Source organism: Elaeis guineensis, chromosome 2, assembly GCF_000442705.2.
Source record: "Elaeis guineensis isolate ETL-2024a chromosome 2, EG11, whole genome shotgun sequence".
Taxonomy (NCBI): Eukaryota; Viridiplantae; Streptophyta; class Magnoliopsida; order Arecales; family Arecaceae; genus Elaeis; species Elaeis guineensis.
The window spans coordinates 108,388,514-108,460,602 of NC_025994.2; the positions used below are offsets into that span (position 1 = coordinate 108,388,514).

The following is a 72,089-nucleotide window of genomic DNA, read 5'->3' on the forward strand; positions in this document are numbered from 1 at the left end:
TTCACGGAAGCCTAGATATGCAGACTCTCTACTTCACATGCATGCCAGACGCCGCAGGAAAGCAGGATGAACTCCGATCTTCACAATCCAATCAAATAAGGGAGGAGATGTGCTCGTGTGATACCTCACACCAGCATGTGGGATGCCCAAAGAGGGTCCATGCCCAAGGGAGAAGGGGCGGCACCAAAAGGGAGAGGCTAAGGAGAAGAAGAAGGGCTTCTCTCTTCTCAAGCCTCTCTCTCTTTCTCTCTTCTATCAATCTGATTTATTTGCTATATATCCATAGGTAGAGACCCTCTTTATTTATAAATGATTTTCATGACCCAATAAATATAGGAGTCCTAACTCAAATCTGATTTGAATCAGTCCAATACTCATGAAAGAAGGATTCCTACATGAAATAGAATTGCTATCACTTATGACAACCAATTTGCACCACTCCCTCACCAACATGGGATGCCCCAAACCAGCACCATCTTAGGTGTTGGTCGGCCTACATGAGAGGAGAATCTCAGTGCAAGTAGGAATTCTCATATCTCATCCAAAACAGATCCGATTCAAATCCAATTCGAAACTAGTTCGAAAGAATTTCGAAAGACTGTCAATCCTAAACTCTTTAGGACTCTTGCACCAAGTCTAATTTGGATTTTGAACCCATTTAAGTCCAACTAATTTAGATCTAATCTAAAATTAATCAGTACTTAAATTTAACCTTTCATATGCTCCATGGATTATAGATCAGAAACTGTTCATCTTCGGGATCGAATCTTAACCTTATGTGTAGTGTTAGCTAGATATAGTCAACTCTTCAATCCCGTTTGACCCATAACTTAATTTTCAATCAAGTTAGCTTATATATTCAATCAAGTTAAGTACTTCTAAATTGGATATATATACATAGGCCAATTCCTTCCTATTTTGTCTGATTTGTGTGCGTAACTCCATAGGTTCAAACACTAAGCCGGTAGCACAGGAATCAATTCCTGCACTAATCGAGATACGATCTAGCAACGGTTTCCGACGTCCAGATAGATCAAATTATCGCAAAGAAATATTTCAGAACCCATATATATGGTTACTGCATAATTCATCCTTTTGACCTGGAATGCTCTAGGATGGTCTTAGGTTAACTGTTAATCGAAATTGCTTCATTCACATTGTATTTCTACCTTTCAAATCCATCTCATAGATTATCCTGACCAAGCTTTGCTAAATTGAAATATAGTGATACATCAACTCCAATAATTCGGAGGGATCAATCCCATCTTGATCCACACATAGACTTCGCAAGTATTTGACTGTACCCAGTAGTCTTCCGTCACTGCATTAGAAATCCAGATAGTTCGGCACCAAAGCACAGTGAATTACTTACAAGTCACCATGGTGATTTTAAGTCTGAAGGACACTTATACTCATATGTTTCACGAGTAGCTTTTGACAGTAAAATGCTCAGCAGGTGAGTCACTTGTTCAGTGATGATGTATCTCTACATCTCACTTGTATGCCATACCAGTGTCACCACACTCTTTGGTTAAAAGGACAACCAATCCATATAGCACACAACGACCTCTACTCGATAAACATCATTATCCTGTAATGACGTATCATTTGATCACGAACATATTTAAGAACTATACGATAAATCCTCTCTTTATCGCATACTAGTATAGTTCTAAAGACTTCATCACAGTACAAGAGTTTAAAGAAGATGTCATTTTGTGATGAAAAATATCAGAATAATTTTTATTCGTTAATCAATAATTCATATACAAAGAGAAACTCAATCGTCACACGATTGATTTTAGGACACAATTCCCAACATGTACCCCACCACCTCTATTTTTAGCCCCACCCGCAGTCGGAACTCCCAGCCACCACTTCTGCCGCCATCGTCTAGCCAAGACTTCTCGCCACCACCGCTGAAGCTGCAAGCACTCGAAATTCTTCCTCAGAACCTCTTTTGAGAGCTCAACCATCTTTGAAAACTACTTGATGAGCTCTTCCATCTCCTTCGGTGATGGCTCCAGCAAAATCTAAATGGAGCATCGTTGCACCACCCTCCTCCAGCTTGTTTCTGACTTGTCTCCTGCTTTTGAGGCCTTAGGGTGGTCCCCTAGGTTGCTCACCATCTCCCCTAGCTTCGGCGCACGCTACGGCCCGACAGATTGCCGGCGATCACATGAGATGAGGGCTGCAATGATAATCTCAAAGCACCAGCAAAGGACGTAACAGCCACTGTTTCCAAACACGTTTCCAAAAGATAGTGGGTTCCCTTCGATGGAACAAAGTTTGATAGAGCTACCAAGGAATATGTGAGAAGAAAATTATCCGCAAAAATAATTAAGTAGAAAATATTGTGATTTTTTTTTTTTAAAGATCGGGAGGGGCTAATGGCTTCCATTTTACCCTTACTTCCACCTCACCCTCGAGAGTGGCAAGAGGTGGTACTAGAAAACATTATGATAATGTCCCCAGAGAGAAACTAACCTTCGTGCTATCTCCACCTGAACCTTATTTGGAATACTAAATGCCATTCAACAGGCAATACTATCTAATAAAGATTTCTCATTACAATTCCTTCATTGCGAGCACCTTGCGTTATTTTTGTAAAAAAGAAGATTGAAATAAACCAAAATAGTTTACATATGAATCATCTTACACGATACCTGAAACGTGAGCTAATCCTAAAACTGGCCGCCCAATATTCTAATACACACAAAGGTGAAAAATTCTTTACATCAACTAATGAGACTGAGAGATGTGCAGAGCTCCTCAACTAAAACAAGGATCCCACCACCTCAGCTCCAGGAAACCAGATTTGTTTACGTAGGTCGGTACAATCTGATCGCCAAGTTCTGCATCTTTAGAGCAATTAAAGGGCCGTGGTTTGCTAAGTCTTGAGTCATCAAGGACCTCTGTTCTTGCGAAAGCATGACAGACATCCTTGGGGCTGATCAAGAGGGATCATTCCTCCACCCTTTGATGTGTCTATCGCCTCCAACATAGCTACCACTGCATCCATCTCAGGTCGCTTGTCAGGGTTCGCATCCCAGCATCTCTTCATTACATTGGCCAGGGAGCTTGGGCAACATCTTGGTATCTCTGGCCTCAGGTTCTGCGATTAACAAAGTCCAACCTTTGGAGTGCAGGAAAGCATTTATTCTAGCAGTGATGCGTAGAAGCATGAATAGATTGAAGGTATACCTGCCGAACAACTGCAGACGTAACCTCTGAGAAGCTAAGATCAGGATATGGCATATCACAGCAGTATATTTCCCATAAGCAAATGCCAAAACTGTAAACATCACATTTTCTGTTGTAAGGATCGCCATTGAGGACCTGCACATAATTTAGATGCCAAGTCATTGGTGATGAGTTAGACTATACAGAACCAAAAAGCATTAGAGAAAGTGTCATGGGTGAACAACAATGCTAATGCAACTTGGACAGAAGAATCTTGATGGTAGAAAAATACGTCACATGCTTTGGTTAGTACATCTTTTTTTCTTTTAATGCAAGATCAGCCAAAGTGAACATTGAAAGAAATCCATGTTATTACTTATTATTTAGCTAAAAATGCATGATACAGCTTAAGTTATGTCATGCTGGGAAAAAGATCTTTGAATTTTCCAAGAAATTATAAATCTTTTCAGGTAATAACAGAAAACATAACTATGCCAAAATTTGATGCTTCCAGCTGAAGACCAGCAATTTGCAGACTACCATAGAGTGAAAATATTAAAAAAGTTAGTAAAAAAACCAAATACAAGTTTGGAAACCTGCTTATTTGGTAATTAAGCATCTCTTAGTGCATTTCTGGTGGGAAAAGAGCTGTGAATTGGCTTGTTTTTCCCCTTTTTTTTTTAAAGCTTTTTCCTTCTCTTCATGCCTCTAAGAAAAATGGAAGAACAGTAGCTGTACATTGGTCCATATAAACTGAAGAATGCATATTGGAAACAACTCATCTAGTTAATCTCATGTTATAGTCCAAAGGTACTGCATTTGTAAGATAGAATTACTATTTGGTTTTTGGGAATTACTGTTTGGTTTTGACTTGGCCTTTTTCTCATGTGGAGGAAAGCTTTCTTGGGTTTTAACAGCTGAAATATTTTTAAATGTTTCATACAAATCATTCAAATCAAGGTTTAAAAATACTGACTTGTACTAGCTGGTACAGCATGTACTGCACCATTCCAGTACCTGTATCAGCAAGGCACAGGGGCAAAAGAGCATCATTTCTCGGCCTACATGATCAATTTAAGCTGCGAAAAAGTGATGCCTTAAAAAGGTCGCAGAAGGAAATACACTATGCCAGTCATTAAATAAACAATTCCTGCAGAAAAGGATCGTGGCATTACCTCAGGTGCCATGTAACCAAGTGTTCCTGTTTCACCCGTCATGTCATTAGGATTTTGAGCCTCGACACGGGCAACACCAAAGTCAGCAATTTTTACTGTTCTTGTCTTATCCAGAAGCATATTCTCTGTCTTCACATCTCTGTGCACGATCTTTTTTGAATGCAGATAACTCAGTCTACAGAAACAAGCAAACTCTTAAAGTTCTAGCAAATACATACATGAAAGGCTAAAAGCTATCATATATTAGATATTCATTTGCCTCAGCTGCCTCTTGTTTTTCTTGGTACACTAACTGACTCTTTCCAAGACAGCTTAATATTAAAAAATAGTAGTAAGCAGCAAACAATAAAATAGGTCAGATGATGCTGATATTACCCCCTTGCAAGATCAAGAGCCATTGGAACGACAACTTTGAAGGCTAATTTTCTTCTCCGGTTTTTGATAAGAAATGTTTTCAGTGCACCACCAGGAAGGTACTCGACGACGACACAGCATACATTACTCGGTATGCCAAGATGGCCATTTTCTGTTTGTATATTTAGATCTCTGCCACCTATGGTAGCCCCTATAAACTGTAGAAAAGTAAATTGACTAGTTAAATTAATGTTAAGATGGTCAGTTGAGCAAATTGAAAGGGAAAATGTTTACCAATAGGGTAGGAGCTCCTTGTGCACCTTTTCATTTCCACAAAAAAACAAAAAAAAAAAGGTATAAAATGCATGCTTACATTGGATCATACCACTATGTTTGGATGTCAGATAAACAAAGTGGGCATCACCTTGTCTGCAGTTTGTGCATGTGATAGATGATATTATACACAGCACAATCTACAAATTGTTATATATTAGATATACATGGAAGTGGATTTAAAATAGAAGGAATCTGCAGAATACTTACGGATACAAAAGGAAAGCATATGACTAGATCTAGAATACAAGTAAAAAGTTGCCAAACATGGAGCTCGAGCATTGGTCAATATACAGGAAATATATGAGATAGCTATTCATAATGGATGTATAAATGAATTGCCAAAAATGGCTCTTACAATAATTGCTGGCAAATTAACTTGCAAATATAAATTCCAGCATTTCTATTTGCAGTGCAAACCTTATTGCAAGCAAATAGAATCATGGGCAATCAGACTGTCCCTTAGGGTCATAATTAATCCTACAGGTATGACAAATATGGTAATCTTTTGTTTCACTTGTACCTCATCAAAGTGGGAGAGCTTTGAATTTGGAAAATTTCCTTTAACAGATTACATCTGTCGCTTTTTTCCCCAAAATATCCTCGATGAAAACCACTAATCCCCTACTCACCCACATGACCCACCTTTAAAATCACTAATGTTTTTGGTGATATTTAAAATCATTAATGTTAGCTAGCTCAAAACTGCAAACAATTTTCTCCCACAATTCCCCTTGGCAACTTACTAAGGTAGTAAAATCTTTGTCAATTGTACTAAACGACTGGGGATTAAATCCTGCCTTCACCGGGGTTTTAGGGGCTTAGGGGAATGTTAGGGGCTCAGAGGTACATAGTTCCATGTAACTACGATGGTAATCATGAAAAAGGCAAGACTAGTGATATGTAGCCAGAAAAAAGGTAACACATAAATGATAAAACATATCGAAAGGGAAACTAAAAGAGTAACGTGTTGCATTTTCTATATGAGATTTTTTTCTTCCTGTATATAAATCAAGATTTTGACAAAAGTATCAAACTAATATTGCCTATGACCATATCAGAAATAGTTATTATTGTCATAATAAAAAAGTTGTTATCATTTACCAAAGGAAACAATTGACCCGATATTTCTGCATATAAAAATGGAGGTTACAACAATCGCTCTAATGCAGTAGAGAGAGAGAGAGAGAGAGAGAGAGAGAGAGAGAGAGAGAGAGAGAGAGAGAGAATTTTAAGGTGCCATAGCTTTGTGAAATTATGAAAATCTCAAAGAAGAACACCTTGTCCTTTAATCTCCTTACGTAATAAACATGCATACATACTAGTACATTCAATATCACCAAAATAAAATAAGAGATTTAAGATTTGATGCATTTTCTCAATATTCTTTATGATGATAGGATCGCATAAATGGCTCCATCATAACTTACCATAAAACCTTCAAATGATGCAGTGGAAAATGTGGATATAACACACTTCAACCTGTTGGTCATATCCAGCAAGGTAACTTATTTGAACTAGAGGTCAAGTTCTTAGATTCTGCTTTTGTTCTCACCGATCTCTAAAGATTTCATCTGCTATCCTAAATTATCTCTCTAGAACATTTCTGAGAGTTCAAAACATGAAATACGATCAAGAAGTTAATTTTAATGTCATACCTAAGTTGTTTCCCAATTAAATGACACAGGAAACTCAACAAGTCAAACTGACATAATTAACGTTTGGATGTAGTAGAATCAAGGTTTAACTCCACCAATTAGAAGAAAATTTGATAAGCTGCTCCTTCTATGTGGCATGCTAGTGTTTATTTAGTCCAAATAGCAGCCCTCATCAATGAAGTATTTAACTTTCACAACATGATTTTTACTTTGCTAAGCATGGAACAGGACCCCATCACATCCATTGAATGCACAGAAATGTATTTGTGCGACGAAACTTAGCAATGCCTAAATGGATTTGTTTGAAAAGTAAATGCATTTATGCGATGAAACTTTACCTTGGTTACATTGGGATGATCTAACTTATGCCAAACAGAAACTTCCTGAGAAAAAGCTGCCCTGAGTGCAGCAATTTCAGCTTCTGTCCTGTTACCTTCTTCTCCCCAGTCAAGCAACTTCACTGTGGAAAAGAAGAAACAAAATAAGGAAGATGCTTACAGTTAACAGTAAATGAAGATACAATAATTATCAGACTTATTTTCTCATTCATTCTGGATAAATTATCTATCAAATAGAACAAGGAAAAAAATAACCACAGCAAGCAGATTGCATTATTTATCTTCAGTGCTTGCAAAAGAATAATATGGAACAATTAAGCAATTCATAAAGATCGCTGCATGTGCTGATGGTTATATTTTCCACTCTTTTCGCTAAAGAAAGCAAAACAAGTATGTGGATTTTTAAACTATGAAAATAGGAAATGGAGTGCAAGAATTTTCAAAAAGAACCAACATAAAAGCGGTCCAGAGTGATCTTAAAGACAGGTTGTCAGCAATACAAAGAAGTAAAACAAATAATGGATGGAAAATTTTAGCTTAATGTAATGACAACCCTCGGTTGTTTATTATCAATCTAAGTCCCACCTCAGATTATGAATTCTACTAGTCTTGGAAATTTCTAAGGAAAATCAAAGTTTTTCTTGGCAAATACCTTTCTTGTACCACTTTGGTCTACATGTTGATGAAATATGCTGTGGTACCATCTATTTTCCACCATTCACTCAAAAAAAAAATAAAAGAAATAAACTCTGACAATGATTGCAGCTCTGAGTTACAGCACTCACATATAGCCCATCTAGTTTCACTTCAAGGATGTAGGAACATGGTGGTCTAATATTATTTATCATCTTAATCATGGTTCGATATGCCACTCAGAATTTTGATATTGAAGCTGAAAAGTTGCTATTTCAGCCAGAATTGATTTAAAACTTGGGCCCACTTCAAAATTTTATCTAGCACAACTACTTTATTGGATCAAATAAAATTCATAAATGAGCTATTTATGCTAAAGTTGCCTTCTTTTTATCTTTTAAATATCAGGAAGCGTTTTCTCCAGATCCAGCTTAGATCTTGTGAGTGTCAGAGAAGAGAGTGCTGCATCTTTTTTTTTTAGTGAGAAGATAAATGTTACGATGTTAGGTTCCAAATAAGATAACATAAAACTCAAATAGTATAAGTTTTGCAATCATGAAACTCTAATATATATTATAGGCAACTTGATGGCTCTTTTTTATATTACTTTGCAATCAGACCATATAACAAAATAGAACATTCTAAGTTGTTTTGAAAATAATTTTGGTTGTTTCAGTGCTAAGACCACTAAATGGTACACACAGAGGTCCAGAAACGGTGTAATATACTTCATAATGATATCTAATTCATTTTTTTAACTTATTTTTTTACTTATTCATTTTATATTTTCTTATACTTTAGGTGACATATTCTGGATGCCTCGTAATATTCAACCAAAACTGCTGAAGCCAAAACTGAGATAGTCCAGTAAACCCAGCTTCAGACCTTGCTGGAAGCATAATTTATCCTTTTGATGTCAAAGATGGAGTATAAGTGAAGTAAGAGCCTAAGTTACATGAAACAAGAGCAAGTGCAGGAGTGGGTTTGGGTGTGATTCCAAGGAAAACGATATCTAACATCATCATAAGAGCTTAGATGCGGGCATGCAAAGTTCAGGGAAGATTCTGAAGTGGGTGCTCCTCAGGTTCATAGGACTTCATTGGCATGTTATATATTGAGGTACTTGCAAGCTTAGAGTATCAGCCTCACAGGAAAACAGTTGTGATGTTAGTAATGGGTGATAAGAATGAGACATGATTTACCATACATTGTTGCTATTTCAAGCACGAGACTCTATTTAGAACCTGCAATGATCCATAATTGGTTAGATAGGTAGTCACCATCAATCTTCACTAGCACAAGTAAAAGAAATTTGAGCACGGTGTACAAATCCTTACCCTTTCTTGTGAACAAAATTATATACAGAGTTAGGCTGGGATACTTTTAAGAGTATTTGACTCCAAATGCTTTCTAGTCAAAAACAATGAATGACCTTCTAAAAAAAACTCAACACCATTAATTATGATCTATGACATTTAAATTGACTAAAAGTCTAAAGTTATACATTTTTAGGTCTTTTACTCGTACATCAAATTAAAACAAAATTGATCTTTTCAACAGTATAATAACATGTTTCAATTTTATCTATAGTTTGAAAACAGTTAAATTAGCTGAAATTTGATCTGTATATATTTAAGACATCGATCAACTATTTTTGGTCATTAGATACATTTCAGTCATTGATTTTTTCTTATTTCTATGCATAGGTAAGAGACCTCAAAATCATTTTTTTTAGATTTCAAGTATTTTGTATATCTTAAATCATATCAATGATGTCAATTTTGATTTTGAGAGATCATTCATAATTTTTGATTTAGAAAGCATTTGGAGTCAAATACTCTTCTAAGCCTCTCTCTATAATATATATATACCCATATATATACATATGTTGCGTGTGTGTGTCTTTGTGTGCATATAGGTGTGTGTATATATATAGTATTAGGATCAAGTTATACCTAGTGTAACTCTTATAGAATTATACATAAGACTTACATCTTTTTCTAAATTAGATGATGGGTGTCCCACATCAATAATCCAAGCCATTAGATGTGGTCTACTATATCTAAATTGCTTACACAAAAAAAAAAAAAAAAGGTCATTTGATTTGAAGACTCCTAGCCTACCCTATGCATCAAATGGACAAAAAGACATGTATTGTTTCATATTATTTAAAATTATCCAATTTTTAATCACTTGATGCACATGCTAGGAATCTCCAAATCGCATAAATTTGGTGTGTAAATAATTTAGAGGTTGTAGATTATACCAACAACTCAGATCATTGATGTAAGACCCCATCATCCATTTCAAAAAATGTGTAACTCTATAAGAATTACACTAGGTGTGACTTGAAATTCTCTCTCTCTCTGTCTCTGTCTGTCTCTCTCTCTCTCTACATATATATGGAGAGACTTGGCTGCACTTGAATGGATCCTCACTCGTAGATGGGGATTCCACGTTGATGAATTTAGTCATTAGGTGTTATATCCTATGTTTAAATTGCTAATGCACAAAAAATCATGTAATTTGTAGATTCTTAACAGATGCATCAAGTCGTCCAAAAATTGGATAGTTTAAATAACATCAAATAATGTATATTTTCTAGCTATGTGATACATAGATTAGGAGTCTTTAAATCATATGATTTGGCACATAAGTGTTTAGAGGTAGTAGATCATATCCAACAATTTAGATCATCAATGTGGGACCCTCATTATCCAATTTAAGCTTGATTGAAACCATGATATTCCGTATAAGCCTGAACCGACTGGTACACCTGGCAGCATATCATACCGTATCGGCAGAGAATTGGTCCGGTTCAGGCTGGATTTGCAGAAAATGATCCGAATTGGGTTGAACCATCTGATATTGGGCGGTTTGGTCTGGTTCGGTACGGTTCGGTCTGGTTCACCTCAATTTTTCTTTTTTTTTTTTTATGCTGTCAGGTGAATTTTTTTTTTTTTATTTTTTATGTCCGGTACGGTACAGTACATTATAGTACCGTATAGGTCAGCAACCGGCATAGATTCCAATACCGAGCCTGCGAACCTTGACCGGAACTTAGTGGATATCCACTTAAGTGTAGCCAAGTATATCTATCTATCCATATCTATATATGTATATATATATGTATGTTTATATATCCTTGCACTATCTCCATCTCTGTATATAGGACGGACCATGCTCCTCTTGAGAGGAGAGAGTATCTACTCTTGGATCCAAAAAATCAATAATTATATAATCAAATTCAAAATCCACACCATTGATCATGATCTATACCACTAAAAATATTTAGAAACTAAAAATCATGTGTTTCAATGGTCTCTAACAAAGGCATCAAGTTGACCAAAAATGGATCATTTTCATTATGATAATATGCTAAATATACGATAAAGCATCTAAATTAAGGATCTACTCTTTATAGATTGAAAATTAATAGATTTTAATGTTCAGATCATAGTGACATATAAATGGTCTCATATTAGTTTTTGTATCCACATGATGCATAGATTACAGACCATCAAACACATCAGTTTTAGTTTCTAGGTTTTTTTAGTAGCATAGATCATGAACAACAGATTTCAGTGCCTAATTATTGATTTTAGACCTAAGAGGAGTAGATATTCTCTCTTGTCTAGAGCAGTAAAGTCTATCTATCTGTCTATAGGTGTAATGAAAGAAAATATAAAAAGATAGTGTCTTTCCACAATTTGGCTGTGATTGTCTAGTATCGCTGCTTTACACACCTGCTTCAGAGTTACTAGTGGTTAGAGGTTAGTTGAGTTCACATTAAAGTTTCAAAGAAGAAACCCTATCCAACCAAGGTCACGGGAGCCATCAGCCTATATAAAGCAGATCCAAGTCCAACCTAACCCGTGAGACTCGCAGGCTTCTAAATACTAATGAAAGAAATCGGAATATAGCACACTTCAAAACAAGGAAAGAAAAAAATCCAAATGATGCAACGATAAAATCAAGAACGAGAAATTTCCAAATGTCATAAAAATATATCCCACATTTAGGATAAATGACTTATTCGACAATGACAGGAACTTCACAGAATACAGATTAAACACCAGGCAACGAAGGAAGCGAAATTAAAACTTAGAAAAACAAACAGAAACAAAAAAGAATCGGATATCTAAAAAATTAAGCCAAGAAAACAAAAGAAAAAACATTCCAAGTGATGCGCTAGATTGAAATTTACCATCTCTCTGAGCAAATAAATAACTCAATCGGAGCACTGATGAACAATCAAAGAACCAAGAATAGAATATCACCCAAAAAAAAAAAAAAACAAGAATAGAAGTAATTGAAAGAATTGGTACCAAGAACCAAAAGAAAGAGTAGATAAAGTGGGTAAAGATTGGATTTTCACTGTTGTCGTCGTCGTCTCACCTGCGACATCCTGGCCGTCGTAAACACCGCGGTGGACGGTGCCGAAGGTGCCCCGGGCGATGGCCCCTTTGATGACCAGCTTGGAGGGATCGATCTCCCAGTCTTCCCTCTGCCTCTCCCCTCGGCCGCCGCCTCTCTCCTCCTCCTTCTTCTTCTCCATCGTCCATGCCCGGCTCAGGTGCCTCTCCAGCTGCTCGTCCAGGCTCTTCAGATCGATCTGGTCCGCCCGCACGAACCCATCTCCCCCTTCCTTCATCTCCTCTCTCCCTCGATCTTCTTCTCTCAAGGAAGAGTTAACCACTAGCAAGTGCGAGAGTTCTTGTTCTTGTTCTCCTTTCTGTTCTTACCTACTTAGAGAAACTGATGAGAGCTCCTCTTCTCTCCCTTCTTCTATCTTCTTCTTCTCTCTTCCCCTCCTCTTCTTCTGCTCCTGCTCTCCCCACTCTCCCACTGGTTCTCTTTGCTCTATGTTCCATGTGAGCACATGGGTTGCCTGAAGACAACGTGTCTCTGACCAGTTGGGATCTCTCACTGTTTTTTTTTTTAATTATCTTTCACATTCTCTTTCTCTTTCTAGTTTAGCGTCTCATAGCAATCAAAAGACTCGTTACTGATTTTATATTATACATCTCTCTCTCTCTACGTGACCTTTTCTGTCGGCTTTGGAAGCACGGTCGCGGTCAATATCGTTTTGCCACAGTCTTGCCTTCTTTCTCTGATCGAAAACCTTAGCGGTCCAATTCAAAGATCACCGGATCGGATGGGTAAGATTTCTGGTTGGACTTGGATCATATCCGGGTAAATATTTTAATCGAAAACTCCAATAATCCAACTTCGGTATGCATGGATGATCCAACTCCATCGAATTTTCGGTGTTATTCTTATAACAATATATTCAATTTATATTACATTCAACTAAATTTATATATTTATATTTATATTTATTGCTTTACATTATTTCTATATTTTAATTTTATATATTAATATTAATATTAATAAATTGATCAAATTTACATATTTATAATATTATATGTATATTTATTGAATATTATATTAGTTATTTTTATATTTTTAAACATCGATCTCCAAACAAATTGTTTTTCATAATAAAATTTTAAATCTCATGGGACGTGACTATCCCGATTTTTTTAATGAGACAAGCTGCCTTTCCACTTCATCTCGATACTTGAAATGGTAGATATCCCAAAACATGCCGATCAGAATGTTGCGATGCTTCTATCTCGATACATGGAATGCTATACTATCCTGATGTCCTATGGAACGTCTCGTTGGAATCTAAATTTTTACTCATAGATTTCGAATAAAATTTTAAATATAATTGTTATTTTGTTGTCATGGATCCTACTAAAAATATTAGTTAAATGTTATGATGATTATGACAACCATTGTTCACCATGTTCAAATGATCTTAAATTATTTAGTATCAAAGTAAAAAACTATTTTACAATCAATGTGGGGTTATTAAAATAGAAAATATAGCCACTACACTTTTCACTCATTAAATAAATATCTTCTCATAGTATTTTTTTTGAGGAAAAAAAGGTAGAAAAATTTAATTCAGAAAAACTGCTTAATTTAAAAGTTGATCAAATAATGGTTAATGCCATCATTTGAATGCCAATCGTTGGCATATATAGCATGGCAAACCACCTCTATAACCATTAAAATGGTCATCTTATAATTTTATAATATCTGCTTCTCAACCCATGGATTTAGCCATGTCTAGAGAGAGAGAGTATAAGAGAATGTACTTTTTGATTCTGCTTGCAATGTTTTACGTTGAATTTTTTTTCCTTGTTTCTGCATTCTCTGCTTCATTTGATACTGCGAAGTGGTAATTGTATAAATTTCAGGGGAATGGTCGTAGGTATGGTGGAGCGAAGGTTGTATCAAGGAAAAATGGTCAAATAAGTGGACAAATCCTGACGTACATTGCATGTCGGATTGAGCCGGGCTACCGTTGTTTACTTGGTAGTAGTCACGGGTTGATGCCAATGGTCATCGGTGAAGCTTTATATGGGGGAGGTTCGTTTGGCGGTTGACATCTCTGTCTTTGAAGCAATGAAAGCCAACCGCTGGGCTTATCTTTATTTGACTTTGCTGCTCAAGGAAAAGAGGGAGGGCGGGAAGGTGTCACGTGGCCGGATTGCAGTTGTTCCCCCTTTTCTTATTTGACTTTCGTACACTATTCCGAGCTATATGACAGAGCTCGACAAAGCATGGCGGTTGTCCTTTAGAATGGGGGAAGTCTCAAAGAAAAGACGATTAGATGAGGATTCCTAGGATTAGTGGGACAAGTTGTCACGATTCGACAAGGTCCGCCGATCGCCACAGAAAAACTGGAGGAGATGCGTGGCGGAATCTATAAAACATGGTTTGAGATGACCCGATTTGGAGGTCTCCTGAGATTATACTTGGATTCTTTTTCTAAATAATATAAAAAAAAAATTTATTTATAAAAATAATTTAAAATTTAATTTTTTAATCAAAATAATATAAAAAGAGAAAACGTCATTTTGAATGACGTTTTCTCCTTCCACGTCACCCCTATTTTTTTCCACGATGATATTGTCCGAAAAAAAAAAAAAAAGAAACACCATTTAAAATGACGTTTTTAGAAATATCATTTTAAATGACGTTTCTAAAAACGTCATTCAAATTAAAAACACTAATGACGTTTTTCATTTTTCCCATCCAAAAAAAAAAAAATCAAAAAAATATAAAAATTTTTTTTTAAAATTTTAAATTAATAAATAAATTAAAATTAAAATTTTGATTGAAATTTAAAATATAAAAATTTGAATTTATAATTCAAATAAAAAAATTAATTTAAGATAAATTTTTTTCGAATTATTGTTTTTAATAACAAATCGAAAAAAATTTTAAAAAATAAAAAGTGCCATTAAAAAAATCAAAATTTTAAAAAAATCGAGAAAAATAAGAATTATAATTTGAATATTAAAAGAAATAAATTTTTTAAAATTAATTAAAATAAAAATATCATTTCAAATTATTTTTTCAAATTAAAATTAATTTATTTAAAAAATATTCAAAATAAATCAAAAAAAATAGCCTAAAAAAAATTCATAAAAACATAAAGAAATGAAAAAAATAAAAAAGTTATATAATTGTAAATTTGAATAAAAAAATTAAAATTTTAATTTGAAGTAAAATTTGATAAAAAAATAAATGCATAAAAAAGTGAAAAAATGAGGAAAAAATATGAAAAAAAGAAATTTTAAAATTAAATTTTTAAAAAAATAAGAATTTTAACTTTAATTCAAATAAAAAATATAATTTCAAATTACGTTGTCCGTTTCAAAATATTTTTTAAAAAATTATCTCAAGAAAAGAAAAAAAATATTGTAAAAAAATAAAAAATACCCTAAAAAAGAAAAAAAAGAAAAAAATAGAATTGAAAAAAAAATAGAAATTATAATTCTAATTGAAAAACAAAATTTATAATTTTCAATTTTAAGAAATAAAAATTATAATTGTAATTGAAATAAAAAATATATTTTAAATAAGTAAATTAATTTAAATATAATTATTTAAAAAATATTTTAAATAAAGAAAAAAATACGTAATAGAATGCCAAAAAGATAAAAATGGAAGAAAAGTAAAATTATAATTTCAAATTATAAAAATTATAAATTAAATTTAAAAAAAATATCATAAAAGAAGTAAATAAAAGAGAAAAAATGGTAATAAAATAGAAATTATAATTATAAATTAAAAAAAGTTTAACTTTAATTTAAATTAAAAATTATCATTCAAATTACTATCATCATTAAAAAATTTAATAAATAAATTTTAATTAAATTTATTTATTAAAAAATTATAAAGAAATAATTAAATAAATTATGAAAAAAATTTAAAAAAACTAAAAAAAAGAAAAGAGAAAAAAAAAGAAAACGCCGAAGGGAATGGCGTTTTCTCCTTTCCCCTCCTTCTTCTCCCTTCTCCCTCTTCTCCCTCTTCTCCCTTTTCCGGCGTCTCTTCGACGGTACGGCGGTGAGCTGCCTCCTCTCTCTCCCTCTTCCTCTCTCTCTCCCTCTTTTTCGTTGGCCACCGGTGTCAGAAGGTCGGTAAAAAAATATAAAGAATAATTTTGAATTTAAAAAAAAATTTAATTTTAATTGAAATAAAAAAAATCATTTCAACTTACTTTTTTTATGTTTTTTGAATATTTTTTAAATAAATTAATTTTAATTTAAGAAAATAATTTGAAATGATATTTTTATTTCAATTAATTTTAAAATTTTTATTTCTTTTAAATTTCAAATTATAATTCTTATTTTTTTTATTTATTTAAAATTTTGATTTTATAATGACACTTTCTATTTTTTTAATTTATTTTTTGAATTTTTTTGACAAGAATTTGAAATGATGTTTTTTAATTAAATTTAAAATTTTTATTTCTTTCGCATTTCTTTCTCTTTTTTTTCTTTCTCCATGATATTTTTATATTTTTATTTTTTAAAATTTTTTAGACATTTTTAAAAAATAATAATTCAAAAAAAATCATCTTAAATTAATTTTTTTATTTGAATTACAAATTTAAATTTTTATATTTTAAATTTCAATCAAAATTAAAATTTTAATTTATTTATTAATTTAAAATTTAAAAAAAAATTCCCATACTTTCCCTATTTTTTTCCTTTTTTTGGGTGGGAAAAATGGAAAATGCCATTTTAAATGGCGTTTTCTTTTTTTTTTTTTATCTGGATGATGCCATTGTGGAAAAAAACAGGGGTGATGTGGAAGGGAGAAAACGCCATTCAAAATGGCGTTTTTACCTTTTACATTACTTTGGTAAAAAAATTAAGTTTTGAATTATTTTTGTAAATATTTTTTTTTATATTATTTAGGAAAAGAGCTCATTATCCTTCCTACTTCAGGAATAAAAGTTCTCTCAACAAAATAAATCAATAAGATGATATTATGAATAATATTTCGAAGACAGAATCCATGGCAGCCATGTATATCTCACTCGACCCATCGTCAAAGGAGTTTGTCTGTATTTTTCCAATCAAAAAAAAAAATCTAAACCAAAGTAACTCCTTTGACGAGATGGGTCGAGAGATAAATATAAAAACCAGAGAAAAAAAAACTATGAGAGCTTATTTGGATTATTTTAAAGATTAGATTGAAAATTCTATAAGATTTATAAGTTAGGCCAGTATATCTAGCAAATTTATAGGCTATAGATTGAATTAGGCAGAATACGTAGAAATAATTTTAGATTGGCCGGCTCAGATTTTATAAGGAGAAAAAGAGAAATTATTTGTGGATCGTGGGCGGTGTAGAAAATTTGACGTAGAGTGCACCATCTTATCCGAATGATTCACATAGTCGTCACTTTTCAATGTGCATTTAATATCTGCAGGTTGATTTTTTCATTTAAAAATTTTATATGACGAAAATATTTTTATCTTTTAAAAAAAATTATGACATCCTATGGCGTAATAGAGCCCAGGATGTCATAATATGGCCTAAGATATCATAATATGAGAGAGATATTTTTGTCCAACTATTTTTCAGTGCGCATTTAATACCAGCAGATCAATTTTTTTGTTTAAAAATTTTGAATGATGAAAATATTCCTGTTCTTTAAAAAAAATTATGACATTCTATGCATATTATGGATGCAAGATGTTATAATATGGATATAAAATGATATAATTTTCTCAAAGGATAGAGGTATTTTCATCATATAAAATTTTTAAATAAAAAAATCAATCTGTAGGTATTAAATGCGTATTAAAAAGTGATGACTACATGCACTAATCAGACGAGGAGTGCACTCCATGTTAGATCTTCTACACCGCCCGCGATGCACAAAGAATTTCACCTACCAGTTATACTGGGCAGGTCATGATCTCAATACACATCATTTTTCTCCGCGTTAATTTTTTGTACACCGAGGGCAGTGTAATAAATCTGATGCGGAGCCCATTGCATATTGCAATTGGGATGCGTGGCATCTACATGGAAGATGGGACAGGACCTCATTCCGCACCAAAAAAAAGGAGGCGCTCTGTCCCTAATTGTGACATTCATTCAATGCTCGTCACAGTTCATTTTTTCAAATTTTTACAGATGAAAATATCCTTTCCCTCTATGGGAGGGTTTCTTTGGGCTTATCATGCTCTCTCGTGGTGCCATTTCAAATGCTGCCCCTCTCTCCACCTTTGGAGATGCTATCCTTCCTTTTTGAGCTTCGAGACATCCTAGATCGATACTGCTCTGATTGTTTCATGTCATAAAAGATTTTGGGCAGCATCTTTTTCTCTTAAATTGCTTGAAGTCGGGTTAGTCAAGAAGTAAAAACACCATGGCTCTCTTTTTATTTTCTGTAGTTTATTTATCACAGTATCTCCATGGATAGTTAGACAAAGTTAATGCCTTGGTGCCTTCGATTTTGATCTCCGATATTCGATCACAACTTTTTAGTATCGAAATAGTTTCCAACGGTGCCTTTTTTGGTGATTTATTATATCTATGGCTCCATTTATAACATCCATACATGACAACCGATAGTACTTTTTTTAGTAGGAGAACGACATCCTGTACTCATTTTATGACATTTTGGGTACATGCGGGTTATGATTTATTGCAGTTGTAAGAGTTTCGCTAATGTTTCATGATTTTCGATACTGTTTCATATTTTTCTGCACTATTTAATGACTTCCTGTACTATTTAATAAATTTCGTTAATATTTCATGATATCCTATACTGTTTTATGACTTTCTATATTATTTCATGACTTTTTATTCTGTTTCATCACTTCCTGTTCTGTTTTATAACATCCAGCACTGTTTATTGACTGTCTGCATTGTTTTATGGCTTTCGATATTGTTTCATGACTTTCTATTTTATTTTATAATTTTCTTCACTGTTTCTTGACATCCGATATTATTTCATGATTTTTTATTTTATTTTATAATTTTTTTTATTATTTTATACCATCTGGCATTATTTTATGACTCCCTGTACTATTTTATGACTTTTGCCACTGCTTTATCAATTGCTTTACATCATGCATTGTTTTTTGACGTTCTCTACTATTTATGATTTTCTACACTGTTTTATCAGTTTCTGTATTGTTTTACGACTTTCTGCAATATTTTATGACTTCCAGCAATATTTGATTCCTTCCTACAATATTTTATGACTTTCTCCACTATTTTTTGACATCTGATAATGTTTTATGACTTTTGCCAATATTTCATGATGTCCGACATCGTTTCATGACTTTCGATATGATTTTATTTCGACATTGTTTCATGATTTCATGCATTTTTTTATGATTTTCTGAACTATTTTATGACATCCTACATTATTTTATGACTTCCGATAATGATTCAAGACATCCTACACTGTTTTATAACTTTTTTTATTATTTTATGACTGTACTATTTTATAACTTTCTCCACTATTTTATGATATTCTGTATTGTTTTATGATATCTTATATTATTTTATAACTTTCTCTACTATTTCTGCTGTTTCATGATAAGCACTATTGTTTTATAACTTTATTTACTGTTTCTTGACTTTTTATGCTGTTTCATGATTTTCGACATTATTTTATGACTTTCGATACTATTTTATGACTTCCTCCAATATGTTATATCATCGTATACTATTTTATGACTTCTGACACTGTTTCATAACTTTCTACATTATTTTATGACATCCTGCACTGTTTATGACTTTCTGTACTATTTCATGACTTCCGACACTGTTTTATAACCTCTGACATTGTTTCAGGATATCCTACATAATTTTATGACTTCGTTCACTGATTTATGATATCCCTACTACTTTATGACATTCTACATTGTTTTGTTACTTTGTATACTATTTCATGACTTTCGGTGCTATTTTATGACTTTTGCCAGTATTTTTTTGACTTCCGATGCAGTTTCATATCTTCCAAAAATATCTAATGATATCTTACAATTTTTTATGAAATCCAGATATGTTTTATGATTTTCTATAATTTTTTATGATTCCTGACACTGTTTCATAATTTCTGTCAATGTTTGATGACTTTTGACAATATTTAATGACTTATAGCAATTTTTTATATCTTCCGTCAATTTTTTTGACTTCTGATAGTTTTTTGATGATGCGACAAGATGGTTCCCCTAATCAACTCAACTGTCTCGAGTGTCGATCAGGAACCGCAAATAACCATCTTTTCATGGGGTTGAGATGTCAATTTTGTTCCTAAGGCAATGAAAAAAGAAGCGGAAGAAAGTAAAAACCCATTTCATCTCCCCAGCAATCCCTTCGCTCCATTATTTGCTCTCCATTCGCTTCTTTCTCAGCAAGTAAAAAAAAGAAGCTAGGAAGTGGAGGGATGAGAGAGGCATCCAGGATAAGAGAGACTTCATCCACCTGAATCCTCTAAAGCGGAATGCCAAGCACAAAGCCAGTGTTAGAAAGTGGCAACAGATTATTGGTAGTATAATGCATATTTTCTGTGATAATACGAAAGTCATAAATTAGAAAATTTCAGATGATGATGCCTGTGCATCTCAGCCTGCCGGATCTCTGGATTGTAGTTAGTATTGTCTTAAGTATATGGATTATTTCGCTCGAAAGGATAGGCCAGTGCAATGGAATTTCACGCAAGAAGAAATTTTTCGATATCGTGGGGAGCTTGGAGCCTTGATATTAAGGGATAGGCTTGCCCAGAAACTTCAAAAAGTTATTGATGGTGTTTCGAAATTGTGGTGATATTTTTTATTTGATGACATGTACATTCAAGCATCGTTGTTATAATAACGAATGTTTATTGTTTATTTCATTTCTATTGATGATATTTGTTGAATGTTTGTTTTTTATTTTATGTCTATTGATGATGTTTGTTTTTTAAAATGATGGAAGTCATAAAAATGGATTTCATGCAACATAATACAGGAAGTCAGGATTTAAGTGGTGCCAAAAGTTGGAGGAAGTCATAAAGGCATAAAATAAAACAGAAGCTATTAAAAATATTTTGGAGAAGACATGAGACAATGCCGGAGGTTATGAAGAAGGAGAAACACCAAGCGAAGACATTCAACAGGTCAAATTTAAACTCGCTTTTCATTTTCAATTGATGAAGTTTCTACAAAGGCGATGCTTGAGCATCAAGCGTAATAAATAAAAAATACACAATAAATATATAATATCAACATCGGCTCTACGCCCCATTCAAAAAGAACGTCGCCTCCCCTACACTGGATTCGGAGCTCGAGCAGCGAGCTGATCGAGTTGGCTCAGAGTCCTACCCTCTTTGACACTGATGCTGGATTCAGAGCTCCTATGCTGGATTTAGAGTAGCGAGCTGATCGAGCTAGCTCAGAGTTCTGCCCGCTCCAACTCGCCGACAAGCTAGGTTGGGAGGCTCTTTCCCCAAGTTGAGTTTTGGTCTTGGAAGAAACCATACCTCCAACTCTCGAAGGAAACCCTCTGCCACCTCCCAAGAAGATCCATCGTTGAAGCCATAGCCGTTCTGAGCATAGCGCTAGAGAAATCCCTCAAGATTGAGGATCTACACTTCTGTCAGGCAAGATCGTCATTTTTAATACCTCCCACACCAACTCGAAGCCTGCAAGATGGGATCCGCTCTCTCAAGCGACCGTCGGTGGCTCTGATCGGAAACATGGGTTTCACAGACTTCCTTCCTACGACGAAGAGGGAGGAGCCTTAAAAAAGGAGCGCCTCACAGCTACCCTATTAAATTGCCTATTAAATTTAACTACGTCTCGACCCCACTATAATGACCCAGACTAGACCCTCTAGAATTAGGTGACTAAACCCTCTACGCTATAGTGCTTTTCAAGGTGCCTTCAACCCATTTCACCTTGATGAACTTCATGGTTCATCAAGGCACCTTCACGAGGTTCAAGGCACCTTGAACATAGTGAAGGCACCTTGAGCCCAGTGAAGGCGCCTTCACTGGGTTGAAAGCACCATCATGGCTCATCAAGGCACCTTCAGGGTTCAAAGAGCCTTCATGGTTCACCAAGGCGCCTTTAGAGGGGTTAAGTTCAAGGCATCTTCAGGCCACTTCAAGGTGCCTTCACGGGTTCAAGGAATCTCGGTTCAATGTGCCTTCAAGATGGCTAAGGATCAAGTCTGATCAACTCCATTCGACCCAGATCCAAACCTAAGTTCACCATGAATCTGACTGTACCACATGGCCTGTGACTTAAAACTAATTGATCTCTTAAAACTTCTGTTCATCTTCTTTCTTTAGCCGAGTTTTTCTTCTCTTCCCATAGTTTCATTCCTCCCAAAGTCCTTAGATCTAGCTCCCATCTCCAAACCCATCTCACCATCTCCTCTCAAATCTCAAATCAAAAATCTCCTCCCTACCTCCTTCTCCTCTGATCTTTGGTGATTGGCTAACTTTGGGATCAAATGGCTCTGAAGATGTGTCTTCCCCAATGCCAAAGAGTAACTAGAAGTGAAGAAAGTATAAGGGGAAGATGAGCAAGAGAACCAATAACTCCAGCTTCATCACCTCCTCCAAGAACTCCAGTAAGTACCAAAAACATTCTCTTTGGTCATATTATATATATGAATTTTTTAGATTCAGAGAGATTCTGGATTGCAAACTTGATTAAACATATGGGATGAAAATTCATCTGCACAACTGAAGCGCTAATGTTTAAGGAATTAGTTAAAAAATTTTATCAGAATATCTCATTTGGAGAAAAATTTGGGGTATCATCTTTAGTAAAAGGAAAAATTGATTTTGATAATAAAATACTTAAAAAAATTGAAACTTTCAACCGAAGGAGCACTATTGGATAGTATAGAGGATAGAAGTACAAGAATAAAATATATTCTTGAGATAGAGGACCACGGTCAATTTAATAAAATTTATGGACGATACTTAAATATTGAAATGAGACTCCTCCACATCATTGTTTGCTGGATTATACAACCTAAAGTAAGAGAATTTGATATGGTATCAGATAAGGACTTAACTATTATATATTATGTAATCCAATGTATCCCACTCAACTTTTCAAGAATGATTATCAGGGCTATGCAAGAAGCAATGGATAGAGCAGAGACATCCTTACCTTATGCTATGATTTTAACCTATATCTTTAAATATTTTGAGATAAGGCTTCAAAGAGAATAATCAATCAAATTAGACAGAGATAGCAAAATCAATAAGCCCTCCTCAAAATGTATTTCTTCAAAATTGACGGTCAGTGGACTAGGAAGGGTACAAATAGAGATGTCGAGGAGAATATTTCAACTAAGGAAGAGAGATCTCATTTTAGTGAGAGTGGAGCAACAGGACCTTCTAGATCTATAAAGCTGAGAGATTTTGATGATCAAGGATAACTCTAGATCTGGTCAATACTATGGTTCAAAAGGTTGTCTCTATTCTTCAGTCCTCTCAGTCTTCAGAGAAGAGTTCTGCACGATAGATTCGACCATCACGCATAGTTCTACAGTCGATCAGCAGTTGGATAATCTTAATTCAATAGTACAGGATATATAAGATAGGACGTTTGCAATTTGACCTTTCATATTGAGGAATTAGAGAGAAATCTACCTCACATAGATATGTCAGCTATCCAAGGTGATCTGCACTCTTAGAATCTTCCAGACTGCAGTACAGAGAGACACAGGTGGTGGGATAGAAAGACATAAAATTTTCTCTACTGGATTGGCTACAATCTTACAGATTATTGTTTGGATCGGTCAGCAGATGAATGTCTTTATTCCGAGTCTCCCAAGACAGGCTCAACTCAGTCAGCCTTTTCTCTTAACTCAGGCTCAACACAGTCAGCCTCCTCCTACTCAACCATCTTCCTCTAAACCATCCTCATCTAGCCCTACTCATACAGATAGTGGTCATCAAGGTAGAGTTCCTCAAGGCAGGGCCCGTCGCTATTGTCATATTGTGCAAGCTAATCGTAAAGATTAGAGTGTGTCGGCATCATGTCTTTTGCTTTCAAGTCTCTCTTATTCGTGTGTGTTGTGATGATATAATGCTTTGTATTTTGTGTTTTGGTTATGCAGATATTATGTTATGAATGTACCAATATTTGGTTATAAAATAATATCAAAAGTCATAAAATACTACCGACAAGTCATAAAACAGTGCATGATATTATGAAACATTATTGGAAGTCATAAAATAGTATCAAAAATTATAAAATAGTGCAGGATGTCATAAAACAGTGGAGCTTGTTATAAAATAGTGTAGGAAGTCCTGAAACAGTGAAGGAAGTCACAAAATGGTATAGAAAATCATGAAGCATAAGTTGAATAAGAAGATCTACCTCCAAAAATAATTTAATTCTATTCATTCTCCTGTATTAGTTGGCTACACATATAAACATCGAACTCATCCAAGTATGGATCAGAAGACGGTGGGTGGGAAGCACGAAATTGCTAGACTACCTCTATTATTGCAGGAGTAGTCCTTTATACTTCAGCAGGCCTTTTACCTTATCCTTCAGCAAATGGATCAGCGGATTTCTCCTTCACAGCTCTCTTTGTTTTCTTTGATTTCTTCTCGACTCCGCTCTTTAGTCTCTTCTCTCTTAGCTGCCTCTTTGTTGTGATATTGTTAAGATCTCTAATACGATGATCTGAAGTTTTCTGTGCTGAATAATTAGCGTCTATTGTACTTATGAATAATGGACTTAGATCAGTTATCATCAAATTACATGCATCTTCAGATATCGATGCAATCTCTCCAAGCTTTATCAAGGGATGACTCATGACAATATACCTATAAGAATACAATCAATTTGATATGGATAGTACATCGTAATTGAAAGATAGGCTGACTTACCTAGACTTTTTGGTGCTTTTATCACAGAATTGAGTATCACAATCGAAATCATCGAATATGTATCATATCTTTGCACCATCTCCTTAGGAAGTACCTATCCAGAATGTGAAATACTTTCTTTTGATGTAGGACGAATAAGACGTGCCTGCACAAGTATCTCCTAAACTGAAATGATCGGCACTTGCAGTTGACTTGATCCAACTCATTGTTGTATGAAACAATATAATTTTTGATAATCTGCTTCTCATTTCCATTAACTTCAATTCTCTTAAATGACTTAATGGAGTATACAGTGCTGTTGTCACCTTCTTGAATTAATTTAGCATTCGATGCAGCCATCTCAAAGAATTAGTTCTTGAACTTTTTAAAAATACATCTAGTGTATAAGACTGATGCTTGTCTCTCAAAGGGAGAGGATGTCTTCAGGAAAGCATTAGTTTGTAGGGACTTATTGTCCTATTCATTTTCATTTCGTATCTTTTCTCTAATGCATCCTCGTACTTATCGATGAATTTTTTTAGAGTAGTTTTTGAGTTCACATACCCATCGAAAAAGTAATTAATGCTCTCACTCCTCTGAGAGGATGACATTTCTGTAAAGGATATTAGAAACAACAAATAGGGTATAAGGCTGTTAGGTGCAATCATAGAGACTAAAGTAGAAACTAAAATGGAGGATATTAATTTTCAAGAGATTAAAATCTATAATTAGGAATATGACACACCTGCAAAGAATGTATCCTTAAGGTATATTGGAACCCACTTATCCCAGCATTCGTAAAGATTATGCAATCAGACTACCGTTTTGCATTCTTCATATTTATCCATGAGTCGTGCTCATTTTTTTTTTTCGAAAGCCTTTGTCATCACAGTGTCATATACGGCCTCATCGAACTCAACCATAAATTTAGAATGTGTTGTGCATATGTGACCTATTTTTTCAGAAATCTTCTTCAAAATATGTGAAAGACAAAACTGGTGACGTGCATTCGAAAACATATCCCTAATCGCGGCCTTGATCACCTTATCTTGATCCGTGATAATGGCATTGGGTGCTTGACCTCCATTTTCATCCAGCCATGACTTAAACACCCATTTGAAAGTCTCGATCGTCTCATCTGATAGCGATGCACATCCCAACATGGAGGACTGTCAATGGTGGTTAACTTCGACAAATGGACAGAATGACATTTGGTATATATTTATGAGATACGTAGAGTCAAATGTTAGTATCTCCCTGAAGTAATTGCAGGCCATTCTTGACCTTAGATTGATCCAAAATATGGTCTTAAGTTGTCCACTGGCATTCAACTCCATCATGTAGAAAAAAATTATAGTTTTAGCTAGCATTTCTGTGAAATATGCTATCATTGACCGTGGATCTTCCTCTTTTATCTAACTTTGACGTTCCTGACAAATGAAATTATGTGCATCCTTCTCTGTAAATTTTAATTATCTTCTATCATTTGTTTTATACAATGACAGAGTATATCTGAGTTGTAGGTATATTCACGGTATGCATGTTGTAAATCTCAGCCTTTTCAGATGTGTGATTTTTCAATGGGACTGTAGATAAATGACGACAGATATGAAGAGCTCATGATTGTGCTCTAGAATAACAGCATCGAATCTTCACTTACCAGTCATGGAATTAAGTCTGGCCTTTGTTGAGGCCTTGCAGTTAATTTTGCTAGTGTCCCTAGGATTTATGGAATTAAAATTTTTCTTGAATTTTCATTTCCTCCAGCATGCCAGATGCTTGAAATATAATTTTTTTTTTGTTTGATCTACTATATTGTTGGATTTTCTATAGGTGCCAGTACATGTAGATTTTAAGACTTTTTTAAATTCAAAATATAGCAGAAAAATCAGATTAATATACTTTTAATCTAAGCATGCATTTATTATATAAAAATACTTATGAATCTAGTTCATATACTGAAATTAACATAAACTGATTTTAGAATGAGTAAAGAAAGTCTGTAATCAATTCATATATTTGAATCATTTTTTCTTTTGCCTCAAACTTGCAACTGAGATTGAATCCAATTCAATCTCTAGATCTGGGATTGATCAAGCTTTGAATCAGCAGCACAAGCATTCTGCCTCTACGAGTATCCACAGGACCGATCTCAATTATTTTTTCTTGGATCCTGTTTGCTTGAATCGAAAGCCTGAATAGGCTTGAACCAAGCCTGGATAGGGATCAATTCGTGAACCCTTTTGATCTTTCTTTCTTGATTCTTGAAGAAGCCAAGAATCTTTCTTGATCCCTTAACTAATCAAGAAGAACAATAAATAAGAAATGTTTATAACTAACTCTCAACAAACTTGAGAGGAAGAAGATGAAACCAATCAATCTTGGCTTCAATCTTGACACTAAAGAAAGGATGCCGCCCACTTCTCTCTAAGATCCAAAAAGGGGATGCTTAGAGAGAGGGCATGGGCTAGAGAGAGGAGAGGGGGTGTGGGCATAGTAATAAGTGGCGGCAAGGATGGGAGATCATGAGATAATGAGAGAGATAAAGCTAGGATCTTTTAAATAGACATCTAATGGATATCCTAATCAAATTAAAATCTCTCTTCCTAATCATATTAGAAGTCCTAGCCATAATATACTTGGACCAAATAAATAGAGCGCTACCTATAATTCACCCATGCCCACACCCAGTGCTAGGCATCCCATCATATGAGACTCAATTAAACGCTCATAAATCAGCCCACGTGATTTCATAAATTTACTTCAAAGATTCTTGATCAAATCAACATGAATAAAATCAAAATTTTTTTTTTTGATTTAATTCAAGCCATAAATTAAGCATCCAACCATTGGAAGCTATTGAATCGAATTCAATTAGATTCAAATCAAGTGTAAGAATTGACTAATGCTTATAATATAAGTAAATCAACTACAAAAAAAATTAGATTCACCCAGGTGCTAGCAAGATTAACATGAATCCAATAGGATTTTTCTAAATCCATATTAATTGGTACTTCATAAACCCAATTATAACTAATTAAGACCTTCTTCCTTTATGTGTGACTTATAGATTTAATTTTGTCTGATAATAAGATATACTAAAATCTCTATCATAGGTATCACTGAAACTCTTTTCAGTAGGTCAGAATAATTTTACTCTAACTCGATAAGGACCATTGATCCAAAATGATCCTATTGAGCTCTCACAATCCATCAGTAATATCTAGCAATATGTAGTGACAATCCAGTAGAACCATAACAGAACCTCTAGATATAGTTAATGCGATACAGTCCCTCTATCGTGAGTTCTGATTAGATAGCAGGTCATAGATAAATCGTCAAACCTCATCATCAGTCATATGATAAATTCGATCAGCTCAAGTCCAATAGTAATCCAAATAAAAAAAATTTTCCATCAATCACATTGCTATAGCCATAGACTTGTGGACTCAGCTTCTCAAATCTCATAGGACTACTCTCCTCTATCAAGGTCGATAGATCCTATCTAGATCCACACGTTGCTCCCACATCTCAACCAACTGAAGCTAACATCCACTATAAAAATTCATAATTGAGTCAATGCTTATGTGTAGTCAAACTACAGCAGTCTTATTATAAGTAACTGTGACACCGCAGGTCAAAGAATCAGTCACACAACTACAGCATTGAGATGATCACTGATGATTGGATAAAAATCTATGTGATTTTGTGTATGGTCTCACTCAGTACTAGTTATTTTCTAACAACTATCCACACTTTCTACTTAGTATCTCTACACCGTAGACTAGAGACTCATCTATCCTAAAGGAAGCGTACCGTACATCGATCTATCTAGATCGATCACCATCTTCATGACTATCCTATAATCAGGAATAATTTAAGAATCGATTATACATGCCTCTAATTCTCAACAATTGAGAATATGTATCGTAACATCAATTTCAAGAACGATTCAAGGACACATAACACTTGAATGAAAAAAAAAATTATTGATTAAATCAATAATTTAAAGTATAAATTTATGTCGTAAAATGAATAATGCGTCAGCCAATAATTGACTTCTAGAATATACATCTAACATACACATGGCTGTGATTCCAAAATCAAGCCTTCTCACATAACCATTATAGAAATTGTACACTTGAGCTACTGAATCGAGCTCCATTCCAACATAGGGGTCAACATTATCCAAATTTGTATGCGGTACACTAGAAGAAGGTGGATTCTTGAGAAAACCTCCTCCAACAGTATCATCGACTTTATCATTTGCATTAGGCTCTATAGAAGATATATACAGGGATCACTGGAGTCAGACAAAGCAAATGAAATGCATAAACAAATAATATGATGTAATATTATGCAAAAGATATCATTCATTATCAAAAAAAATTTTGGAAAAATAATTTGGAGCATAGGATGTCATAAAACATTGTTAGATGTCAGGAAACATTGCTGGAAGTCATAAAGCAGTGGAGGAAGTCATGAAACAGTGGAAAGAATCATGAAACATAATATGAAGTTACGAAATAATATCAGAAGTCATAAATAGTGCATGATGTCGTAAAACATAATCGAAAATTATGAAACAATGCTAGAAGTCGTGAAACAGCGTCGGAAGACATAAAATAGTGTCGGATGTCATGAAAGAGTGTCGAAAATTATAAACATTGACGGAAGTAATGAACAGTGCTAGAAGTCATAAAACAGTATAACAAATCATAAAACAGTACACAATATCATAAAACAATTGAAGAAGTCATAAAACAGTGGAGGAAGACATAAAACAATACATGATATCATAAAATAGTGTTGGATGTCAAGAAATAGTTGAGAAATTGGTAAAATAGTAGCGGATGTCATAAAATTATGCTGGGAGCCATGAAACAATGCCGAATATCATAAAACAGTAGAGGAAATCATAAAACAGAATAGGACGTCATAAAATATTGGCAAAACTAATAAAACATTACCTGAAGTCATAAAATAGTATAAAAAATCGTAAAACTGTACAGAAAGTGATGAAACATTATCCGAAGTCATGAAACAGTTAAAAAAGTCATGAAACAGTACCGAAAATCATGAAACGGTGTAGAATATCATGAAATAATGGCAGAAATCATAAAACAATGTAGAGAGTCGTGAAATAATGCCAAATGTTATGAAACAATTGAGAAAATTATAAAATATAATAAAAAGTGATGAAATAATGTCGGAAGTCATAAAATAATGTAGAGAGTCATGAAACATTGTCGGATGTCATAAAACAGTGAAGAAAATCATAAAACAGAACAGACAGTCATCAAAGAATGTCGAAAGTCATGAAATAATGCAGAAAGTCATAAAATAATGCAGGATATCATGAAATATTTTCGAAAATCGTGAAACAATATTGGAAGTAATAAAATATTGATGGAGGAGTTCATGAAATGATGAATCAAATTTGAAATAGTGTAGGATGTTATGAAACATTGACAGAAGTCATAAAACAGTGCCATCGGATGTCATAAAATAATGCAGAAAGTCATGAAACAATGTAGGAAGTCATGAAACAGTGTCAGAAGTCATGAAATAGTATCGAAAATCATAAAATAGTGGCGAAACTCCTACAACTACAATAAGTCATAATCCGTACTCAAGATGTCATGAAAAGAGTACAGGATATCGTTCTCTTACCAAAAAAAAGTACCATCAAGTGTCATGTACGAACTCTAGGATGTCATAGAAAGATAATGGGAAATGATAATCGGCTCACAGGATGCCACAATCGACTGTACGACTATCATTAGCTCTAGGATGTCATACTCGATTTGCGAGAACTCATATTCGAAGGCATGAGGTCATATTTGTCTAAAAAGACACCGTCGAAAACTATTTCGACATTAGAAAATCATAATTGGATATCGGAGGTCAAAATCAAAGATAGAACTTGACGTGGAATCCAGTGAAGACATTAACTTCGTCTAACTACCCACTTTCGACGTTGTGATAAATAAACTATTTGAAAAAAAAAAGTCATGAGTTTTTACTTTCTGACTGATCCGACATACTATCATTAAGCAATTTAAGAGAAAAAAATGCTATTCAAAACCTTCTATGATATGAAACATCGAAATAGTATCGACCTGGGATGCCCTGAAACTCAAAGAGAAATGAGAACTGTCTCTGAGAGTAGAAAGAGAGGGATAGTATTTGAAATGGCACCGTGAGAAAATATGATAAGTTAAAAAAAAAATTTTATGAAAAAAAAATATTTTTATTTATAAAAATTAAAAAAAATAAATTATGATGAGTATGGAAGGAACGTCACGACCGAAAACATGCGTGCCTCTATTTTTTTTTTTTTTTGGTGTGGAATGAGGCTCCGTCAATCTTCCACTGAGATACCGCACGGTCCAATTGCAACATGCGCTACGCGTCGGATTTATTACACCGCCCCGGTGTACAAACAAGTACGCAAAATGAGGACAGGCTTTCCTATCTTCGGACCTCCAGATTAGTCGCGGCCTGGGACCCGGCTCGGTCCACCAAAACTCAGGCCCCAAATCCCTCCCCCAAACCCTAGGAAAAAGGTAAAATCACGAGCTCCGTTCGCCGTCTCCTCCTCCTCTCATGGCTTTGATCCGATGGACCGCCACCTGTCTTTCCTCTCTCGGCTTCTTTCCTTCCTCCAATCCTCGCCTCGCTCTTCACCGGCGTTCCTTCTCTCGATTCCCTCGCCGCCCGCTTCCCCCCTCCACGAGCCGTTCCGAATCGGGTATTGCCTCTCGAATCTTCAATAAATCTCCATCTTTTAGTTTTTTCCCCATCTTTCTGCGATGTTTTTCTTCCATTTTTGTTCAAAGGTCCATTTCTTGGGTTTAGGTGATCCAGTGAGCTCGAAGGTTGTGCTGAAGGAGATGGAATTCCCAGAGCTCGAAGTAAGCGCGCTGTTCTTTTTGACCTTTTCCACCTTCTTTCTTCTTCCTATCGACTTAATGCGCTTACTTTTTCGGAACGAGAATGTGGAGTTATGTTAGTATAAATGAAGAAAAAATAGAATTCCTATTTTGGAGTACTAGAGAGCTTTATTGTAATCTTGGATGCATTTTTATGTACCTGTGGATGTTTGCTGGGAGCTTGTTTCTGGTAAAAATCAATCTTTTGTTTTTTTTTTTTTGGACAGAAATGGGTTCAATCATATGGATTTAGATCTGGGCAGGCCATGATGTTGTGGAAGTGCCTTTATGGGAACAACAGCTGGGCACATTGTTATGACGAATTGACAGGTTATGATAACACCTTCTTGCATGCATTGGTTGATGGAACTTTTTAAACTCGGTTTATACTTTCTGCTGTTAGATTTATAAGTTCTAAAAATCGAACAGTTACTCCAGGCAGCTTATTCTTTGTCGTATGCTTCATTCTGGTGTTCCGCAACATTTTCCTTTTCCATATGTTTATCTAAAGGAAGATTTATAAAGGAAGTTTTCTGTTAAATCACTCAACTGGTACTTGAAATGCTGTTCTTACTCCAAGCACATGCAACGCTAGGAACTTGGTTTCTTTTCTTTTGTTCTTTGTTCTTTTTCCTTTTTAGCTAGGGGATGAAGCTTTTCATAAACTAAAACCAAGAACCTTAATAACTTAATGTTAGTCAGGTTATGCTTGAAATAGGATTACTCTAAAGACATGGTTGGGTTGTAGGTCCACTATCAAAGCCACGCACATTCGTCATCATTCATTTTCTTGATATGCTATAAGGGGATTGAAGAAGCTCATATTGGAGGAATGCCAAACAATAGTAATTAGTCATTTACAAATAGTGAAAATGAAAATAATCATGTGGCAAAGGTGAGGGAAGGTGTGTGGTAAACATTTTGGTGCACTTGGTAGGTGGTGAAGCACAGTTTTGGAAGAAGTTCTCTAGCACATCCAGAGATAACATTATTGTGGAAGGCATTTGTGTTTGATGTTGCTCAGAACTATGTGTTCAAAGCATGTTGCTGTATTGTCTTGATGTACCTCCTAGAGGCTCCCACCATTCAATTAAAGCTCAGTTTGGTTAAAAAGGCCCCACCCAGCCCCCCCAAAAAAAAGAGGTTCCGATCATTCGAGAACCTCATCTCCTGCCCACCGTCATCCATAAGTGTCCTCTCTCTCTATCTATCTGTCTCTCTCTACTAGGGTTGGGGTTAAGGTTTAACCCTCCCTCCTCCTTCCTTCCTCTCTCTTTCCCATTCTCTATTCCTCTCTCCTTTTCTCTCTCTCCCCTTCCCTTTTCCTGTTTTTGGTACCTCCTAAAATGACACAGTGCGGACTCATACCATACCGATTCGGGAGCTAGTTGGTATGCCCTCCGGTACCAATTCGGCGACCCTTGTTTAATATAATATCAAAATATTGTTGCGTTATGCATTAAGATGCAACCCAGACATTAATGCACAAAATAAAATCTACATGGTCTGCATGTGATTGAAGATTTTCTAGGCAGACATACTAAAGGTCTCAAGTCATTTAGCTCTGTCACTTCCTCATCAAGGCCACTTTCTCAATCCTATGCTGTCATTCAACATTATTATTCATGATTTGACTCATCAAGGTAACTTCAACCCACATAGATGAGATAAGGCTAGCAAGTCAAGGCTTGTGGAGGGATGTACATTTGTATACATATATGCATGCATGCAGATGCACATATGTGTGTGTGTAAATACATGTATATTTTTCTTAAGTTTATTGTTTTTTTTAACTTAACTAAAATTTTAAATTATCCATAAACAAATTTTTGTACCTTTCATTTTACCTCTTGCAGGTTTAAAGAAAGAATTTAGGAAAATGATAAGTGAAAATGCTATTCTCAAGGCATTGTCAGTGAAAGAAATTCTCACAGCATCAGATGGAACTCGAAAGGTGGTTTGGTCTCCCATCTAATTCTATAAAATGTCCTTTAGGTTGCACTTAGGCAAATCTTATAATTTGAGGCACAGATTTCTGAAAACTTGTTCTCCACATGTTCCGGGAATATTCCCATTGATTTTGTAACTCACAGGAGGTTGCAGATTTTGTTCAGTTTGAAAGACGCACAGGTGATAGAAACAGTTGTGATTCCTTGCAGTAGGGGGAGGACTACAGTTTGTGTTTCGAGTCAAGTGGGTTGTGCTATGAATTGTCAATTCTGCTACACTGGCAGGTATGCGTACCTTCATTTTGCATTACCGTTAGCTTCATGCTCCCCTCTTGAGGTGCATATGCTGCAGATTTGCTAACTTGGATTTAGAATCTTGTAGGATGGGTTTAAGGAAACATCTATCAACAGCTGAAATAGTTGAACAGGCTGTTTTTGCTCGTCGATTGTTCTCCAGTGAATTTGGATCTATTACAAATGTTGTATTTATGGTAAGCATGCAATTCTTTTAATTATTATATCGGTGAAGAACATGATATATTGAAAAGGAAAAAGAGGAGTTTGTTTGTGATGCATGTTTATAATCAATTAGACACCTATTGGAATATCACAAAAAAGTTGACAAGGGTTTGTGATGGCTAGCGACATCATTGTGATAGAAGATTTGCAGGCAGTCAATCAGTGGCTGAGACCATGACTTATGATGCCTTTCCATCAAGTATGCTCAATATGCATGGATGTAATTGTCTTTAAATAAGTACCTCTTTCCTTATGATTATTATTCCATCCTATTCTCACAAATCAAGAAATAATTTGCCATTTGTAAGTTATGTACCATGTTACCTAATTAACATTACTAAGGCTGAATTGGTTTAGATGAGTGCAATGGGACAATGAGGAGCCATTTGTCTTGCTGCAACCATTGTCTCTAAAGTTTCATGATCTCAGACTCCGTTGCAATCATAAATGTGGTCATGTTGAACCAGCTAAAATAGTCAAGATCCACCCCCCTCTCCCCCAAAAAAAAGGGGAAAAAAAACAAAAATAATGGTCCTTTTTTTTTTGTAACATTAAAAATTAAGCATGCTGGTGTAATTAAATTTAAAATGTAAAAAACATAGATGAAGGATATGCATTTTGTAAAGTTGTTCTGTATTATGCAGATGGACTATAGGTCTTTTGTAATGTGATTGTTTTCTTTAATAATAAATTGTTTTAAAGTTCAAACTGTTTATACTTTCTATAATAAAAAAGGGCAACCCCATGCATGAGGCTCCCACCATTGCCAAGTCTGGGAAGGGCCAGATGTGTGCAGCCTTGTCCCAGCTCAAGGGGAGGTCGTTTCCATGTTTCTAAACTATGACCTCCAGGTTATGATGGTACAACTTTACCACTGTGCCAAGGTTTGCCCTTATTATACTTTCTATGATCCAAAAGAAATCTTATTGTAAATTATAGAAAATTATGAAAAAATTTCAACCATTCCGCTGTTATGTCATTCCCTTTACCCTTATTATATGTTTTAATTGATTTTCCTCTACCACATCAGTTGTTTTCAGGCTTTTCTGTTTACTCTGATGCAAGTGATGGCAATTATTTCTCATACCTCTTATCTATCTCTTTTTTCTAATTATTGTGTCTAGGGTATGGGTGAACCACTACATAACATAGACAATGTCATAAAAGCTGCAGCCATAATGGTCGATGAGCAGGGTCTTCATTTTAGCCCTCGCAAGGTGACGGTCTCAACTAGTGGACTTGTCCCACAATTGAAACGCTTCCTTTGTGAATCGGACTGTGCATTAGCAGTTAGTCTCAATGCCACGACAGATGAGGTGATTTACAAGTTTACTTCAAAGGACAAGTTCACTGCAATTTACAAGTTTACTTCAAAGGACAAGTTCACTGCAATTTACAAGTTTACTTCAAAGGACAAGTTCACTGCAACTAAGTTCTCTATGGCTTGACTAATACAAAAGTGCAGGTCAGAAATTGGATCATGCCTATCAACCGGAAATACAATCTCAGCCTGCTGCTCGAGACCTTAAGAGAGGAACTTTGTTCCAAACATAAGTATAAAGTACTGTTCGAATATGTGATGCTTGCAGGAGTAAATGACAGGTTAGTATGGTCTGCTTTGTTCTCCACAGTATTTCTGGTTTTGGCAGCAGTTAGCCTGATAGTCTTCTGAACTTCCCAAATTAATCTTCGATCATAATATATCTACCCTGTTTTGCTGGAAGTCATTAGTGGCCTTCACAAAGAACCAACAGAAGCCTGCAGATGGCATGTTTGATAAAGCTCTATGCTGTCAATAGCCAAAACTGTATCTTGCAAAAACAACAGAGCTGAAGTTTCCAAAATGTTACCTTGGAAGTTAGAAGAGTAACAATCATGTACTCCATGCAATTTATGATATTAGTGAATACTTCTGACTATGACTACCTAATGCACTCCAATCTGACCATTTCCTAAGACACATAGAAAGTGGTAATTTCGATCAGTTCTGACATTAATAGAGACAATATATAAGACCTTCTACACTCTTGCATTTCTAATGATGCACAACCATATTTTAGTTAGATTCAATGTTTTAAATGTGGTGGCATATGTGGCTGCTTATGCATATGTGGTCCTCTGACCACACTGCATACCCTTTATGCGGTTACTGTAATCAGGCTGCATATAGGCTGAAAGTGCAGTTTGCCTACAACTTTGCAATGTTTTGGTATTTAACACATTTTGATTATTTTTAAATATTTAAAATACTAACTGTATATGTGCCTGCATATGCAATCCGCTCAATGCCTACGTCCTCTGCAGTCCCTTGACTGCCCATATACCACAGCCACCTTTCAAAACATTACCGGGATTAAACAACAAAGGAGTACAATGATAAAAATTGGGTGCAAATATCTTTTTTTTCTTTTTTTTCAGAGGTGATTGTGTCCAAATATCAAATCCTGATTTAGTTCTGACCGACATACATCATGACCTGTGTTTGAGGTCAATGTATGACTTATGCATACTCCATAATCCATATTACAGTTTTAAGTGGCACATGCAGGACAGATTCCAACTCTACCAAAAGAAAAATCTATAACTTATATATATAGTGCACAACTATATTTGACAAATTTTGCATTTTAGATATTTTGCCCCCAGAGTTATCATGGTTTAGTTATGATGATTTAGATGGTAACGTGCATTACGTAGCTTCAGGCTGAAATTGATAGGTTTTTTTGGTTCAAAATCTGGGTTAAGATGTGCCAGTTTGACTCTGGTGTGTTGGCCCACGTTAGGGAAGCCCATTAATTAGGAGATATGGATAGAGATTCAGTGAAGTGTCAATCTCTTGAATCAGCTTTGTGTGGGAAGATTTTCTCTAGGACCGCAGATGCTATTCTTAAGATTGCAATTGTCCAATTTGCTTTTCCAGCAAAAATTGACTCCTGGCTGTTCTTTGCCCCCGTACACACTCCTCGCCCCAGTCATGAGGCTAATAAATTGAGCTTTTATGTCATCCATTCTCTTCTTAGTGCATTCTTATGGCATGATAATTTTACGAGTTCGTGGTGAGGCAGGGAACTCATTCTGTTTTGTCCAAGAGCATCACAAGTGCTTTATTGTGGCATTATAATTTTAATAATTGTCGTAACAATGTATTGTGTGCTCCATGAATGTTGCATTACAGACTGATTATTAGGCTGTTAGTGACCTTTTTTGATTTTGCTTGTTCACCTATATTTCCACTTAGTTATATTTGGAATTAACGCCTATGACGTCCAGTAAAAACTGGGAAGCCTGCAGAATTACTTCAATAACCATTTTGTTGTTCCTTGAGAACTGGATAGAGCTAATGATGGTATTATTTGGTTGTGTATATAAATCATGCGGGAAAGTGCCTTCTTTAATGGTTATTCTTGCTTTCTTTCTTGTCTCTGATCTTGAAAAGCTTTCATTCTTTCTATATGGTCTCCGATCCTGACGTTGCCATCTTTCTTTGACAGTGCTGAGGATGCGAAGAGACTTGTAGAACTCGTTCGTGGGATTCCTTGCAAGATCAACCTCATCTCGTTCAATCCTCACAATGGATCTCATTTCAAGCCTACCCCTGAAGAGAAGATGATAGAGTTCCGGAATATTCTGGCTGAAGCTGGGTGTGTCGTTTTCTTGCGACTTAGCAGAGGGGATGACCGGATGGCTGCTTGTGGCCAGCTAGGGGAGCCTGGTGACGTCCAGCTACCTTTACTTCATGTTCCCGAACAATTTCAAATGGCCGTTTGATATCTAAGAAAGATTAGTGAATGAGGAAGTCACTTGTGGATGACATATTTAAGATTGGTAGAGCAAAAGTTTAGATACCATAGATGCTGTAACCGGCTATGCCATTGTTTCTGGTACAGGTATTATGTATCAATTTATCAAAACTTGCATCATTCTTGTCTCAAAATCAAATTCTCACTTGAGAAAACAATTCTTGACTTCTTGTGAGATGGTTATGCTAACTGTAAACTTACATCGTAAAATTGCTGACCCTGCTTGAAGGTCATTTTGATGGGTGCATCTAATTAACGCAGCAGGATCTTCTACCCTGCATGCTAATATTGTTTATGCGATGAAGCACTATATTTGTACTTTGGCCAGGTAGTCTGTCTCCATTTATGATTCTATTTTAGGTGCACTGAACAGATTTGCTTTGTGCTAGGTAGGGCTTTCAAATAAGCGAGCGGTATGTAAGCAGCTTGAGCTGGGCCTAAATTCAGATCCCTCAATTATTAACAAGCTGATCTATTTCTCAGGCTTGACTTGGCTGAGCTTCGTTAGATTTTGTTCAAAATATTAGTAAATAATTTCTTCAGTTGATATTTAAATAAAAATATTTTTTAACTTTTTCTTTTATAAACTGACATAATTTTGGCAAAATATATAATTGTTGCGTGCGCGTGCACATGTACATGTGTGACACAGCTCGAGGGATCTTATGATCTTATCAGATCTCTTAAATAAGTTGTAAGTAGCTCAAGTTTTCAATGAGCTAGTTTCAGCTTGGTTGGTTTGATCTCGAATCGAATCGGGCTAGATAGATTTGGCTCCATTAAGTTAGGTTCATTTATATTCTGCGTTTCGATATTAGTATTAGATGTGTGTTCTAGAAGTTAGATTGATTGATACATGTACATTTTTGAAGTATAATTTTATAATAAAATTTTGAAATTAATAAAATTTAGATTAATTTTTCATTCATATTATATGTATTATATTGTGTCTATGAATCGATCGAGGAATTAATGGATGATGACATATATTTTCAAAAAATTGAGAATTTGAGGCACGTGTCATTAATGATTAATTCCTAAATTGCTCTCGGTCATAAGATCATCATGGGAATGGTAATTGATCTAGATAGACTGGTGCGCAGATCGCTTCCTTCAGACAGATGAGTCTCGAATCTACAGTGTAGGGACATTGAAGTGAGAATGCAGGTGGTTGTTAAAGAATAACTGATACTGAGCGTGACCAACATGAGAAGTCATTAGGATGGCTACCCACTCGTCAGTGACTTACTCATAGCTGCAGTGGTGTAGATAGTTTTTTGACCTGAGGTGTCTCGACTGTTTACAGTGAGGTTGCTATAGTCTGACTGCACAATCACTTGATTATCTAGCCATTCAGAACCTTGCGGTGTATGTTGTTTACAGTAGGTCCATTATAGGAATAGGGTGTGCATCAGGATGGGATTTGTCAATCTTGGTAGATAGGGAGAAGTTCTATGCGGTTCATTCCTTAAATCCATGGCCATAGTAGGTGAATAATGGAAAAAAAATTTCATAAAATTTCACATAGACTCGAGTCGATTGAGTCTGACATATAATGAACGAACAGATTTGATGAGTTGTCCTTGACTTACATTCTGTCGAAACTCACGACAGAAAAATCGGACTACACAGTAACTACACCTAGAGGTTCAATACTTTTATTCTGCTGGATTGCCACTATATATTGCTAGATATCACTGATGGATTGTGAGATTCATCGGACATCATCTTGATGATCGATGACCTTCGAAGGGCAGAATTGAAATTATTCCGATCCATTGAAAAGAATTTCAATGATATTGTAATAGGGATCACAGTATATCTCACTACCAAACAGAATAAAATCTACGGGATCACACACAAAAGAGGTTCTTATCTGATCAGATGGCTGATTAACGATTATGAATCGTTGATGGATAAAATCGTCAATTTGATTGATGATTAATTCTATGCAAAAGTTGCAATAAAATAATTCACTAAGAGTTAGTGAATTATTGGAGATAGCAATTGGATTACTAATTGACTCAATTTGATTGAGCAATGAGGTTCGGATCAAGTCTAATTGAATTGGATTCGATTGGATTTGATCTAATTAGGTTATGAGATGACCTAATCGCTAAGAAAGATTGATTCCAGATTTGATCAGAATTTGAACTCAATTAATTTTTGATTTGATTAGAATTTAATTGAGGTAAATCGGTACATAATTAGATTAGGTTCACCTATCTATTTGGGTCTAATCAAATTTGATTTGGATAAGAATCCAAGTGGATCAAATTCAAATGCAAATGCTTTGAATTTTCTCCCATGTGCCACCTCACTTCCCATGCTGATTTCTCTTCATGCAAATTTGAGTTTTGCATGAGGTTTTGCATGCTAAAATGGTTTGTTGTCGCCCACGCTTGTCTATCCTCTTGGACAAGGGCAAGATTGATTTCATGTTTAAATTCAAATTTGATTTGAATTTAAATTTGAAACCTTATCTTTATCTAGAGGAGAATTATTCTCATCCAAAACTACCTTGCACGCTAATCCTAAAAGCCCTTTTTCTTTTGTGTGAAAAAATGTGAAAGCCTCATCGTGAGACATTTGAAAAGTATCGAGAGAAATCTGGTTGGCATGAGGAAGGGTGGGCGACATTTTGATGTGTAGGAAACCTTAGGGTTCTAGAGTTTTGACATTAAGATTTTTAGGAAGAGAGAAAAACAAGAGAAAGAAGTTTCTCCACTTTCTTTTTCCACTCTTTCATCCTCCTAAAGTCCTTCTTCATCTCTGGAGGAGTCCGAGAGATTTAAAAAATGTGACGGATCAACCACTATGAGCAGAAGTCTGTAAGAGAACTAGTATCTCGATGACTTCGATAATCTTTAATCGGACGAGGCACCTCGTGTGGATATCTGTAGAGACTGTACACATATGCAGCTCGACAAGGATCTCATCAGAATATCTAGATCATCGATCGCAGTGGATTGCTATCCGCACAAAGATATCAAGATTTGATTTCGATTTTATGTTTAGATAAAATCTGATTTAATTCCTGCATTACAAGCATGTGAACGATCCTATTATGAGTAGATTAGATCTACCTAAAATATGCTATATAGATTAAATTTATTTATTTAATCTATGTCTGATTTTAATTTTATTATATATATAAATTTTAAATATTAAAATTTTTGTATACTATAAATCCTGCATATATATATATATATATATATATATATATATATATATATATATATATATATATATATATATATATATATATATATTATCGGATGTACGATATCATTTAGTTAGTACGTCATTAACATTAAATTAAATTTGAGAGAGAGAGAGGCCACAAGGTAGAGAACTAGAGGTGTTTCGAGGTAACCCAACCATCAGGTTCCTCGATCTCATCCCCCAGTTCGAGAGGAGATAACGTCAGACGCGACCAACCTCCGCTCTCCAGCGAGACATGGAGAGTATAACGGTAACCCCAAAACCGCATCTCTCGTCCTCCCTCCTCCAATCCAAGCCCTTCCTCCTCCTCCTCTCTGCCCCTCGGCGGAGCTTTGCCGCTGGCGGTGGAGGTGGTGGCGGAAGAGGGTCGGGTCGGATTAGCGTTAGGGTCGTGGGGTATATGGAGAAGAATCCCAACTCAGTCGGGGGGTTTGCGAGCAAGCTCGTCGGGTCGCTTCCCGTAGTGGGGCTCCTGGCGAGGATCTTCAGCGACGAAGGGGGGGTCGGCGGCGACATCGTGGACTTCGCCGAGTTCCGGCGGCGGGTCGGCAAGAAGTGCAGCATCACCGACTCCCGCGCCTTCTACGAGTTCCAGGACCGACGTGGCCGGGTTCGGCATCTGGAACAATTTTTGAGAAATTGGTCTCCTTTTTTTAATGGTTGCATCGCTAGTTACAGTAGAACATTTTCTTTTCATGGTTAATAGCAGAGAAAACGCAAAGGAATATTTTTGAACAGTGATGTTCTTCCTTTTGTTCGCTTTTTGGTAATGTTTGGTTTTCGACAATAAATTTAGAATAGTTTTAGTTGGTGGCTTCAATGTTATTGCGCGTTACCTTGGTGACTGTGTGTTCTTTATGGTAGTATTCCAAAAAATGAAATCTTTAATTGGTTTCGTTGACGCACATAATTATAATAGTTGTTTGAAGTCTCTGGACGAGAAATATTTAAAATTGTGACATCGATTAGAAAGATGTAGTTCGGTGACTACTGCACCTCCTAGTGAAGTTTCATTGGGTGAGTTTGTTATATCAGCAATTATAATATTATTAGCCATTTTTCTATTTAATGAGATAGAAGGCCACTCGAATTTTAATTGTCCATAATAATGCTAATGACAGGTTTCCTTGTTTTAAGTGAATGGATTTTCCTGTTCACAGTAGCCAGTTTACAATGAGTGCTTCATCTTTAGTATTTATCTTGATTCTATGACTTGCTGTGCATTATATTTGTGATTTTCACGACACCTTAGACTACTTTTAAGCTAATGATAATAAGGACAAGATAACTGAAAGAACATGGAAAGTAGTATAGTTTTTAATAGAAAGGAGACTTAACTGAGCATGCAATTTCACTTAAGTCAAGCTTTACTTTTGTTTTTACTTTATTCTTTGGATAGGCAGGGGATCCATTATATGTCCTTTTGTGCTGCTGGTTGGCTGCTGTTGGTGCCGGCCTGTTAAAGTCTGAAGAAATATTGGAAGGAGTAGCCAGGCTTCGTATTTCCAATGATATCGAGTTTGAAGAGGAGACATTCTTTGCTACAATGTCTGCTGCAAAGGAGGTCAGCACAGCTATTTATAATTTAAGATAATATATATTTTTAATTCTGTTATGCAATCATTTATCCCTGAAACTCTGTTCACATAATCATGTCAAATTTGAACAAAAAGGAAAAACTCTCTGGATCTACATCTTATTGGATCAACATCATTGACAAATAGCATGACACTCCTTGGCACATAAAAAAGGGTGCGCTCTTCAAGCGACAACATTTGTCATAATTTTTTAAACGACTTGCAAGGAATATTGCAAATAATTCAAGTGTCAACAGTTATATGGCATTCAGTCTCAGCATCAAGCATCTGGGCAGTTCTAATGAAGCACTGCATATATTTTTTCACATGCAAGGACGCCACTTCACAACAATTGGACCTTTAGGTAGTGGAGTTTTGGTATAGAGATGCGAATTCCTGCTGATGGATGTTGAGTGCCATGGTAGTTGTAGCTTAGATTCAAATGTTGCTTCCGGTACTCCTGTGAAGATGTCATTGCACTGAGTTACACCGTCACTGTGGATGGGAGGGGATATTAGGTGTCCTGCTGTCCTCCAGCTCTAAAATTAATTTTTGCCCTGATATAAACTTTTATTGGTTGCTGGAGCTGTCATCTGTGAAATTGTCACAAACTGGAGTTGAACTCAGGTTTTATGACAATTGTACAACATCTTATGAATATGGTGACCACACAAGCAGTTTAGTGTCTCTAAAGTTACGCATCTGAATCCTTCAGATGAGGAGTGTGAACATGCGAGAATGAGAAGGCATAAGCTTTGCTGATTGAGATGCTTTTTTCCTAACAAGTCAGGGCAAACTAACCAGGGCTTAATCCAAGCATTTCAATGCTTGTTCTGTTTCAAGATTTTGTGTTTAGGTTTTCTTCCATCATTATTGGTATGGCATTGTTGGAGATATTTGTAGACATTCATGACACTGTGTGCATGGCATGAAAGATCATGGGCTAAATTTGTTTCAGCGCCTAGGCCTTGTGTCCAAGGTTGGCCTTTTTATCTAGCCATAAAGCTCAACTACTGCAAACCTACGCTAATGTTATGCTGGCAGATGTGCTCCTGGTGTTGGGGGTTCTGGCCATTTGGTAGATGTCCACAGCACTCGGTGGTTTATGGATTTACTTTCAACTCCTTAAACTGCACATGTTAGCCAATCAGATAATGAATCATCATAATCAAGTTCAAAACCCACAAATGTTTCTGGAATCGCTATCTGCTCTTATTGAGAGAGAGAGTTACATATACAACCATCCCTGGTCGAATCGGTCTTCTAGTAGTTTTATGATCCTACATTATTTTTTTATTTTCACAATAATATTCAATCATGAGATTTGATGCCCTAAAACATCCTATATTGCTGTGCAGAGACGAGCAGAGGTAAAGGCTGCAATTCCAGAAATTCCAATGGAGATCAGAGTGGAGAAAGCTCTGGAGGCCATATATGTGTGCTGCTTTGGCAAAGATCCCATAGAAGAAGAGGATCAGAGATTACTTGTCATTATGCTGAATGCAGTTTTCGCTTCAGTTGGGAAATCTGAGATAGATAGGATAGTAAGTTCTATGGCAAAACAAATTGCTGCAGGTGAGAGAAGAAGCTATCCAGAGCAAAAACCTCTGTCCAAAGAAGCTGTACAGCGGCAAATGAAGGACCTCGAGCTCTTGAAACAGAAAAGAAAAAACTCAAGTTGACCTTCTTGTATGCAGAACTTTTGTCTGTTGGTGCATAAGAAAATTTTATCTGGTGGTCTACATGATGCTTTCTTTGTTATCCTAAGAAAAATGAATAAAAAAGCTAAGATTGATTCAGAGTTTCTTATAGTGCCATGCCTAATGTAATTTTTATCCTCCCTCCATATCAGTTGTTATACCATGTTATATGTTTTCGTGTAGGTCCAAATAATTGATATTTGATAATTTAGATTTTGTCTCTCATCAGATGGTAATGTGCTGCATTAGCTGCTAAAGGAAAGCACAAGGGAATACATCAAATCATACATCTATCATGATTGGATGCAGATGTTTATTATGGCAAGTTATGCATCAAGTCATCAGCCAGTCTTCAATCATTGAATGTCTTGAGTAATCTATCTAAATCACAGCATTTGAGACTAGACACAAAACAATGAAGAATTGATAATTTCCTATACTTTTTTTTTTTTTTGAGCAGATTTCCCGTACTACTTTTTTTTTGATAACTACCTGTAACCCTAAGTTGACCTTCCTGTCTCTTGCTTTCTCCAGATTTCTTGCTTTAGTTTGAAAAATCATGCCAACCTGTGCTTCTAATGGAAGAGCCTTATCTCGTCAATCATTAAAAAAATGTGCATTCCTCTTTAAAGTATTTATTAGACAAGAAACAAATCCAATTTAAGGATTCTTTACTTGTACCACAGAGATAGGATGATATAATTCATGCAATCCCAAAATCCAATTTAAAAATTCTTTACTCTTATCCTCAGCTTTCTTGTCACCTCTGCCGCTCTAGGATGAACTGGTCTCTTGCTGCTGTGACTCTGCTCCACCTCTACTCAGTTGATGACCTTCATAATTAATGACTCTGGGCAGCCGTCAAGCTTCTTTCCATCATCAACTATTGATGATTCCGTTGTCTTCTTCAGACCTGCTTCCAGTGCTGCCTCCAAGAATACCATAAACTAATTTCAAGCCTGATTTGTATCTGATTAGCCATTGTAATCAAGCTGAACAAGCCAAGAGGTCTCTTCTTCCTTTCCATTAGTAACCACAGAGCTTGGTTGTTGTCTAGCCAAGGATCCACCTCTTGTTTACACCCAATCTCGGACTTTTGCCGAGATTTGCTTTCAGTTTGTTGGGAATGAATGAAACCAATTTGGATGATGCTTCTGCTCTTCCTTTAACATTAGCGAGCCCATACAACCAGTCACACTGTCTACTATTTCATGCAGAACAAGCAAATATTTCTTGTTGTTTGGTTTGGTCATTATGGGCTCTTGATCACAGGTCATAACGGTAGAAGTTTGTATTGCCTCCATATTGATCACTTCCCTTGCAATCTCATTGTGAAAGGTTAGAAAGTGATCAAAAACAAACAGCTGGAGCATGTCGTCTTGCAGATATGCTCAAGTCCGAAAACATCCTACAAGTGGTCAAAACATATCTGAGACCTATACAAAATCTAAATATTTTTGGGATTTATGATATGGAAAGCATGGAGGTTATCTTACTCCAGAACCCAAGCTAAAGCTTCAATCGCAGAAGCATCTTAGCGCTTGAAGAGCTGTGTTTCTTGATGTTGCCCCTGTGCTGTATAACCTCGTGAAAGTTTATTGTATTGTCAGTATATCTTTTTATAAATGCAAGTAAAGAACTAGAAGCAGAAAATAAGACGCCATATCTTTCCTGGTACGCTGAGCTTTCCAGGTATTGTGAGAAAATTGTAGTTTTTTGGAGTACCTTGCAATTTGTGAGGTTTGCTTGACTTCCAATTTTCATCAGATGCATTGAAGGAGGCTGCCCTTCCCACACTTTGAACAATGGGAGGGAAATAGTTGAATTCATCAAATGGCAGTTCACATCTTTTAGAGAACTGATTCATCTTTTTGATATCCCAATAGTTCTGGGCGGAACATGATGCTAACATATTTTTTTGTTCTGTCCTCGTGCGTATGACCACAGAGGTTGTCATTATTTTCATATCACCCTCCCCCCCTCCATTATTTTTTTCCTTCAAAGTAAAAGAAGAAAAAACACACTCTAACCATACCATTTCTCTTGAGGTAAATATCCATTGACATAATTAACAGATTATATGGTGAAAAACCATCTAATGGGTAGTTTGTAATTTTCAAATGTCTAAATACATGATGATTAGCAAGTACTAGTGCAAAGAACATGGGTTGATTTCTTTTCTTTTTCTTTTTTTCTTGGGTTTGGTCCAATATAATTGCTATGAGAACATGTTACTCGAAAAAATAAAACTGCAAGTATTTCATTTATAATATTCTTTTTACTGATATGTCAGTAGCAATTCCATATTGCCTGAACACATGGACATTGAAGACAACAATTTAGTATATGATAAAATCTATCCATGAATTGAGATTTAAATTGAATCAGCCATACAAGGGTTTGTAACCTATCTTAGCACACCAAATTAAAACAAAGCCAATTGATATGTGCTCGTATTACATTTTATATATTCCAAATATGAAAATTATATATTAGAATTGTATTTTCTTGTTCTGGCAAAAGCTCTCATTCTTTCCCAATAACTTAGATTCCCAAGTACTTGGACCAAGAGCAGTACTTGTTCTCAAACATATGGATTAACTTTAGTAGATCAATAAGATCACGAATGATTTGCAAAAGATTTACAGCTATTGCCAGCAACCTTTGTCCCGTAAATTTTTTCAATGCTATAAAATGTGCCAACATAATATAAAAATAATTCGATAAATGAAAGGAAAGAGGACAAGTACACCTACAGTGGATGAAGGAGTCTTTGAGATTCCAAGTCCTTCATTTCTCATGCTCTGCATCCTTCGAAGCTTTGAAGTGATCCTGCTTACCGAGATCCCCCACAACCCCACATTTATCAGTGGGGAAATCTAAGTTTGCGTTCTTTCATTAGCTGGCGTTTTTTCTCCGAAATCCAAGATGGTTCTCTCCTATCTTAGGTGAAGAAACACCACTTGTTGGGATCATGTTCAGTCCCCATAACGAGTGGGAGAGACCATACAATTGGTCAGAATTATATCTGATCCTTCTCCATTCTGTATCATTGGCACGATAGGTTGTGGCTGGTCCACCAATGGGCGTCTTCCAGGCAGTGGCCTTGCACCCTTGATGATCGGAACAGAAAATTCCAGCTCTGATCTATCTACATACATGAACTGCCCAAGCTGCATCTTGTTGTTGAGGATAAGGTCATTTTGTGCAAATAATAGCCTAGCAGAGATAAAACAGGAAGAGTCCGATCCTTTTCATGAAGATCTATTGGCATGATGTCAGTCACTTGCAACAGTGCACTCCGATGCTCCCTGATCAGTTTGGTGGCACCCACCATCATGCCATAAAGGAGCTTCAGTAGAGTTTCAGCGCCAATGTCGCCATCCTATCTTTAAAGCAGAGGAAAAGTAATGAAGCAAAATTCCAATAAACTGTAAGAAATTGGCCTCATTATATATCAACATCAGTAATGACCATCAGCATACAATAGCAAATCCTCACAATTTAGCTGCAACAGGGAAAATCTTCTCTAAATTCCTATAAATTCTTCATTTCATCATGAAATATCACTAAAAAAGCAAATGGTTCTATAAGTCTTCATGCGAGAGAGCATTCAGAAAACTACATGCAGTGTAGAGTAATGAAAGAACAGTGATCCAACTCCGAGTCTGTAGAATAGTAAACAATTTGTTCGAGTCAAATAAGAACATACATATCACGAAAAACTATCATTAATTAAGACCTCTAAAGAACTTTCATCAAACAGGTGATGGTAATAGTGCTTTAACCCAAAGAAAACGTAATTCTTGAAACACCTATCAAGAATTAACCTAAAATTACCTTTGGGTTACCACAGCCAACAAGAAAAAAGAATTCAGTAGAGTCATCCAAAAGTAATGGCCGCTCTTTTTTTCATTCATGTCAAGAAAAAAGATCGCATGCTTATAAAAACGAGTGATTAAACTATAGAAAAGGGTAACCATTAAACTCCCATCTTTACCCGAAAAACAGAAAAATTACCCAAGAATAGGTAAACCGAGGTCGAAAAATCCACAAACGAGACCTTGTGATGCATCCCCTGATCTATTCCAAGATGAACTAGAGATAATGAAGAAGGCAACAAAAAAACAAAATTCAATATGACCCAGAACTGCATCATATAAGGCCTTGAACGATTTGAATTTGTCGCAAACTTGGTCGTCAGAAAAGATTAACAAGAGGAAGAAGTAGCGAAGAGAATGAAGAAAGAGATAACCAGTGGAATTTTTCCGACGGAAGCCGAGTTAGTTGGAACGGCCATACTTCTTGGTCCCTCGTCGATTATTTGAATGGAAAGGCTGAAATGACCAAAAGACCCTGCTTCCTCTCGATTTCTACAAAGGTGTAGGGGTATTGTTGTCCAAAGGGAATGATTCTTTTTTATCTTAATAAAGTTTGTTAGGATAATGCAGTAAACTAATTAATGTCTGACCCTATCCTAGTTCATTGTGATGGCTAAGATCCTAATGCTACAAATAGGTTAGGTTGACTCATGATTCGACCTGCGTAGATCTGATCGAAATCATTTTAAAATCCATGGATTCGAATCGGGGTTCTAAAATTAGATATATTTTATTTTTCAAATCGAGTCGGGATTTACTAAATTTTGATCCGACTTAATCTGTAAAGATTTTTGAGTTGATTTGAGTCATGAGATAAATAACCCGATTCAACCCGACCCAAATCAAACCCATCTCTCATCTCTCTTTATTCCTATATTATATGAATCTAAATTTTGATCGAGCCTGCTTTAATATATATATTGTTCTTGAAAATACATTCTATTAATTTTTAGATATTTATCTTTTAAAATTTTGTTAAAATATTTTGAGTTTGGATTAACCAAATTAGGAGCAATGGTGAGGAAAATGTGATTAGACTTTTTGGATTCTTAGATGAAGAGTGTGGGATATGGGGGCTCTAATAGTCTCATGCATTAGAATCAAAATTTATAGTACAAATAAGGTTGTTTATAGATTTTCTACTTATTAATCTTGTTATTTATAACTCAGATCCGAATCGATTCGGATTCGGATCCAAATCAGATCTGTATTTTATAGATCGGGATTAGGTTATATATGGATCCAATCCGATCCGAATGATCCGTTGGATCAAATAATTTGATCATGAACCCGATCTGATTTTTTGTTGGATTGAATTTGGATTAATATTTAGATCTAATTAAGAAATCAGATCGAATCGAGATCACTCATGATCCAGTCTGATTTGATCCATTTGCACCCCTACAAGAATTGGAGAATTCAGCAGACTCCGAGCAATATTTAATCTTGATTTGATGGTTAGGATATTGTTAAATTAGTGAACTGTTCATCAATCTTAGTGAAAAGGGAACCTTTGTTCTATTATTATATACGGTTTTTTTAACTTTTTATTCTTTCCAAGGAAATAATTAAGATCATGGATAATGTGGTTTACTATCATGTAAGGATACTTGGTTTGTAATTAAATTTTAAAGAGTCCCTCTACAAGAATGATGGCTATTAGTGTAGAATGCGAGGAAGCACTCTTCCCTCTTCTTGTCATTAGAATATTAAGAGCTCATTGAAATTGAATTCATGTTAAATATATTAGGTCTTCTTTGTCCCTCTTTATCACGATGATGTCCAAGAATAATAATGATGCTTGCAAAATTCCCTCGCCTCCGTTCCTAGGCATGCATGCGCACGAGTGCTTGCATGGTTACATGCTTGTGATGTTATGAAGCCTTGAGGTCAAAATAGCTAGTTTTAGGGTGGTTCAGGAGACTTGGTAGCCACACCATAATAGTGAACATTTGTGTCCTAATAAATGCCTCTTAAGTTTAAACAAGTATCCATGTTGACCATTTTTAGACTCAACAATTTTCTTCCCCATCATTCCATCCAGATTAAAATACTCATATTGTGGAGTACTTATTGGTTCGACCTAGTGGACAGTAGGGGGCCAAAGATAATTTATTAGTTAGAAGAAGGAAAAAGATATTAAATATATGATGGGACATGTTGTTAAAGAGGAAAAAATGATATTAAGTACATGATGGTATGTGTTGTTAGTCCAAATGATAGAAAGAAAGCGGAGGAAAATGGATTAATTTATCCTTGATCCCTGTAAACTAGGTGCAACTAATAATTTTTTCATATGATGGTCCATTTTTGCTAGACGTCTCAACGTGTTTGTTACTGAGAAAATAAGCAACCATATTCTGGGTGCACTATTCACGTATCAATTGTCGTCCAACTAGTTTAATGAGGGGATGCAGAATATTAACTTTTTGTTTAGAATTTAAGTTATATTTTTTATATAAAAAAATATTTCATTATTTTTCACAATATCATCAATCGTCGAATCATACAATGACTGTTTTGAGATCAGATGAACGAAAGTATAAGATGTGATTTAATAATTGATGTTGTGAAAAAAAATGTATCATCTTTTTGTACGAAAATTACGGCCCGAATCCTCTTGTTTCCTCGTAAACAATGGGCAAGCGAACAAGGGGCGTCACTTGTTTCAAACCACCTGGCGCGGTGGGGTTGGCCATCTTCATTCTCATAGCACCCACCTGTTCATGGTCAACGTGTTTCTTCCAGAAGTTACCTGTTGCTGGTAACTGGTCTGGTATTTATCCTCTTCCGTAACAAATTGGCAGTCTTTTCAAGTCCATATACGGCGAGTTTTTTTCTCTTTACCGATGGAAGACTGCTTTGCACACGGGGCGTGCGGTCGGGGTCGTATCTTTCGTACGGAAGAAAGATTCACCTCCTTTCTTACGAATCCACCGTTTGATCATCCATTTATCACTTAGAGATCCGTACAAATGGATGAATAAGAGGGTTGGTAGCATTTTGAGATCCGTGCAGCAGGTGATCCAACAGTGAATTTGTGCGAAGGAAGATGAATCCTTCTTTCGTGCGAAAGATAAGACCTCGATCCCAGCGATGTGCACCCAGACTGGGATTTTGCCGAAACTGCAGGGGATTTTTGCCGTGTACCCATTGTGCTTGACAAGAGTTAGCTACCAAGGTAGCATGGGAGCTGGCTATCAAATCCTGCATCTTATAATGGAGTATTTTGACTTGCCCCATTTCGTTTTTACCCTTTTTTAACAAAGAAAAAAAAAAAAATCTTGTACTTTCATGAGTCCAACCTTTAATAACCCCTTACTATCACATAATCTGCAAAAAGGATCTACCAAAATTCTGATATTATATAAAAATTTCCATACAGCAATTTCTATTTAAGGTTACAGCGATCAAAAGACAGAGCAAAGGGGACATACATTGACTCCTACACATTGTCTGCCTTATATCCAATTAGTTCCCCAACGAAAATGATGACATCACCTTATTATTAGCTCCGAATCAGAAGATGTTCACAAAACTAATCGCTTCAATCTCTCGCATACCCTTGGGGCTTCAAAACCGATTCTAGAGGAAATGGCCTGCAGATATGAAGCAATCCAATCTCGTAAGTTAAAATAGTGAAGTGATCATTAATTAATGCATTAGAAGTTCGCTCACCTCAGTTGAGGTAATTACGCTTGGACCTACGAAGAATGGAATTGGTCTACACAAAGTTTGATCAATGGACATCCGGAATTCTTCTTTTTGAGAAGTGGGACATCCGGAATTTTTGTCAAAACAATCCGTGCTAAGAAGCACGGTCTCTTAAGTAAGTTACTGGTTGTGCTTCCGCCGGGTTCGGTTGTATTCGTACATGGTATTGGGAAATGGATCAAGTCAAGCTTTTGTTAATTGTTTCTTTTCCCTAGCATCTGCTATCAGACATATTCGCATAGCTAAAGTATAGATAGCAAAGCATGGGCCTGATTATAGAAAGAAGCTTGGATCTTTGGATATCCTGGTTTGCTCTTCAAAGATCAAACTGGGGCATCAAATTAGCAACAAGAACCATATAAGATGCTCCAATATTTTGCTAAGTCGGCACCAAAGTTGAACCCAAAGATACTGTTCTAAAGTTATGATTGGCGTGTTGTATTGACTTGCTAGAATCTTCTATTAATTGTTAGTCTAAAGGTCTGTCTCGAGATTTATTGATCTCTTTTTCTTTTTTTTTCTAGATAAAAAAGGGAAAGGTTTAACTTGAAATTTGTTTTATCCATGTAATTGCATGATACCACCACTAAGGGAATTGGTGATTACTTGAGAATGGATTGTGCAGAAGATCTTGTCACCCGCAATGGAGAAACTGGCGTTAATGGCTTCGGCTCCTTCTTCCTCAAGGACACACAGAACATCACGAAAGATGATTCCCTTGCTCAGCCCACTGACTATAAACACCTCTAAGGTGGAATCCAAGTGTCTTACGTCAATCACGGGCAAGCTAAAGCTACTCAACACCCTGCCACTGATATTATCGGGTCCTCGAGATCTCAGTGCCATTTCCTTCCTCTGCTTCAATCTTTCAACCCTTTCCTTCAGCTTCTTTACGTAAGATGCTGCTTGGTCCAACTGATCTTCTTGTGTTAATGTATCCTGAAATATTCAGCAAACAGAACGAAAAGATTCAAAAGTTATACTGCATTTCGTAAGTTATTAGTGGCAGGTTGGGACATGCATGTTCTCCACCACAACTAGCTAGTTGAGAATATTTGGAAATATAACTCTTATTTGGGATAACTAAAATCTCTTATGTAAATGGAAATTAAGCTTGGTTCCCTTTCTCACTAACTATATCCTTGGGTGGCTTTTGCCTCCCTTACACTTAAAAAATAATTAATTAAAAAAAAAAAGGAAGAAGAAGAAAAGAAGAGAGAGAGAGGAAAGAAACTACACCCTCAAAAAGGAAAAGAAAAGAAAAAAAAAACGCCTCAGGGCTTGCATGCTTCGGCCGAAAGGTACATACCAACTTTATTTCTCTAAGTAAAAGATTTTAAAATAAAATAAAATAAAAGGACTTATCACTTGTCTGTGACGAATTAAAAATGCTTTCAACATGGGCTATATTTTGATGCTGAAAGCAACCCCTGATAGATGTGACAAGACTTCCAGAAACTCACGTAAACCTTCACGAGAGCCAGGTTTTTGGAAGGAAACATTTTCCATGGAAACAAAATATTAACGTCTTATTTTAAACCATGCTGCTCAGAATGAATGATAGTCCTAACAAAATTTTCCTTTGTGACCTACGTGCGACCGTTCTAGCTAATTCGAAGAAAGAAGCTTGTCGGGAAGTAAGTGCAGCATATAAAGCACATATGAGGCACAGGTGACCGCACAAAAATCATTGCGTTGCAGTGCGAAAAATATGCCTAGCCCACAAACTGCCATGTCGTCTTATGAGCAGGCAAACGTAAATTATTGTGCATGGTTAGCAACTTAGCAGTAGTAAACTATCCACATAAGGGGATGGGTGGTACCTAGGTACGTTGAGGAAAAATATATAGCTTCATATTATTTAGGTTAAGAATTTTTTATGGTCCTTTTATGTTTTTGGGCCTATCCATCCAATCATCTTAGACAGGATATTAACGAGTCCATAATCCCTTCTAATTGCCTACGAGAACTCCCATGCTTCTATTTACTAATCAAGATAGATTTATCCTTGGAAATTGACATACTACTCATTTTGTGATCCACCAGTCAACTACGAAATCTACCGGTCAGATGTCACCATTTAATCATGCTCAACCACAAAAATGAGTACCAGTATCTATCCCAAGATAGGAACAATGTACTCACCTGTTTTTTTCTTTGGGTAAAACTATGCTCACCATGTGCCTGGATCTATTGGAAGAAAAGATGCGTAATTATAAGTTCTGTGGAAATAAATGCACTCTGGTCGATTCATCACCATCATGGGGTGGGTGGGGATTGTGTCCCCCCTTTTTTCCCTTCTTTTTTGCCTGGTAAATGGCTGGGGTTCGGCCAAGTTTGACGAAAAGACGGGGTTACAGAGCGCTCAAAATAAAGAAATAAAAACTGGAATCAGAGATGGGGAGAAAATTGCCATTTTCGTCTGTTGAAATGGAGGAAGTTAACAATGGATTAGGAAGGCCAAAAGGTTTGGAAGCTCAGAATGGACTCCGTGGTTGTAGAAATATGTAGTTTTCTTTTTTTGCCTCTCAGCTTAGCACTCAGTGCGGAAATAATACAAGGCTCATGCCAATATCCCAACCTACCTATAATAAAAGTTCTCGAAGTGAGAATAGAAAAATATTAAAAAAAGGCTCACACAGTCAAGCCTCGACTACGGTCTTTGATCCCCAACTCAAGTTGGGAAACGGAAATAAGACTCGGTAATTAAGTTGGGAAAAAGGAAATAGGACTCGGCAAAGCACCAAGACACAAGAACATCACATCCCAACCTTGACAAATTTAGGCTATTTATATATATAACAAATTAAAGCTTGAGAAATGGGATTAAATTCAAAGTGGAGATCAACATTAAAGGAAGTAATGCAGCAGGATGTAACACGGCAAACCTTTGAGATGGTGTACTGGTCTTTTGGTATGAGAGAAGCGAGCTTGAAGCATAGGTTCTTCATGTACAGTCTCCTGTTCTTCTCCACCGTCTTCCTCTCCAGTTTGGTTGCCCTACCACAAGTCTTCATCTCGATCTCTCTCTCTCTAGCTAGCTAGCGACAGCTACTTGAAGGAAGAAGGGAAATAAAGGAGAGGCCACCTGTGAGCTGTCGAAGGGTCGGAAAGGCTTTAATTACACTGCCCAAATAAACTCGAGAAGCGGAGATCGGTGGGAAGCGCTGCTGCGTGGAGTGGCAGCCGCATATATATGCAAGGAGAGCACGGGAGCACCACCATGGTGGTAATAAATTCGTGAGGGCCCAGCAACTCTCTCTCTCCTTCTCTCCGCTAGATGACCGCACCGCGTGTGCTTCCCAGGGTACGAGAAATTGTCATGGCCGGAGCCACGCTGCAACCGACCACATCGCTATTTTACTCTTACTTTATTTTATCCTACTTATTTTATATTATCTTATCTTATGATGTCTTGGTAAAAAGAGTAGCTGACGAATCTGATGGGACCAAGAATCATTCTGGTACCCAAAAATAAAAATAAAAATTATTGTGGCTGGACCGGCTAAGTGATGCTTGGGTATGAATTATGGCCCCGATGGCCTTATCGATATCTATTTAAAATATATATAGATATAAATTTTTATATTTAAATAATATTTATATTTATATTTATTAAATAAAATAAATATAGATATAGATATATCGGTATTCAATCTAATTTCAATTTTAATGAATAGGTTAAAAAAATTTTACTCCATTTCAATCTCACACCAGGTTGAGTTAGAATATTTTTAATATTTTTATTATTATTTAATGAAAGTTTTGGGATGCTTAGAGGTGGCAATCTGGTAGAATCGGGTCGGATATAGTTTGAGCAAAAATTTTATCCATACAAATTTTATTTATTTATTAAATAATTTAAAAATTTAGATTTGAATCCGATCTATTTAGTAAGCAGATAATCCAGTCCAACCTACATAACCGATTTACTAAATAAGTTAAATTAGATTAAATAGATTAAACATGTTAGATAAATTTTTGATAGATTAAATTGATTTAAATAAGTTAAAACCTAGGCTAGGTTAAACAGGATCAAAATTAGTTAAGTAGCTTTGAGATAAATTAAACAAATTATGAACGGCTTAAAGGGATCTACTCATATCTTGATTTCATTATTAGATAAGTTAAAAAGTGTTCAAAGGTTTAAACCTAAATCCAATTCGTTAATAAATGAATTCAGACAGATGGATTCATTTATGACCTAAATACATTTATGTTAAATATAAATCTACTTAAAACAAGTTGTTTGCGGGTTAGGTTGATAGGTTGGGTTACGAATTACCCCCCTTGCTAGAGATAGAGGTGAAAATGATATGAATATTATCGTCCGAATCTGATTTTATATCTAAATCAATTCGGATATGGATAGATATTTAAATATCCGATTAATATCCGTATATGTATCTATATCCATCTAAAAAAAATAGATATGGATATGGATAGACAACTATCCGATCCATATCCGAATATATATGTAATCCTATATAATTTTATATAATACTTATTAATTAATTTTTTAAAAAATATATAATCATATAAATATGTTATTAACTTGCTTTATCATTTATCCAGTGATATCTTTAATTTTATACTCATAAAATTTAATTATCTATATTATATCCATCAGTGTCCGAATTATATCTGTATCCATTTAAAATAGATATGGATATGAATTTTTGCATCCAAATAATATTCATATTCTTATTTATATTTATTCAATAAAATAAATATAGATATAGATATACTAGTATTTGATCCGATTTTAATCTTACTAGAGATGCTATACGAGCAACACCCCTGATTTTGCAATAAAAAACTACCTATGGGTCTTACCAGAGAAAAGGGATACAATTAAAATTTTAGATTTTGAATTTGTTTGGCTATAATGTTGCAAGCCTTGTTTATCATATAATATTAGCTTTCAGAGGTGTTTTCAAGTGGCTAACGTAATTAATATATTCCATAAAATTCTTTGAACAACGTTTTAGAATTCTATAACCTTGGAATTGCTAAATGCATTTTAATCGCACAAAGATTCACCCCAATGCATCCTATTCTCTCCTTCTTTCGTATGCTTTGTTTAGGTTGGAAAGGCATGACCAACGTATGTCGGTACGACTCATAACATTCCGCTGAGCCATGAAACAACCGCATGCTTGTTCTTGACATGATCAAATTACGAAGTACTCAAAAAATTTAAGCAGCATGCTGCTACTTGAAAGATAATTTTAAGATCTCTCAGCATTGCAAGATAAAGTACTTCAAAAGTCTTAATTTGAAAAAACTTCGGTCAATATTGACATTTCTGTTTGTCTGAATATATTAGCAATTAGATGCAGGTCATCATTTGTTTATGCGCTAGATTAAATGTTTCTGGAGTACTAAACGTTGTTTAACGTGTATCAAGAAAATGGTAGCAATATCTAAGCGATTATCTAACATTGCAGTAGACGTAGATGTTGTTAGGCAGAAGAAAACCTGCAAGTCAATTTCTTAAGCACACATCCCCATTGCTGTACAACTTGTAGTCTACGGGCACAAAAATACGTTTCAGTCAATATGTAAGTGTATATTCCCATTGCTGTACAAAATTGAGGCTCTCGGGCACAAGAAACCTTTCAGCGGTCCAAAATGGCAACCGCGACGTACCATACTCTCCCGTCACTTCCTACAATCATATATGCGATGCACGTGGTGCATCTCAAACTGGTTAAATAAAAAAAAAAAAAAAATATTGCTTTAGACATGATTTTTAAATATGAAAGCTCTGATCACCCAAATTTCAAATTAGAAAGTATTTGGTCGGAAAAAATTAGAATTTGAAATAAAAATAAAAATAGATGGTTCATATTTCAATTGTTTAGTTAAAATAAATTTCATTTTATTTTAATTTTGAGATAAAAAAAATAATTCAATCCTCTCAAAATTTAATTTCACTCTCTCTAAATATTCAAATCTCTATTCTAATTTTGATCATAAACGAAATATTTCGAGATACATGACCACTCTTATTTTCATTCAAATCCATTTCGATTCTTATTGTAAATCAAACACTCTCTAAATTAACTCAATAACTTGTACATCAATGCAAAAAATTATTATATAATATATAAATTTTATAAATTTATAATAATATATTTATTAAATATAAATATATTATTTTATAAATTACATAAAATAAATAATATATATATATATATAATATAAAATATTTAATAATAACTATATAAATTTAAGTGTGTATGATATAAATTAAATATATTTTATAAAAATAATTGTAAAAATTTGATTAAGCGTGGAATTTGCTTGGCGAGGATACCGATTGAGGTCACCGGGTTTTTTTATCGGATCATTCGCCTGAACATGAGCCGTCTATTACTGATCTGATCCGATTAGGTGATTCATGAGTTACATCACAGAGTTCTTAAAAGACGGTTTGATCTTAAATATTTTTAAAAATTATTTAATGTAAAAATCCCATTTTATTCAAGAAATATCCAACATACGTCCAAGGCCTGCACCCACATCACCAAAGAAAAAACAGAATCAGGTACACACAAACATCAACGTTCGACTTCCCTCACTGCCCTTCGAGGCGCCTCCGTATTGCATGCACCAGGGGCAGTTGGACCGCGCAAATCTCACGGTGGATAACACGTCACGCTACCCTTTGTATTTCACCGATTCCCGATTGCGCTGTCATGCGGCCGGCGGCGTAAGACATTGGACCACCAATCGTACGCCACAAACGAAGAGTGGACCAGGGACGCCATCGTGATTCACAATCCTCGGCCAGCTGCCCGTGAAAGACCAACTTTAACGTATGCCTACCTGACCGGCTCGTGTCCACATTGGCCCGTTCGAGAAGAGCGGGTGAGCGATCTGCTATTCCTCGTATCCACCAAACAGCGAGATCGATCCCGCCTGATGTTGCCACCTCACAGTAGAAAAAAAAATAAAACTCGTGAAACGTTGCCGAGACGCCATTCTCAGACACGCTGTTGGCATTTGAACAGGGGATCGGGGATCACCGACCACCGGCGGACAATTGACTGGGAGGCATTCGAGAGCAAGAACAGTTCCAATGCCGTGTTTCGCGTGGTCTTCAAATTATCCAGATCAAAGCAAACAATCGGAAAGAGAAACATTTGTTTGAAGGCCCAAACTGATTCTTGGATTTCAGGCCACATTTCCATCCCAGTGTGGCCGTGTAGAGGAACTCACGAGGAAAATGACGTGATTATTTTGCATGCACCATGAGAAAAGCATTCGAAAAATGATGATGACGTGAGTAGTGACCGAAGGAATTAATGACGTGGTCCTGTCCGTTTGTTGAGTTAGTTGGTCTATGAGAAGGTTTCAAACTTCTCAACTTTGGACTGATGGCAACACCTTGATTATTATCTCTGTTGGGGAATACCCACCGATCGATCGATCGATGGTCGGAGAAACCGACCGACCGATTTATGGTCGAAGGAACCGACCGACCGACTGCCGGAGAGACCGACCGACTGACCAACGGTCGAGCGAACCGACCGACCGACTGACGGCCGAACCGACCGACTGACGATCGGAGCGACCGAATGACGGACGCCATCACCGGCTAATTATCGGCTCACGACCGACTGAGGATATGTCGGGCGCACCTTTCCCGACCGACTGAACCCAGAGGTCTGATGGCCGACTCACGTAAGACTCGCCGACTAACGGAGGGACCCGACGTCACTCAGCTGGCTACCGACTTAGGGTCGGTCGACTCCTCCAAATCGTCGTACAGCCGCCAGACCTTGTCAGTTCTGACAGCAACATGCGGCACGGCTATCTAGGGGCATTGTCCCGCCGAGGCCATTGTCAACCCTGGTGATTTGACAGCCGCACAGCGACATGACACTTTCACGGCGACTCTGACAGTCTACAGTGAGTTGACAGTTCCTCACTTGTCTGCGCCATTAATGACGGTGCCATACCGTGCTCCACTATATAAATCGGGGAAGGCAACAGTGCAGGGGATCTCCATTCTCGCCTTCGAAACCACAGGCTCGCTCCTCTCTCTCCCTCTCTCCCTCGATCGAGCTCTCTGTCTTCATTTCACTATTGCCCAGTCACCTCTCTGACTTGACCGTCGGAGGGTCCCCGCCGGAGCCGCCTCCGGTCAGTGTGGACTTCTCATTTTTGCAGGTGCACGTTCCCCGGCGATCGGACGACGAGGCGATTGGCCGCAACAGATTGGCGCGCCAGGTAGGGGGCAGAATGACAAAGACAAGAGCTCAACGATCGAGGATCATCGGATCGGCAAGGCACTCTTCCCGCCGGGAAGAGGCCTCCCCGCCACCGCCGACGGTGGAGCCCAGCTCTCCACGCCCCGCGGTGACCACGGAGGCGCAGATCGCGGCCATCGTACGGCAGATGACCGTACTGACGGACGCAGTCAAATGCCTCCAACAACAACCGGCGGCCCGCCCGATGCCTTCCAGGAGCAGCCGCCGACGACCGCGCCGATCCCCATCGCCTCCGTGCGAGCGCCCCCAACAGCGCTCCCATGGAGAAGAGGAAGGACGGCCCTGGCGTGCTGACCGACGGTCCCAGCAGCCCTCTCCTTCCCCGCTGGAACGGGCAAGGAAGGAGAAACGACCGCGCACGCCGTCGGCCACCCTCTCAGAATCTTCCGGAGACTCCACTCCCGGGGTCTCCCAGCATCGACGGACGGACGACTACGAGCGCCAGTTCGAGGAAATCGATCGCCGACTCGCCCAGTTGCAGATGGACGGCCAGAAGTCTTCGAACGACGTCGACTTCCAGACCGCCCAACCTCTCTCCCGACTGGTCCTCGACGAACCGATTCCCAGTCGGTTCAAGATGCCGCACGTGGAGCCATACGACGGCTCCACCGACCCTGTCGACCACTTCGAGAGCTATAAAGCTCTCATGACAATTCAAGGGGCAACCGACGCTCTTTTTTGCATCGGCTTCCCCGCTACGCTCCGCAAGGCTGCCAGGGCCTGGTACTCCGATCTCCGATCGGGAAGTATCCACTCCTTCGGGCAGCTCGAGCAATCGTTCGTGGCCCATTTCAGCACCAGCCGAAAGCCGCCGCGAATGTCGGACAGCCTTTTCTCCCTCAAGCAGGGGGAAAATGAGACGCTCCGACACTTCGTGGCGCGATTCAACACGGCCACGCTTGAGGTCCGGGACCTCAACGAAGACATGGCTGTCTCAGCCATGAAGCGGGGCCTGAGGGCGTCCCGATTCACCTACTCTCTGGACAAGACCCTCCCCCGGACATACGCCGAGCTACTGGAGCGCGCATACAAGTATATGCGCGCGGACGAAAGAGCGTCTGACCGACGCTTGGCCGAGCCCAGAGGCCCGAAAGAGAAGCGGAGGAAAGGTCGGGAGCCCGCCGAACCCAGCAGGCCCCCGACCGATAGTCGGGTCTCGCCGCCCCGACGAGTCCAAAAATCACCCCGGCAACAAATTCCGAGGCCGGCACGCCCCAGATATGACTCATACACTCCTCTCTCCGCTCCTCGTGCGCAGATTCTAATGGAGATCGAGGGGGAAGAATACCTGCGATGGCCTCCGCCTCTGAAGGCAAAAGGCCTCGACCGTCGGAAGTACTGTCGATTTCACCGAGGCCACGGCCACAACACCGAGCAGTGCATCCAGCTGAAGGATGATATCGAAGCTCTCATCTGTCGGGGGTATCTCGGCAAATTTTGGAAGGGTCCGCCGACCCAACCAGTTGCCGATCAACGACCCCAGCCGACTGAAGAAGCGGTGAACAATCAGCCGACGGCCGGAGTCATCAACATGATCTCCAAGCGACTGGGCCCGGGGACGTCCGCGGGAGACGAGCCGACGAAAAAGCCGCGTCCGGACGACGCCATCACCTTCACGGAGGACGACGTTTGGGGCATCCAAACTCCCCACGACGATGCTGTTGTTGTGTCGGCAACAATAGCAAATTATGATGTAAAACGAATTTTTGTTGATAATGGAAGTTCGACAAATGTTTTGTTTTACTCGACCTTCTCCCGGATGCAACTGTCAATCGACCGACTTAAGAGGGTCTCCATGCCCTTGATCGGCTTTGTCGGAGACGCTGTCACGACAGAGGGAGAAATTACCCTGCCCGTGACAGCCGACATCGAACCACGGCAAAGCACGGTCCATCTAACTTTCGCGGTCGTCCAAGTTCCTTCGGCCTACAACGCCATACTTGGACGACCCGGACTGAACGCCCTCAGAGCGATCATCTCGACGTACCATCTCCTCGTTCGGTTCCCGACCAAAAACGGGGTCGGGGAGATGCGCAGAGATCAACAGCTCACCCGACGATGCTTCCAGATCTCCGCTCAAAACGATGAGTCGACGGGCTCCCTGACAATCGACAAGCTGGACCAACGGGAGGAGGAAGAACGAGGTTCACCGGCCGAGCGGCTCGAGGCGATCCCGATAGGAGAAAATCCTGACAGGAAGGTTTGGGTCGGGTCCCAATTGCCCAACACCGAACGACGCCGACTGACGGAGCTGCTGACGGCTAACGCCGACATATTTGCTTGGTCGGCAGCAGATATGTCGGGCATCCCCCCGGAAACCATAACCCACCGACTAAACATCGACCCAACGATGAGGCCGGTGAGGCAGAAGAAAAGGTCCTTCGCTCCAGAGAGGCAGAGGGCCATCGACGAAGAAGTGGACAAGCTACTCGAAACGGGCTTCATCTGAGAATCCACATATCCCGATTGGCTCGCCAATGTTGTCATGGTCAAAAAACCAACGGGAAGTGGAGGATCTGCATCGACTACACCGACCTTAACCGAGCCTGCCCAAAGGATAGCTTCCCACTTCCCAAGATCGACCAGCTGGTGGACGCGACATCCGGATTTCGACTGCTCAGCTTCATGGACGCCTTCGTCGGGTACAACCAAATCCGGATGGTGCCTGAAGATGAGGAGCACACCGCGTTCGTGACTCCCAAGGGCCTCTACTGTTATCGGGTGATGCCCTTCGGACTGAAGAATGCCGGCGCCACCTACCAGCGACTTGTCAATAAGGTCTTCAAAGACCAGATCGGACGCAACATGGAGGTGTACGTGGACGACATGCTGGTGAAGAGCACGCAGATCCCGGACCATGTTCAGGATCTCGAGGAGACCTTCCGCACCCTTCGACGACACCGAATGAAGCTCAACCTGACCAAGTGCGCTTTTGGGGTGACCTCAGGGAAGTTTTTCGGATTCCTCATTTCTCAGAGAGGGATTGAGGCCAACCCTGAGAAAATAAAGGCAATCCTCGACATGCGTCATCCGAACACCAAGAAGGAGGTCCAACAGCTGAACGGAAAAATCGTCGCTCTTAGCCGATTCATTTCTCGATTAGCTGAAAGGTGCCTTCCATTTTTCAAAACTTTGCGTCACGCAAATGGTTTTCTTGGTCGGATGAGTGCCAACAGGCTTCGAAGACCTGAAAAAGTACTTGGCTCCCCCCGCTGCTCGTAAAGCCGCAGGTCGGGGAGACCTTGTATCTCTACTTGGCCACATCTTCTGAGGCGATCAGTTCGGTGCTCGTCCGAGAAAATGAGTGCCGAACCCATCAGCCTATCTACTACACCAGCAAGGTCTCCACGGCACGAGGCCAGATACTCGGAGACGGAAAAGATATTTTCGCCCTGACCGTCTCCGCGCAACGACTCCGTCCATACTTCCAGGCCACGCCATAGTGGTGCTCACCAACCAGCCCCTGAGGGCGATATTGTGCCGACCCGACACATCTGGACGACTCGCAAAGTGGGCGATGAAGCTCACGAGTTCGACATTCAGTACCGACCAAGGCTGCCCTGAAAGCTCAGGTCTTGGCCGACTTCATCGCCGAATGCCCGACAACCGACCAAGGGTCGGGAGCTGAAGACCCGGACGAGATGCGGTCTCTGAGCCAGACCCGATCTCCACCTGGGTACTCCACATCGACGGAGCCTCAAACGCTCAGGGAAGCGGGGCCGGGCTCCTGCTCACGAATTCGGATGGGGTGGTCACGAGTACGCCCTCCGGTTCGACTTCAAGGCCTCCAACAACCAAGCCGAATACGAGGCACTCCTCGCTGGCTTGAGGATGGCAAGAACTGGGCGTCGACAGCCTCCGGGCATTCTCCGACTCTCAGCTGATCGTGGGCAGGTCAAGGGCGAATTCGAGGCGCGAGATCCGACCATGGTCAATACCTTCAGAAAGTGAAGGACCTCATGGCACGCCTCAAGTATTTCGAAATTCCCACATCCCTAAGTCGGAGAACGCCCGTGCCGACGCACTCTCCAGACTGGCGACTTCGGCCTTCGACTCCTTGGGTCGGACGTTCGTGGAGAACCTCGAGCACCGAGCATCGATCGGGTCGAGAGTACTGCAGCTGACATCCGAACCAAGTTGGATGGACCCGATCGTTCGGTATCTGACCGACGGGATCAGCCCCGAAGATCCCACGGAGGCCAAGCGACTCCGATGGTCGGCCTCACAATATGTCATCATGGACGGCCGACTCTACAAAGAGGTCGTTCTCCCTTCCCCTGCTTAGGTGTTTGGGACCGACCGACGCCGACTACGCTCTCCGAGAGGTTCACGAAGGAATTTGCGGAATCACTTGGGGGCAAGTCCCTGGCCTACAAGGTCTTGCGACAAGGTTATTACTGGCCTACCATGAAGAGGATGCGCCGAGTTGGTCCGGAGGTGCGACCATGTCAAAAGTATGCCAACATTCAACACCAACCGGCCAGCCAAATTGCCCCTATTGTCGCTCCGTGGCCCTTCGCCCAGTGGGGGGTCGACATTCTCGGTCCTTTCCACCAGCGTCGGGCCAGAGGAAGTTCATCGTTGTCGCCATCGACTACTTCACCAAGTGGGTGGAGGCCGAACCATTGGCGCAGATCACCGAGCGGAAGATGGAGGACTTTATCCAGAAATCCGTCATCTTCAGGTTCGGATTGCCGCACACCATCATCACCGACAACGGACGGCAATTCGACAACCAGGACTTCAGAGACTTCTGCGCCAGGTTCCACATCAGCACCGACTGACTTCAGTCGGGCACCCCCAGTCCAACGCGAGGTCGAGGTGACCAACCGAACCTTGCTCCACGGACTCAAGACCCGACTAAACGAAGCCAAAGGTCTCTGGGTCGACGAGCTGGGCTCCGTTCTGTGGGCTTACCGAACGACCCCCGCGTTCCGACCGGGGAATCGCCTTTCAGTTTGGCCTATGGAACGGAGGCCATGATCCCGCTCGAGATTGGACTGCCATCTTCAAGAGTCGAGCGGTATCAAGAGCCGGACAACTCCGAGAGTCGGAGGGCCGACCTAGACCTCCTCCCCGAACTACGGGACGAGGCCCAAATTCGCATGGCTTCGTACCGACAGAGGGTCGCTCGGTATTACAACGCCAAGGTCAGACCGAAGCTTTTCAGGCCTGGCGACTTGGTCTTGAGGAAGGCAGAAGTGTCGAAGCCCTTGGACCAAGGGAAGTTGGCTCCCAATTGGGAAGGACCCTACAAGGTAGCAGACACTACGGTCCGAGAGCCTACCGACTGGAGACCCTTGAGGGGAAATCCATTCCCCGAACTTGGAACGCCGACAACTTGAAGCTGTATTACCAATGAACTTTGTAATTCGATAGTCGGAATACAAATTCAGTTTGAAAGTTCGGAGTTTTAACTCTTCGACTAATGATCGGTGCTCATCAAGGTCAAGCCCCGACATGCCAAGGTGGACTTAGTGTCCTCCTGGAACCAACGGCCTTATCGCGGTGATCCATCGGACTCTTGCGAGGACCGACTCATCTACATGGTCGGGAGTTGACACTCCTTCGACGATCGAGATCGACGACATCGGACCCTTACAAGGACCGATGAACCCTTATTGACGGGAGTTGACACTCCTTCGACGATCGACGTACGTCGACCCTTACAAGGACCGATGCACCCTACGGACGGGAGTTAACACTCCTTCTACGGTCGAACTTTCGGGCCAAACCATCGGCTGACAAGCCGATCGGGCCCCGACCAAAGAGAGGCGAAAAGCCTACGCGACTGACGTCGCGACTTCCGACCAGGCTACGGCCGGTCGAGGATATTCGGCTTACCACCGTCTATCGCACAACGCGACCTTAGTCGCATCCACGACTTGCCGACCGACCTACGGCCGGCTGGACGATATTCGGCTTCCACCGTATATCGAAAGATACAGAACGAATACCCGACGCAAGAGCATGGGGATCCGACTTATTGTCGTTCCCCCGACACTGCGCCGGACGACATTCGACTGAACGCGTCTATGGAAGCCCGACTACCGAACCTTTACCAGGTTCGGTCGGCTCCCGACTCAACAAGACGCGCCCGACTGATGAGCTCGACTATCAGAAGCCGACCCAAAGTCGGGACTTACCCTTCCTTCGTAGCGGCACGAGTTGCCGAACGTCCTACCGACTTATGTGAGTTAGCGACTTACACAAGTTAATGACTCACTAAGGCATTCAACTATACATTTGGAAGAAGGAGACAAAGGGAAAGCAGAAGAAATTTTCATTCAAAATTTTCATTCAAAATGTACAAAGTCGGGTCGAAGCCCGATTACATGTATTTCAAAAAACAGAAAAAGCAAAGAAAATCGGTATGGCCCGATCACCCATCTGAGTCGATCTCCTCGACCGATGGGAGATCGGGGATGACTGGTGTGTCGGCCACGAGCGGAGCCGGGTCGACGGCTGAAGCTGGTCCTTCGGTCGGGGGGGACTGGCAGTCGGCGCCGCTTCCTCCGGGACGACTTCCTCCGCAGCAACTACGCCTCCCGACGGCTGGTCGGCCATCTCCTCGGTGGCTTCCTCCTCGGCCCCCGGTGGGACGATGCTGCTAAGGTCAAGCTCCGGATACAAGGCCCGGACTGCCTCCCGACCGTCCTCGTACCCCACCCGGTACGAGGCGAAACCCGACTCGAGCATCTCCTCCCGATATTGGTCGGAGACCCGGAAGTCTTCAACCGCTCGGTCGGCCGACTCCCTCGCCGACCTTGCCTCTTCCTCCGCCCGGCCGAGCGATTCCTTCGCCGACTCCGCCTCCGCCTTTGCTATGTCGGCGTCGGCTTGGGCGATCGAAAGCTCCTCCTCGGCCTTGGCGAGCTTCTCCAGGCTCACCCGAAGCTGCTCGCGCTCGCCTTGGAGTTCGGCGGTGGCGCCGTCCCGTTCGTGCCGAAGACGACGCACGGCCCGACCCTTATGTCTGGCCTCCTTCTTGGCCGACCTAAGCTCGGACCCAAGCCGGGAGACCTCGTCTACTAACTTGGCCTCCCGGTCGGCCGACTGCTGAAGATGGTCGACCAACATCGCCTTCTCGGCTTCGGCCGCCGCCGACCTCTCCTTATAAGCGGCCCGGACGTTACCGAACCTCCGGTACCCGGCCTCCAGTTCCGACATTGTATAGATCAGCTGCCGATTGCAAATGCTTCGTCAGGATCACATAATGAGAAAAATCTCTAAGGAAAAGAGAAGGTGATGCGAAGCTTACCTCGACCATAGTCGGGTAGAACTTGGACAGCATCTCGGTTACCTGCCGAGATCTCAGCGACTCCACGTCGGCCGGAAGGAGGATCCCCTGGCACAACCTTCTCGCCAGGTTATGGTCGGCCAACGCCGATGCACCCTCAGGGAACTGGCGCTGGGCGGCACAGATCGGCTCCCCGACCTTGTTTCGTCCGCGGGGTCCATCGGGGCCTTCCCTCGATCGGCCGCCCCGACCGACGGAACCGGCAGCGAGGGGATGCTCGAAGTAGAACCAGCACCCCCCGCTGCGGCCACGGACCCTACCGGATGATGTTCGGTTTCCCGAACGACATCCGGCTCCACCGCCTCCGGTGATGCCGCCGACGCTCCTTCGGCCGCCTCCTCCACCGGCCTCTCCTCCGTACGAGCCGCGGAGCCGCGAGCGCGATGACGGGCTCCGACTGATCGGTCACCGACGCTTCGACGATCGGCGCCGCTGGAGCAGGCTTCTTCGGGGGGCGCGAAGGTCCGGCCCCCGATGCTGGCCTCTTCCTCGTCGCGAATTGCCGAATCTCCGCGTCTGTCGGCCGCATTCTTGGAGGTGTCCCTGCAATACCGACAAAGGTGTTAACTAAAGAACCGGACTAAGGGTCGGATGAAAAGGAGACCGGAAATCGGACGATACCTAGTCGGGGGACCAAGCTTAAGCCGGCGTCATAGAGAGCTTGTTCGGTAACAAGCTCCCTCTGCTTCGGGACCGACATATCTTTTAGTCGGTGGAAGTCCTCCCGGTCGTCCGCTTCCACCCGACTGTTGTCATTGGCTTCGGTTCGGGGCACGCCCCAGTGAGAAGGAAAGCCCCAAGAAGATGGAGAAGAAACAAAGAAGAATTGGTTCTTCCACCCATGAATGGACGATGGAAGACCGGTGATGAAGGAATGGCCCTTCCGGGGGTTGAAGAGCCACCACCCTCGGGCTTTAGGGTGGGGTCGGAGCACAAAGAAGGCCCGGAAGAGAGAAATGCGAGGGTTGGTCGGCAAAAGCTGACACAACAAAGCAAAACTGATTATGAGACGGACTGAGTTCGGCGCTAGTTGCGCCGGACAGAGTCCGTAATAGTTCAGAAGATTCCGGACGAACTCCGAATCGGGAGCCGAAGACCTGCGCGAGGTCCTCGACATACAGCGCCAGCTGACCAGCGGAGGGCTGTTAACCCGACCGCCGGCCCCTGGGGCGGACAGTTGAAACTGCTCCGGGATGCAATATTGCTCCCGAAGCCGATCAACATTCGGCCCCGAAAGCGAGGAACCTCATCTTCCGGAGTCGATCGGGAGTCGTCGTCGGGTTCCCCGACCGAGCTCCCTGAGTCGGATTCCTGGCCATTGTACCGGAACCGAATGGGAAAGAAACAGAGAAGAGGAAGAAGTGAGGAAGACGGAAGATGGACCACGAACCGGAGAAACTCCTCTGGAAGCAAGAAAGCTCTGCCCGCGACGACTGAGAAATCGCCCGGACAGAGTTTCGGCAGCAAAATGACAATGGTGGGGTCTTGGGTCCGAGAGGTCCTATATATATAGGCCCGTCCGACGGCCAAGATGACTCCGCGCCGACCGAAGCTCCACGGATGCGCGACACGTGGCGGCCTCCGGGTGGCTGAGGATTCGGCGCGCCCCGTCCCGGACGGCCGCACCGCCCATATTAAATGCGGGGGCGCCGGCCAACCACCTTCGACACGCGGCACGCGCGGACGCGGTTCCGCATTTATGCGCCCGCGCCGATTCGCGTTCCCGATGGGATGCCTGACAGCGCCCCACACTCCCACGATCGGCGCCGGATATCCGGTCGTCTGACGCCGTATCGTCCGACGCCCGATCTCCTGACACCGACGTAACGTCTGACGACGACAAGACGCGACGTCTGACACCTGACGCGACGTGACATCTGACACCGACTAGACGTCCAGATCGCTTGGCATTTATGAGACGTCTGACATCGGATCAGCCGGCGGTACGGTCGGATCTGTGCATACGACAACCCCACTCCTAGTCGCCCAGGATTGCTGCCCGAGTAAGAGCATCGGCCAGCTCACCATCCGACTTAGGAGTGGAGGGGGCAACTGTTGGGGAATACCCACCGACCGACCGACCGATGGCCGGAGGAACCGACCGACTGCCGGAGGACCGACACGGCCCGACCGACTGACGGCCCGACCGACCGACGGCCGACCGACCGATTGGCGGTCGGAGCGACCGACTGACGGACGCCATCACCGGCTAATTATCGGCTCACGACCGACTGAGGATATGTCGGACGCACCTTTTCCGACCGACTGAACCCAGAGGTCTGATGGCCGACTCATGTAAGACTCCCCGACCAGCGGAGGGGCCCGACGCCACTCAGCTGGCCACCGACTTAGGGTCGGTCGACTCCTCCAATCGCCGTACAGCCGCCAGACCTTGTCAGTTCTGACAGCAACATGCGGCACGGCTATCTAGGGGCATTGTCCCGCCGAGGGCATTGTCAACCCTGGTGATTTGACAGCCCACGGCGACATGACACTTTCACGGCGACTCTGACAATCTACAGTGAGTTGACAATTCCTCACTTGTCTGCGCCATTAATGACGGCGCCATACCGTGCTCCACTATATAAACCGGGAAGGCAACAGTGCAAGGGATCCGGTCCGCTCCCCCACTTCTCGACTCCAAAAACACAGGCTCGCTCCTCTCCCTCTCTCCCCCTCTCGATCGAGCTCTCTGTCTACATTTCACTGTTGCCAGTCACCTCTCTGACTTGACCGTCGGAGGGTCCCCCGGAGCCGCTTCCGGTCAGTGTGGACTTCTCGTTTTTGCAGGTGCACGTTCCCCGCGATCGATCGACGAGGCGATTGGCCGCAACAGGAAGATACGATCTGTACTTTATGAGATAGTTTATATCGAACCAACTCAAGGTGTCTTAATCAACATATCTAATTGGTAAAGAAAAATATCAAGATGGTTAAGAGAAAATTGAAACATTGAGATCTTTAATTATCTTGATCTTTCTACTCTTCGTATTTAACATAGATTCAATCAATCCTAATTTACTGTAATTGCTAAAATTTATTTTCTTAGAATTAATTTAACATACAAAGTCATTTGCTTTAAATTAAATTGAATACAACTCAGCCTATAATTCCTATGGATTCGATCTGACTCCAGTTATCTAGCTAATTCGAAAACTTACTACTTGGTGCGCACTGACAACAATGCATCACTAAGTGATCCAGATTTTCTCTATGTCTCCATAGGTGGCACCGCAGCCTGATCAGGCATCCCCTGCACCTCCATCAGTGGTATCCCCACCGAATCCGGCTCACAGCCACTACCACCATCAGAATAACCGTGGGCTCCTCCACAAAGTCCAAAGAGGAGGCAAACCCGTTAGAGCCATCTTTGAACTCTAGAACCAAGAAGACGACGATCTCCAAGTCCTCAATTAGGGCATGATTCAACCTCTGATCGATGATCCCCCTAGCACTTCGAGGCCCATACTGCCCAAGATCTCACACTTGAGTGATTGTTTCAGGAACTTGAGCAGCGGATCAATGCGATCCACAATACGTCCTTAATGCCATATGATGGGTTCAACAATGACCCACCCTTCATTCTGAGGATCATAGAGGAGCCACTTCCCCAGCATTTCAAGGCTCCACAATTTGAAATCTACGATGGGACTGTTGATCCTGTTGATCATCTTGAAACCTTCAGGGTGACAATGCTCCTCCATGGAGCGATCGATGCCATCCTTTGTCGAGCCTTTTCCACAACTCTAAAAGGGACGGCCTGACATTGGACTTTAGTTTGAAGTTGACCTCAATCCACTCCTTCAAGGAGTTGAGCTGGTCTTTTGTCGGCCACTTTGTCAGCAGTCGACAACAATAAAAGCGGACTGACTATCTCTATATCATCAGACAAAAAGAGGGTGAGTCGATCAGAGTTTTCATCAGTCACTTCAATGCGGCCACCTTGAAAATCTATGATCTAGACCAATCAATAATGATGTCCACAATGATGAGTGGACTTCTGAAGAATGACTTTGAAAAGTCATTGGTGAAGATCTATCCCAAGACTATCCCAATATGTTGGCTCGGATAGAGAAGTATGCCCGCACAGAGGAGGTCTTCATAGAAGATGAAACCCCCATCGACTCTGTGGTGGGGGGTAAGCAAAAAAATAAGTGCTCCCCGAGGCGAGAGGAGAGAACTCGATAGAGCTCCAGGTCCCTACCTCATAAGTTGAAAAATGAGACCCCTCCTTAAAACCACCAATCTTGAAGCCCTTAGAGGAGAGATCGGCACACCTCACCACCGAGGAGATATACTAACTACA

General features: G+C 39.3%; 4 protein-coding genes and 1 pseudogene across 4 annotated transcripts; 2 read left to right on the forward strand and 3 right to left on the reverse strand.

Moving 5' to 3' along the window:
- Positions 1-2,619: 2,619 nt before the first annotated feature.
- On the reverse strand, positions 2,620-12,636 carry LOC105047943 (serine/threonine-protein kinase 52). Its single transcript, XM_010927101.3, has 6 exons — positions 12,073-12,636; positions 7,042-7,163; positions 4,734-4,930; positions 4,359-4,533; positions 3,205-3,339; positions 2,620-3,115 (listed from the first exon to the last, which is right to left on the reverse strand). Exons 1-6 carry the CDS (start codon positions 12,326-12,328, stop codon positions 2,906-2,908), a joined length of 1,095 nt encoding a protein of 364 aa, XP_010925403.1. The 5' UTR covers positions 12,329-12,636; the 3' UTR covers positions 2,620-2,905.
- Positions 12,637-31,370: 18,734 nt separating this feature from the next.
- Positions 31,371-38,262, forward strand: LOC105047951 (uncharacterized). Its single transcript, XM_010927110.3, has 9 exons — positions 31,371-31,655; positions 31,763-31,818; positions 32,064-32,166; positions 33,693-33,790; positions 33,940-34,070; positions 34,168-34,276; positions 35,429-35,620; positions 35,770-35,906; positions 37,796-38,262. Exons 1-9 carry the CDS (start codon positions 31,511-31,513, stop codon positions 38,070-38,072), a joined length of 1,248 nt encoding a protein of 415 aa, XP_010925412.1. The 5' UTR covers positions 31,371-31,510; the 3' UTR covers positions 38,073-38,262.
- Positions 38,263-41,490: 3,228 nt separating this feature from the next.
- LOC105047959 (photosystem I assembly factor PSA3, chloroplastic) lies at positions 41,491-44,705 on the forward strand. The gene is made up of 3 exons (XM_010927121.4): positions 41,491-41,939; positions 42,729-42,893; positions 44,265-44,705. The coding sequence occupies exons 1-3, from the start codon at positions 41,565-41,567 to the stop codon at positions 44,586-44,588; spliced, it is 864 nt and encodes a 287-aa protein (XP_010925423.1). The 5' UTR covers positions 41,491-41,564; the 3' UTR covers positions 44,589-44,705.
- Positions 44,706-45,203: 498 nt separating this feature from the next.
- On the reverse strand, positions 45,204-48,681 carry LOC105047966 (uncharacterized; annotated as a pseudogene).
- Positions 48,682-51,834: 3,153 nt separating this feature from the next.
- Positions 51,835-55,559, reverse strand: LOC105047972 (transcription factor bHLH162). Its single transcript, XM_010927142.4, has 3 exons — positions 55,090-55,559; positions 52,808-53,140; positions 51,835-52,086 (listed from the first exon to the last, which is right to left on the reverse strand). The coding sequence occupies exons 1-3, from the start codon at positions 55,216-55,218 to the stop codon at positions 52,018-52,020; spliced, it is 531 nt and encodes a 176-aa protein (XP_010925444.1). The 5' UTR covers positions 55,219-55,559; the 3' UTR covers positions 51,835-52,017.
- Between the last annotated feature and the right edge of the window lie 16,530 nt (positions 55,560-72,089).

Excerpts from the sequence above, each read along its gene's own strand:
- LOC105047943 (XM_010927101.3), bottom strand. The coding sequence starts at position 12,328 with ATGAAGGAAGGGGGAGATGGGTTCGTGCGGGCGGACCAGATCGATCTG. Across the intron at positions 7,164-12,072 it reads CGACGGCCAGGATGTCGCAG|TGAAGTTGCTTGACTGGGGA; the intron begins GTGAGACGACGA and ends TCTTTTCCACAG. Across the intron at positions 4,931-7,041 it reads ATCATCCCAATGTAACCAAG|TTTATAGGGGCTACCATAGG; the intron begins GTAAAGTTTCAT and ends ACTTTTCTACAG.
- LOC105047951 (XM_010927110.3), top strand. The coding sequence starts at position 31,511 with ATGGCTTTGATCCGATGGACCGCCACCTGTCTTTCCTCTCTCGGCTTC. Across the intron at positions 35,621-35,769 it reads TCAATGCCACGACAGATGAG|GTCAGAAATTGGATCATGCC; the intron begins GTGATTTACAAG and ends ACAAAAGTGCAG. Across the intron at positions 35,907-37,795 it reads CTTGCAGGAGTAAATGACAG|TGCTGAGGATGCGAAGAGAC; the intron begins GTTAGTATGGTC and ends TTTCTTTGACAG.
- LOC105047959 (XM_010927121.4), top strand. The coding sequence starts at position 41,565 with ATGGAGAGTATAACGGTAACCCCAAAACCGCATCTCTCGTCCTCCCTC. Across the intron at positions 41,940-42,728 it reads TCCAGGACCGACGTGGCCGG|GCAGGGGATCCATTATATGT; the intron begins GTTCGGCATCTG and ends TTCTTTGGATAG. Across the intron at positions 42,894-44,264 it reads CAATGTCTGCTGCAAAGGAG|AGACGAGCAGAGGTAAAGGC; the intron begins GTCAGCACAGCT and ends ATTGCTGTGCAG.
- LOC105047972 (XM_010927142.4), bottom strand. The coding sequence starts at position 55,218 with ATGAAGACTTGTGGTAGGGCAACCAAACTGGAGAGGAAGACGGTGGAG. Across the intron at positions 53,141-55,089 it reads ACCAGTACACCATCTCAAAG|GATACATTAACACAAGAAGA; the intron begins GTTTGCCGTGTT and ends TGAATATTTCAG. Across the intron at positions 52,087-52,807 it reads TCTGCACAATCCATTCTCAA|GCCATTTCCTCTAGAATCGG; the intron begins GTAATCACCAAT and ends TCATATCTGCAG.